The following is a 72,089-nucleotide window of genomic DNA, read 5'->3' as shown; positions in this document are numbered from 1 at the left end:
GGAGGACCACCAAAAACCATCACTTCTGTTTTCTGCTCATTAAAATGTAAAAAGTTCAAAGCCATCTAGGCACTTATTTCATCAAGGCATCTGAGCAGAGGGTCTACTGAGAAGCCATTTATCTTTTTAACTGGGAAATAAATCTGGGAGTCATCGGCATAGCAGTGGAAAAATTCCCATGTTTCCTGAAAACAGACCCAAGGGGTAGGAGATATAGGGAGAAAAGAAGCGGGCCTAAAAATGAACCCTGTGGGACCCCACATTAAAGAGAAGCAGCAAAGGATACAAACTCCCCGAGTTTCACAGAGAAAGTTCACTCTGCCAAATAGGGTCTGAAGCACTGCAGTGCGGTACTCCTAACACCCACCAACTGCTCTAAATGGGAAATTAAAATATTATGATCCACTGTATCAAAAGCAGCAGTTAAATCTAACAGCACGATAATAACACAGTCACCTGAGTCAGTTGCTAAAAACACATCGTGTCTGTGAAGGTTCTCAGTCATCCAGGTCATCGTAGTCAAAGGAGTTTGCAAAGAAAAGCGTCTGGACTTCTTTAAGTTGCTTGAAGACGTTTCACCTCTCATCCGAGAAGCTTCTTCAGTTCTAAGGTCAAATGGCCAAGAGTCATTTTGGACAGAGAGGACAGATGGTTTGAAAGAGGAGTGAAAGAAGCCATCTATGTCCACTGTGAGCGACCATCTTTGAACAGAGGTGGTGGTTTACGACACCAACTGTCTGCCATCTATAATCCAGTTTTGAGTTCCCTCCCCAGGCCTATAACGCCCACTCACATCCTGGGCCATCTGACCTCAGGAAATCACATGACAAGGTGGGGCCAGGTTTCACAATGAGCTCACCCGAAACCCTGGCTGATTAGGTCCCACACCCGCTTTCACACCTTGGCTCATGTGATTAGAGGATCACCAGGGGGTACTTTGTCCCTCTTTTGGGGGGATACTCCCACTGGGTTTAAATCTGGGACTCTCGGCCATTTGACCTTAGAACTGAAGAAGCTTCACGGATGAGAGGTGAAACGTCTTCAAGCAACTTAAAGAAGTCCAGACGCTTTTCTTTGCAAACTCCTTTGACTAAAAACACATCATTAAAAACTCTTAAAACTATGTAGAGCTTTAAAACCAGATTGGAAAATGTCTAAAATACCGTGTTTTTTCTAAAAAGGACATTAATTGTCTGTAAACTACCTTTTCAAGAATCTTTGAGATAAAAGGCAGTTTGGAAATAGGTCTGTAATTTGCAATAATATCAGGATCAACAGCAGGTTTCTTGAGTAGAGGCGGAATCACTGCATGTTTAAGATTGACAGGTACAACACCAGAGGACAGACTACTATTTACAATGGATTATACAACTGATGCTATAGTGAGAAAAACCTCTTTGAAAAATCGAGGAGGGAGAGCATCATAAGGGGAACCTGAGGGCTTCATGTGAGTAACCAACTCCTGCAGGCAGAGCAAAGAAACTGGCTCAAACCTGTCAAAGACAGCAGAACTAGGGACAGGGGTAGAAGGGTCGAGAACGGACTGGGAAATCTGCGCTTTGATAGATAGCACTTTATCAATAAAAAAGTGTAGGAAGTTTTCACAAATTTCCTGAGAGGACTTGACAACAACAGTCTGTGGAGCATGAATGACGATGTCTATAGTCTTAAATAAGACATGAGGCTTACGACAATTTGCCTGAATAATAGCAGCAAAATGTTTCCTCTTAGCATCTTTTACAGTTTTCTGGTAGGAATTCCAGTAATCTTGTAATATTTGGTATGACACCTGAAGTTGATCCTTCTTCCATTTACGTTAAGCTCTCCTACACTTTCTTCTGGCAGCACGGGTGTCTTCATTCAGCCAGGGTTGAGATTAGGCTATAACTTACCTAAGCTTAAAGGGGGCCACTGAATCTAAAACAGTTTGGCAGACAGAGTAAAACCACATACTCAGCTCTTCTGTATCATTGCATATGAAATCAGGAAGGATGCAGCTCTGATTAAAAACAATAGAGAACTGTCCAGCAGAGGAAGGGTTAAAAATGGGACAGCACCTAGCAACAACAGGAGGAAGATTAACTTTGGTACAAGAAAGGAAAACCTCAAACAAGACAGGCCTATGGTCTGACCATACAATATCACAAACCTCTACGTTAGAGACAGGTAAATTGTGAGTTAAAACAAGCTCCAACGTGTGCCCATATTTTGTGTAGGCACAGACACAGGTTGCACAAGATCAAAAGAGTCAATAAGATTTAAAAAGTCCTTTGCCATTGGCTTGTCAGGGCAGCACACGTGAATATTGAAGTCCCCAATAATAAGGACATGATCATATTTTGGCATAATTTCAGCCAACAGATCAGAAAAGTCATTTAAGAAGTCCTTATTGTATTTTGGGGGTCTGTAAACCACAGCACAGAGCACTGTGTGAGAGCGACCTAGCTCAAACATACTCAGTTCAAAGCTACTAGGTGATGTTGATAAGGGCAGTGGTTTACATCTATACTGCTTCTTAAAAACTAGTCCTCCTCCTCTGCCTGATATTCAAGGAGAGTTTAAAAAGCAGCAGTCATCCGGTAAGAGATCTGTGAAAACGCTAGACTCACCGGCCCTCAACCATGTCTCAGTTATACAGAGGAAATCCAGTCCTTGGGTCATAAATAAATCCCTTAAAATAAAAGTTTTGTTACTCAGCGATCTAGTGTTCACCAATCCAAACCTGGTGGAGGTCAGCATGTGCGTGGCTGACTGCGAGACCCGACGCAGCGGCCGCAGGTTCTGTAGGTTCGCACCGCGCCGACGAAGATAAGGGAAAATCTTTTGCGGCTGGGACATCTGATCCGAGCCAACAACGGGCACCAGCCAGGCATCGATGGGCTCCAGAGAGCACGGAGAAAAGACATGACAAGGTACAGATCCACGTTCGTTCCAAGGAGCCGGGGAAGAGCGCACCAAGTACGCCTTAAGTTTCACGAGTAGACCGCTACGTTTCCCCCGGCGTCTGAAACGCTTTCGCCGTGAAGCTGGGGCCAGGGTCCGACAAAGGTTAGCTGGTATCCCAGACAGGAATGGAGGTAACTCCTTATGTCCAGTATAAGTTGCATTGGTAAGATCACTGGCAACTAGTAGAAGGTCCAACAGTTTTTGGCGATTGTACATTAAAAGAGAGTTGACTCTAGCAATAAAAAACAACACAAACAAACACAACAGAGGAAGAGACAGACGGCGAGCCACACACACTGGCGCCATCCTGTCTTTCAGTATTCAATTTCCTGTACCCAAGTTGCCATATTGCTTTAATTAAAAAAAAAAAAAAAAAAAAGAACGAGTTTGTAAAACACAGACTACAAAATCAGCAAATATTCAATGTAACTACTAACAGAGAATTATCTTTATTTTATTTTTTTTTTAGAAAAAAATAAAACAGTTACTTAATAAAATTCTGCTTTTTGCCATGTCAGCAGCTGCCAGTTGTTTTTTGGGTGAGAAACAGCTCAAACTCTTCAGTCTCAAACACAAACTTCCTGCAATGAAGGTTTAAAGACACTGATTGATGCTCTGGCTTTTTTAGGTTGTGGTTTAATCTTTATTCTTAGTTTATTTCAGTGAAAAAACATGTGCATCAGTTAGCCACAACCAGACCAGAACAAGTCAGATTTTATCTATGACACCTTTGTGAAACCCACAGAACCACACGAGGAAAACATATGAGGCTATTGTTTATTAATTTCACAGGGAAACTAAACCGTTTATGTGGAATAAGATCAGTATTTAATTCAAATTTAAAAACAATGCATTTTGTGAATCACAAGTCTAATTCAGTGATAAAAAAAAGAGATAAAAAATATTTAAAAAAATCTGTAACATGTGGATGTCCTCTGGTCTGAGGTGCTGGGGGGACCAGTTAGAGACCAGCAGCTGGACGTCAGTGGTTGGACTGGTGGACTACTTCAGTGAAAAGTAGACGACTTCTGTCTCCTGTTTAAAGTCTGAACACAAACACACACAGTTCAAACAACAGGAAACATGATTACAAGCTTTGTAGTTCAATTAAGACCTCCAATCTCCACCTCTATGCATCACACACAGTCCCAGTTCAGACTTTACTGGGAACCAGCTCAGACACAAACCACAGAGCTTCCATACTTTAACTGCTTTTTAAGATTTCCATGAGAAAGCTAGAAAAGTATATCACAAAATCCAACCTACCCCATTTATCTTCGGTTGTAATCAGATGAATAATATAAAAGTGTTTTCAGTTAGTGGGGTCATCGGAGGGCTGGAGCCTATCCCACCTACCATATGGTGAGAGGTGGCGTACACCCTGTAAAGGTCACTAGTCTGTCGCAGGGCTAACACAGAGAGACAGACAACTTTTTGCACTCACATCCAAGCCACAGAGAACTCACGGAAACAAAGGTAGAACATGAACCCCAAACTCCACACAGGATGGTGGTGGCCAGGTGGAGGAATCGAACTCAGGACCTTCTTGCTTTGATGCAACACTAAATAAACTGGAGTTAATCTTTAGAAACTGAGGTGATTGTTAGGAGGTTAGGTTGGAGGCATTCACTGAGTTTTTGTGGGCTGGCTTAGTGACATTTCTGCTAGATTGACTTATTTTATATGGACTCTGGCAACAAGGCCTACCAGGCATTTATGGACTGTGCTTTAATACTTTCTAGTTTCTAGGTTTCTTTTATTGTGCCTCCCATGTATGCCATGTTTCATCTCTAGTCTCTCTTATCCCTGTGTTTGTGCATCTCCCTCTGTCTCCCCAGTCAGTCATGTATCCTTGTCTCTGTGCCTGTCTCATGTTTTCTGTTTTACTTTCACAGCCTTGTGTCCTTTGTTAGTGTATTAAGCTTTGCTTCATCCCCGTCTTGATAGGTTCAATCTCCCCAAGCTGTGTTCCTCATGTGTTTCTACTTCCCTCATTACTCCTCTGTGTATTTAAGCCCTGTGTTTTCCTCTGCCTGTTGTCATGTTGTACCATGATTGTTGTGTGTGTCCCTGTGCACCTGGCTTCCATTGTTGTTTTTCGTCAGTTCCTGGTTTCTTTGTTTCCTTAGTTATGCAATAGGTGTCGGCTTCTTGGGGATTCCAATGATGCACTGAGTATGCAGATGGCCGCCACTTTCTGCGCCTTGTTCTGCCGGAGTTTTCTTCCTGTTAAAAGGGAGTTTCTCCTTCCTGATGTTGGCAAAGTGCTTGCTTATGGTCATTTGATTGTTGGGTTTTTCTCCGAATCTATTATTGTAGGGTACCTTACAATATAAAGCACCTTGAGGTGACTTTTGTTGTGATTTGGTGCTGTACAAATAAAATTGAATTGAATTAATATTTTTTTGTGATTTTTCCGTTGCATGATTTATTACTTAAAACCGAGGACAGAAATAAAGCAATGATTAAATCTGTACCACATCTACTTGTAATTTAAATATAGTAATCATGCAGTATCCCTTTCAAAGGTAAAACAAAAGTGTAATTATATCTAATCAATTTTGAGCTATTTAGCATTTTTTTTTCAATGAAATAAATCTAATATGTAAAGATCTTGGCATAATTTATACTTTTAAATTGTCAGGCGTTGTGTGTGGAGGCAAGGAAGTGACCCAAACGCAGGTTTATTATGGTTTATTATGAAGCGTGGATGAACAAGGCAGGAACGAAGGACTGACTGGCTGAAAGACTGGATGGCTGGCTGACTGACTGACTGGCTGAACTGAACATATATACGGAGAGACGACATCAACATTAATGACAAGTGTTACGGGTCCGAAATTGAGGACGAGAGTAAAACAATCATGGTCCAGAAGAGGTCGATCAAACAATTGATTTTAATGAATACACGCAGCGTGGGGAGACGTACACTGGAAACCATCAGTCGTAAATCCCCACCCAAAAATACACTTAAGATTGCTTTTATAACATCAGGGTATTATGACGCCCCCTCTTGCGTTTACAAGCACATAATTTGCATCTTAAGAACATTCTTTGCCCCTTGTACAGACAATGATCTATTCTCAGAAATAAATGCAGACACAGAAGTTCCCCTTTCTGGCATCCTCTTTCAAATATGGTGATGATCTCAGGCCTTTGAGGTCCCCATGGACTTGTCCTCCTCTTTGCGTCACCTGTTGCTAGGCAAACTCAAGTGCAACAAGAAGCTGAATACATTCAGGCCTTTGCTCAACTACTATTTTACTGTAACAATATACTTCTGCATAAAAGCTTTTAAGATTATAGATTTAACTCAACGATTTAAGTGGTTGTAACTGCACCTGTAATAAACATGTTAATATTTGATTATGATAACCTCTGTAATACCAATTATAACATAATGCCAGCAACTTCAATAAATGCCTGGATGAAATGATAATTAATGCAATGATAAAGATGATGGTTATGTAAAATAATCCCTGTAATTCCACAATTCCCTCTCTTGACGTCTCTTCCAGAGACGTCACTACATCCTTTCCTTGTGTCACTCTTCGACCCGCTCTGTCACCTCTAGATCCCTTAATAGCATCATGGGCCCCGAAACCGCCATTCCCAGGTCCACTGCCTTCGCTCTGACCCTCTCTAGCCGTCCCCTGACTCAGCAAATCAGACAATAACCTCATGTCATCTAGGTGGTCCAGTAATAAAACGCCAGCTCCCACTTGAAAACACTTCATGCTTAAGTGGTCTCTGCTCCTTTCCTGGGTCCCTCTCTAGTGGAAATCTAGTGGAATGGACCCTCATCATCATTCACTAAGTAAACTGAATTGGCGCAGGTCTCAAATAAGAAGCAGAAGACACTTGGGCCCTCGCTCAGGCCTGCTACTAGATTTATGTGTATTGTAAGCATGCATGCAATTAACCTGCTATGTTCTCATCTTCCCTCAACATGTATCACCTGGACACTCTCACCAGTGAAGCTTAAAACCCTCTTGGATAGAACATCAACTCTAAACAAGCACAGATATACAATGTGTATAAAATGAACTAAACCTGTGAATAGAATGAATGTGATGACAAACATGTTCAATGCAATATGAACCCTGTAAACAATATTACTGATGGACAATGCTGTAAAACATGTTCTTAATGCAATCATAATAATGCAGATTATATAGTAGGAATAAAAGAATTTCTGAATCCCCACATTCCCTCTTCTGACATTCCGACAAGGAATGTCACCACACCTTATGTTGTATCACTCCCTGCCCCACTCTATGGGTTCTAAGTTCATCTAATAGATGCCCTCAACCCAGCCAGGGTTCGCAACCCCTGCCATTATCTTTACCAACAATCCTCTGACACAAGGAATGATACAACAACTAGCGATGACCAGTATTCCCAAAAATACAGTCAAAGAAAACATCACTGACACAATGATAGTTCATATCATTGCATACAATAAACATGTAGTTGTAAGGAACATTCTAATCAGTTTTCTCATTACGTGTCTCTCATTCGTGTGTTTGCATCATGTTATATAAACTTTGTATACTTTGTAGTGCATTATGCTAAACAAACAAAACCTTTCAATTCCCCAACCCTATCTGTCTCCTCAACGGGTTGTATGTTTTCGATGTTTCCTTATTATTTTGTCATAAAAATAAATCAAACAAATAACTTAAGCTGTGTGACAGCACCTTGCGTTTACGCCAGGCTGTGAGCTGCCCTAAATCTACTTGCTACACCCCCTTTTCACCTAGTTTAATTTTTTCAATCCTAGTTTAAACTATTCCTGACTTCCCTCAGTGCACACTGTAAAGTGTAAAAGATACAATTAGCTTTCTCCTGGTAAAATGTCCTACACTATTTTCTCAACCTTTGGAAACATCCTCTATCGAGTTAACCCATTTCATCTTTCAAACTTAGGCCTGATTTCTTCGCCCCCTTTAACGGGTAGCGCATATCCGGTCTGAACACTGTGTTTGGGCAATTTACGAATTGTTGCAGGATTTCTATGTTATGTAAATTTCCTCTCATCCCTTTTATGCTTCCATTATAACCTATGTCTAACAAGCTTTTGATCTTCTTTGTAATATAAACAACTAGGTGTATTTGTGCTCTGTTTTTCTCCTTTCTCTGGTTGGTTCCGTTCGGGCTGGGGCTTCCAGGATTCTCGCCCCCCTATGGTCGCTGTGGTCCTGAAATCTTCTCCTGTGAAAGATAGAAAACCAAAAGCCTCTCTCTGCTACACCTCACTAATCTACTGTGTTCATCCAATGTTCCTTTAATTATTCAAACTTGGTTCACAATATCATGTTCTGGGCTTTATCCTTTTTATTAACTTTACTTAATCTCAATGCTCTTTATGTGTGTGAGCAACGCTTTTAGTTCTATTAAACACACCCCGGGTAAAATATACACCATCCCCATGTCAGCCTAAATCTCCGCTAGAAAGCACGCTTCAAAATTTCTATCAGGATTTACGCCTCTTTTTGCTTCAAGCATATACATAACATGCAAAAGTTACTGTTAATGCCAGTTAGACAAGTTTCCATTATCTACAACATTTTATTTCACTGTCTCACCCTCACACGTTTCCTGTTCACTTATTACATACTTATCTTTAACACCGTCTGCCTCACTAGTTGCTAAGCAGAAACAAAGCAGCATGTGTTCCACCTTTGCCCTATAAACTAAATCTATGTCATGTTTGTGTCTGTAAGCATGTTTTGCATTCATTCATTACACTCCACGCCATCCCTGCAAGTTAGGAGCTATACAGTTAAAAGCTACAGGCCTTTGGCCTCGCCTATTTTAAATCAAGCAGGGGAGTTTCATTTTACTTTAAAAATAACTCTATTTAAAAATAACAATTTCTGCCTCAGTTTTACCATATCTAAATTATCAACCAACCCCAATAGTTATAATAATACATTTTATTTAAAAGCGCCTTTCAAAACACTCAAGGCCGCTGTACACAGTAGAGTAAAAAGCAACATAAAAGCAAGGAGTTTACACAATCATAAAACATATAAACATATTATAAAATCATACTAAAACCCATTTCAAATTAAACAAATTAAACCTTAAATCCCTCTCTTTTTTGACACATCTCATGTGGCAAAAAACTCAAAATGCTTCACCCAAGCTTAACAAATTAAAAGGGAAAAAAGGTTAGTCATATCATATCATTTCTCAGAACACTTCAGCCATCCTCCTCTCCGGTATTTTGCTCCAGCCCTAAAAACCTGTGTTTAAGGAATAAGATCAATTTAATCATCATGTCAAATCTTCTTGAACTCCTGCTGCCTTCGAAGGATCCTTGGAATTTCCTGGAAACAAAACCTGTACTCAACTCTCCCCCTTTATGATCCAATCTGTGTCATAACACAAAAATAAACTTAAACAGAACTGTCATCAGTCCTGTGTTTCTTCAGTTAATGGTAACATGAGTTATATCAAACAATGTTTCCCTTTTCGCATTTAGCCTTCTCCCAACAATATAATGTAATCCCATAATCTAACCCCAGTAAAAAAGAAATTTTCTCACAGCAAACATCAGCATCCCAAAATCAGCATCCCCATATTTAAGTCTCCCACTTGTCCTGCTTGTGGCAAAAGCAAAACAAAGCATCCCCTTTCTTTTCCTCACATGGTACATTTGTCCACATTTATTCATCCCCACCTTAGTCCAGTCACTCACATTCACTCACACGCATTCACACATGATATTTTTTGCTGATCTGCAGCCTTCTGCGCACGTCATCAGATGCTCCACATCAGCAAAATGAGCTCAATCATTTGTTTTATTTCGTTTTCCTTTTTAGGAAAATAGTTCTCTACACTTTTGACTGGATTCACTCGCTGCAATCCTTTTTTAGACAGAGACTCGCCGCCAATCAGTCTCTGATTGTAATCAATTATAATCTGTAAAGCCCACCTGATTTTCGTACTTGGTAATTTTGTCAGCGCCGTCAGTTCACTCTCTTCCAGGCCTGCTTAGAACAAAAATGAAAAAAGAGAGTTGATTATTAGCTCATTAAAGTACCAAACAAAATCACCTGACAGGTTTTTTCTGAGTGCACCACAATTTTTGGGGCCCCTCTCAGACATATCCATGTCTTAATCAAACTCCCTCTCTTGAAATAAAACAACAGCCTCCAAAATCTGAAACAATCTCAAAGTTCACCCTTTCAACACACTAAAACCTCGTCAAAAGATCAAAGACCGTTTGCACAATGTCACCCTTCCTTACTCCGCCATGTTTTCATTCAACATAAGATATAAACCGATTTCAACAACGTATCATCCCTAAATTATAAATTTCCTGTCCAAATCTGCACCTCTGAACAGACCTGACCACCGTAATCAAATATCCTGATACTTTACCATTATATATTTCGCCAAATAATCCGCAACACAACAGCCACTGCTCTCTTGAACTGAAAGCCTCCGAGACACAGACACAGGAAGTGTCTTTGTCACTCACTCACTCCAGCTAATTGGCATAGTAACTCACAGCTCAACAGCCAACTTGACAAGAGAAATACATGTTTAAACCTTATCACATTATTGAATTATTTTCATTTTCTCTCTATAATAATCACTGGTTTTAATCACTCAGTACGAGAGCACTCCTAAGTCACTCTTTTAAAACTGCTTTAATCACTTTTCTTCTGTTAATTTCCATAACTCACTCCCCTGTCATATAACGCCTCTGAGCCAACTTCAACTTCAAGCTTTACGTCTATTTTATTAAACATTCACACCATTCTATCACTCATACAAGTAGCAAGCTGATCTTCATTGCATATGCTTGTGTTCTTAGCCAGGTTTTTAATCAGTCTCTCTATGCATTAAGCTTCAGGAGCTTGTCTTTGTAAGGTTAATGCATTCTCTGTTTATATGTGTGGTTTTGCATATGTTGCTTTGCAGTATTTCAGACTCCTTGACAATTCTCCACTCAAACAGTCAGTTTTCTCTTTCCCGAATTACTAACCCAAATTTTTGATTTCCCACCTTAAATAACAGCCCTCCTGGTCTTCAGCCAGGAGCTAGGGCCTGTTTTCCAGGTTCATGGACACATGATTCTGTGAACAATTCAACCAGAAACTTGCCTTAACATATCCAGTGATGTTAACCTATAATTTTCTTCCGACTGCGGCCGTGGAGAACTGGTCCGGGTCTGCTTTGCTCCTGAAAATAACAAAACTAAGACATTTTCATTATTATCACAAGTACTTAAATGACCCATTTCTCTATCTCTGGTCAGAAATACCAATTATGCCATGCATGTAAGCGTGTTCTTCCTTGCATTTTATGTTAATTGAGTGTAAACTGCTTCTTCATTGAATTAATTCATTGAGTTCTTCGTTGCATTTCTATGTATTCATGTTAATGTACACTACGTGTAAGCTGTTTCTTCATTGCATCTTAAATTATAATCAGTTTTACTTCATGCATTTTCCACTGAGCTTTAGATTCAAACTATCTCACTTCTGATTCATTTCAAAAATAATCTCACATGTAACAATTTGTATATGTGTGTTTTCTATTCGTGTTTACCTCTTTTAAACGTGATATGGTGGAGATCACTAAACAATCATGAGTTCCCGCTTCGATTTTCATTCCAATTATATCCTATATTCTCGCAGTCAAACTCGTCCAGCTTCACCTGAGACTGGACCCCATCCCTTTCTCATAGTGTCCTGTTCGGGCTTCAAAGCTCCAGCAAACACAGTCTGTTTCTTCTCTGTTTTGATCTTTCCGTATTCTTCTTCGACGTTAAGTTCCCGTCCGGCTTTTCAGTCTTCTCTTCCAAGATTACTTCAAGCATGGCAAATATGACACTCAATGTCCAGTGCTCTTCCACAATTCTTTATCCCACTGTTCAACTGCCCAGCCTGTATTTTCACAGTACATGTTGCTTTTCTTACATGCTGCTGCTGGTCGTCAGTCGTCATCAGTGTTAATGGATCGGGGGCACTGTCGTTTGCCTGCAGTATTCGAGTCCACGATGTTCTGTCGGTCTTCATCAGGCGATTGACTGTCCTTTGAACTTCTTCTCAGTTTAGGGACAAAGTGACAGGTGAAGCTGTAGAATTTCAGCCAAAAAGTGGCCTGTTTTTCCCAATTGTTCCTCTATACTTTTTTGCCGGTTACTCAAAGTTCAATGTTGAGAGAAGTCCACTTGTATTGGCACACTGAAGCATACAATTAGTATTATATTCATTTTTTTTTTATCTTAAAACCTCGATTTGCTTCATCTCCCTCGAGTTTGACTCGAGTTTCTGTCTCTCTGTGTTCTTTCTTTACACACTCAGTTACCTTTTATGGGCATGCGTTTCCTGTCCCACACACACACACACTTCCTGTTTGTGCAGACAACAGGCAGACTCTGTCTCCCTTTAAATTTCACAGTCTACAAACAATCAGTAATTCTACTAAATCTTGATCTAAAAACAATACACCTTCCTTTCATACACACTTTTAAATAGAGCTCTTTCAAACATAAAAATAAACTCAACCTCTCATACCATCACTCATGCATTTCTTGAATTAAAAGCACTTTCAAACTTTAAAACATCCTACTTTACATCACAAAAGAAATATATTTCATACACACTTTTAAATGTTCTAACCTCTTTCAGACGCCATGACTCGTCTCACACACACTGCCTTTTCTCTCACTCAGACAACTCCCGCAGAGTCACTCAAATCAAATACTGACAGCATTCACACGGTTAAAATCACTCAAAATACACTTTCCTATGCGTATTTTGGACATGCCTTCCATAATCAGAAAGAGCAAGTCAAAAGAAAAAGAAACTGAAACCTCTCATCATTCTCACAGCTTCTCACCACACACACATAACTGAAAAAATAAAACACACCAGCATTTGTTACTCAAGATATATACATCTATCAAAATTCAGTCATTTACTATACATCCACACTAATATATTCAAACTGTATTTATACTCTCGTAATAAGCAAAACCAGCCTCTTAATTACAGGCATTTAGCAATATTGGCAAACAATAGTTACAAAGCTCAATACTCTCGAAACTGAAACCACCCTCTCTGCGCGTCACCGCTCCTCATTTGCATTTACACACCATCAGTGCACATCCGGCTGTGCATTGCTGACACAGAGACTGATCTTACTCATAGATCTCATATTTTATATTACACAGAGACGTCTTTATATTTACAACTGCAGTATTAGGCCTGAGATTGCACAACCTACAGAATTTTGACAAATTTAAATTAACCCTCCAAGGGATAAACTCCAAGTTTTTTATTATCAATTACCCAGTATCAGGTCCAACCTGTCTCTGGTCTAATCTCTAAAATCCCTAACTCAATTTAAAAGCGTCCAACGCCCAAGCTCCAAGCTTTACTACCCAAAAAAGCGCAAATACCGTTCCAAACGGTCAAGTGATCCAATCACTAGCTTATCTCAGGATGCCCTGTACCCCACGGTCAAGCCAAACCGAGCTAACCCTATTCGGCGATAGGTCAACAATGTGCGTCCACATCGAGGAGGGATCGCAACGTCCGGGCTATGCGCTTCTTAACAGACGCCGCTGTCGTTCTAGAAAAATTTATAATAATTTGAAACAACAATCTAAGCCCAAAACAGGATTAAGATTGAGGCAGATCTACCTTTGTGGACATAGGGGACTTGAACCCACAAAATGACCATCACAAGATAGACCCAATGTCCAGCGGGACTTGAACCCACAAAAATGACCAATTTCCCTACTTTCTACGTGATACTCGAACTCACTTTAACTCTTTTCCTTCTCTTTGGGACTTGAACCCAGCACTTTTACTTATAACTTATCATTACTTCAACCGGTAAACCTCATGAAAACTTCACCAAAATCAAAACAGACACTCACCAGTAATTTTCAGTGAGTAGACTTTAATTTCTCATGTCCAATCTGGCACATTTTGGAAATAATTCAACAGGTAGTGCCTTACCTTTGAATAAGCCGGCTTATGTCCACTCACTTCGACCACTGACTCGTGTCTGCCCGTTCGAGCGCCTCGGACCCTCTCGGTCTCAACCTCCAACTCTCTCTCCTCAACCCTGGCCAATGCACCAAATGTTACGGGTCCGAAATTGAGGGCGAGAGTAAAACAATGATGGTCCAGAAGAGGTCGATCAAACAATTGATTTTAATGAATACACGCAGCGTGGGGAGACGTACACTGGAAACCATCAGTTGTAAATCCCCACCCAAAAATACACTTCAGATTGCTTTTATAACATCAGGGTATTATGACGCCCCCTCTTGCGTTTACAAGCACATAATTTGCATCTTAAGAACATTCTTTGCCCCTTGTACAGACAATGATCTATTCTCAGAAATAAATGCAGACACAGAAGTTCCCCTTTCTGGCATCCTCTTTCAAATATGGTGATGATCTCAGGCCTTTGAGGTCCCCATGGACTTGTCCTCCTCTTTGCGTCACCTGTTGCTAGGCAAACTCAAGTGCAACAAGAAGCTGAATACATTCAGGCCTTTGCTCAACTACTATTTTACTGTAACAATATACTTCTGCATAAAAGCTTTTAAGATTATAGATTTAACTCAACGATTTAAGTGGTTGTAACTGCACCTGTAATAAACATGTTAATATTTGATTATGATAACCTCTGTAATACCAATTATAACATAATGCCAGCAACCTCAATAAATGCCTGGATGAAATGATAATTAATGCAATGATAAAGATGATGGTTATGTAAAATAATCCCTGTAATTCCACACAAGACAAAGAACTGGTGAAACCGAGGAGCTTAAATACACAGGTTGAATGATGACAATGATTGGAAACGGGTGAGTACAGGGCTGAACATAATCTGACTAATGACACAAGCTGACATGGGAAAAACAGGAAGTGAGGATATTGATGTGGCAACATAACCTAAACGTGACAAAACTGAAAACACTGGGTCACTGACCCAGGAACCCTGACGTAAATTGGCTAGTCAGTTGCACAAAATAAAATAATGCTGAAAAAAACAAACGTATTGCAACATATGATCGTCCATAAATATTTTTTGCCATACCACACTGCTGGGCAGGCCTGGCTAGCTAAGCATGCGTGCTTGTTTGCCCAGCGCTGCTAAGTCACGTACCAGTAAAACATGAAAACTCACGAGAGTAGAGGAGGACCAGACTGTGGCTGCTCTTAAAAGCTGCAGCACTTACACAGACGGCTTCCTCTTTGATGAAACCTCAGCAGTATGAACAGGAGAGAAATAGAAACTAAAGTATTGATCTCATTGCACTTGTATTAATCAATATCAATACAAAAGCTGCTGTCAATATTATGGATATTTGGATTGATCCACCCACCACTACCATAAAATGTTTATAAAATAAGGAGACGGTCAAAGAGAAGGGCCATGATGTCACGTCTGATGGAAGCAATGGAAAAAAAAACATTATAATTATTTTTAATGTAGCATTGTGAAAACTCTAAGTGGTGCCTTTTATAAACTGCAATAGCTTTAGATCATTTTTTTCCTCATCTTAACACCTCAGCTCTGAAACAGCACCTGTATACAAAGAAATGGGGGCTTTCTGTGTAAAAGAGATGTGTACAACCACAAAGCTTCCATCTTCAGTTAAAGAGATTTACACCTTTCACCACAGAGCACAAAACAAGCATGTTCTCACAACAAGAACGCTACTCACCCACGTCAGACTGACTACAGTTAACAACAGGATGTTGCTCCTGTGGTTTTATATACAGAACAGTCAAAGTCTATAATAGTAATAAAGATACTTGTGTGTTTATTCAACCTGTGTCTGTATGTCTAATATCCCACTAATCATGCTGAGAACTTGCATACTAATCTCAATGAATAGACACATATGGATCTAATCTGGGCTATATTTAATGTTTGTTGCCCAGTGCAAACACTGCTAAAGTCACAATACACCTGATATCCTATTCATATAAGGTGGACCTGTAGCTGAGCTGAAGCTCTCAGACTCACTGCTGTTAATTAAGACAAAATGCTGCCCAACGAAAATACAGATGAGGCAAATTTGGCTCAAATAAAATGCATCACTAAACGTATTTCTGTTTATTTGTTTCTTTTTGATCATGTGAACACACACAGCCTTTTTTGGACCACAAACACAAATGTGCATCAATCCATGGCTGAAAAAAGTCTCTAATAATGACTATTTCTTGTTTGTCTGAGAAAACCTTTGCAGAGCAGCTGTTTCAGGCAATAGTTCAATATAAAATAATAACAGGATTATGAGTGTGAGGTGTGATTACAGTTTGATGTTTTCAGTAGTCGGTGGGAACTACAGTGTTTGTTTGTAAGTTAATTATCATTTCTCCTGACATAAAGAAAACAATACAACAATGTGTAAAACTCTTGGTAGTCCCTTCATCCTGGTGCTAAACTGTTTGGCTTCTACCATGATGGCCATTAGATCTAATATTAGCATGTACAGTGGGTATAAAAATACCCACTCATGCTAAAATGCCGGGTTTGTGTGTTAAAATGTTAAAAATAAGACCATAATAAATGTTTTAACAATGTTTCCTATTATTAATGTGACCTTAACCACTACAATTCAACTGAAAAACAACAAAATCTGTTGGGACAAAAACTCCAATACGACCTTTTTTCTAAGTGTGCACACCCTTAAATGAATACTTTGTTGAAGCATCAACTCTTCTTGGGCAGGAGACTATCAGCACATCTTGACTCTGCAAAATTTATCCGTGTTTACTTGGAAAAAACATTCTGAATCAGTGAGATTTTGAGAGAATATTTTTTGTGATTTGGATCTAATGTTGCATCGTTGTTGGTTGAAAGATTAAACTTGTTTAAACTATTCTTTTTTTTTTTTTTTTTTTTTTTTTTTTTTACTTAAACCTGTCCCGTTTGGTTCTTTTGCCATCAGAATTATTGTCTAAAGGCGAAGAAAGATGCCCAACGGATTTACTTTACCAAATGGACCATCCCAGCCTTGCCGTAATGGTCCATTTGATTCAACTTTTATTGTTTATTTTATTTTCACTTGCTGAATACGGGACAGACTTGACTGGAGGAGAGAACGTGGAGAAAGAAAGAGGAAAGAAAAAACCTGAGAAGAGGGACGGGGAAAAGGGCAAAAAAAACAAAACCAACAGAATAAGCAGACAAAAATACATATCGATCACCTGGATCACCTGTTGAGAAAGAAAAAAAGAAAGCAAGCAGAAGAAAACGAGAGTAATAAACAAGATCACAATGATATATGGGAATATGACAGTAAATACTAAATATTAAACATTATTGTGCAGCACGTGAGATCGACAGCGCACAGTGTGCTTTGAGGTAGGAGCCAAAAAGGGTGTAATTTGTGTGTGTGATCACCCGTGTGTACACCTGTGAGCATGAACGCGCTTGTTTTTAAAAGGTTCCTTCATGTAATGATCTGCTAGAGGGTGTGGGGGGCCACTGCCCCGACCTCCAGGGCATGAAGCAGGTATGGAGGAGATCAAGACTCCAGACATCCAGAGGCCCCCAGAACACAAGAGACCAAGGAAGACCAACAGAGGGCAGCCGCTACTATCCCAGAAAGAGCTGAGGAGAGTCCCAGATGAGGGGTCACTCAGCAGCCGCGGAGCAGAAGCCAGGGGGGGTTGCAGTGACGTGCCCGTGAGCTCCGCCGGCAGCCAGCTGTGCCTGAGTGGCCGAGCCCCGGGCCGTGAGGCCGAGGGCACCCCATCCCCAAAGTGGCCCGAGCGAGCCCCAGGCTCCAGGCCCCAATAAGCAGCCACCAAGGAGTGAGCCGGTGGGTACCTGGGCGCCCACCCCGGAGACAGAGAACCACCAACGCACCGATGTCTGAGGCGTCCGCCACCGGCAGGGGAAGTGGTGGGGAGATGGGCCTCCAAACCTTGGAGGGCCTGAGATGTCCCCAGAGAGGTGGCGCCTGATACCCAACCTGACATATAGACACAGACAAACAGGCACACACAGATACAAACATCTATTCCCACCCTCATGCTCTCATATACAATTGCTCAACACTCACCCAACGTGGAGACAGACATAGAGAGACGCTGTACACACAATCACACTCCCCAAGCGTACTCTAAGCCCCGAGTCTAGGTACCCTTGCCCTGGAGGGGAAACTGCACCCAGACTCAGGTGGTGTAACCCTTTCCCTGCGGTGGGGAGAAGCAGACCGCCCGACTCCGCAGCAGCAGGGAGGCCCCATACACCAGACCCCAGTCGGACGGCCAACTCCTCCTCCTAGCCCCCCCGCTCCAGCAGGCCGCAGAGAACGGGGGTGTAGGAAGACTCCAAACCTCCCTCCACCCGCTCATATGTACTGTGGATGTATGTGTGTTCTAAGGTGCATTTAAAACCCAGGAGGGCATGGAGCCACCTGCCAGAGCAGCAGGTAAGCATATAGCCCCTCCTTTTTTTTTTTTTTTTTAAAGCCTTTATTTTCAAAATTCATGGCAAATTCACAAGCAAACAACAGATAAAAAAACTTTACATCGAAATATATGGCAATACACAATAGTTTACAATAGATACAGAAATATAAAATTAAAAAAAAAAGGTACTCAAACATTTTAACATTAATCATATTTTTAAAAGATCCCAAGGTAAAGGGCTATTCTTTTTTTGTTCTAAAGTTTTCCTCCTTCTCAGGTCTGTAAGAATACTCTTGCACACAGCAACACTATCTATCATTTTTTGCTCGATGACCACCTTGGCTCTCGTTTTCCAAATGTGGGTATTAATTACACACATGATAAGCCAAAAGAGGCGTCTTTTACTGTCGTACATTTTTTCTTTAAACAGACCATACTTTACAGCTTGTATGTTGTTATCAATTTCAAACCCCACTTTAGTCATCTGTTGTCTGATCTCAACTGTTCTATAACAGGATAACAGTAAATGTTCAAGGGTTTCATCTTCGGCACATCGTGACATAGGACATTCTTTGGTGGTAACATAGCAGCTCCACTGAACCACGGCTCTAACAGGGAGACGTCCAACAGAAATCAACCACACCGTATCTCTCATATTTTCAGAGATCAATTTGTCATAAACATTTTTAACTATTATCGGGTATTCTTCTACGCCCACGTCCTTATATTTTATCTGTCCTTCATTATTTTTATTATTAATTATATTATATACTTGTTTAGTGCTTACTTGTGTCCAATTAATGTTAAGGTCTTTCCACTGTTCTGTAGTGTCGCCAAAGAAAAGCTTATAATAAGGTATATTGGATCTAGCCCTACCTTTTAATTTTTTCCATTGTGCTACATTACCTCTAATCCACGGAGCTTCCCTATTAAGAGCGCTAAAAACATTTTTAATAAAAGGAATTCTTAAAGTGATGCGGAGATCTGACGCACCCAATCCACCACACTCTTTGCCTGTATACATCAAGGTTCGTTTCGTTACCTCTCGGTTTGTTCCCCATATTAATTTGACACACAATTTGTTTAAAAGTATAAATGTTTTATGTGGGGGAGGGAAAACCGTGGCAAGGAAAAGAAGTTTCGATATTATATGGGTTTTAACTATATTAACTCGCGCTTTATAGTTAGTATTTTTATTTTCCCATTTGACTACTTCTTCTTTAATTTCACATTCCTTTTTAGACCAGTTTAACAAACAGGGGTCCCCTTTATTGATCCAAATTCCCAAGACTTTCATTTCGTCATATACTTGTATGTTTATTTCCGGCTTTTGTAATGAGGAACCAAACCACACGCCCTCTGTTTTTTCTGGGTTCAATTTTGCCCCTGATGCCAATTCGTATTGTTTGAGGTGAGAAAGTAACCTAATCTAATCTAACTCGTCCTGGTTCCTAATAATAACTGTAACGTCATCGGCATAAGCCATCGCTGTCACTCTATAGCCATCATTAAAACAGTATCCTTTAATATTAGGGTCATTATTGATTAGTTTCAATAATGGATTGATGGCTAAAACATACAAAGCAGCACTTAGTGGGCATCCCTGTTTCACTCCACACGAAGCATGGAATTGTTCGGTCAAACTTCCATTTACCTTGACTTGTATGATGGATTTCTTGTATAACAATTTTACCATTGCGATGAAACTGTCCGGCATCCCATAGGCTTTCATAACTGCCCATATATATGAATGGGAGAGATAATCAAAGGCCTTCTTTTGATCTAAACCAAGAATAAAAAATGCAGAGTCTCTTCTGGAGTATATTACTTCTCTCAGGGTGCACAGATTATCCCACATCTGGCGACCCTTTATGGCACATGTCTGTTCCTTCACTATAATTTTATCTAATATATCTTCTAATCTGTTCATTATTATCTTAGCTAATATTTTGTAATCAGCGTTCATTATTGTTAATTGTCTATAATTATTTATATCACTTTTATCACCTTTTTTATATAATAAACACATCAGACCAAAATAAAAAGAGTCACATAATACTCCTTTTTCAAGACCTGAATTCAATGCTGAGGTTAAAAGTTCGTTTACTTCCTCTATACCCAACTTGTAAAACTCAGCTGGGAGACCATCTAGACCTGGAGTTTTATTGTTATTCAGTTGCTCAATAGCAGCTGCAACCTCTTCTTTTCTTATCACCCCAAGAAGTGGATCAAAAACAGAAGGTTCAAGAGGTTCAATGACATTTAACAATGATCGTAGAGCATTGCTGTCTGAAGGTAATGCCGAAAACATGGAAGAGCATTGTTCTTGGACTACGTGTCTTTTCTCACTCTCATTGAGGGTTAATTTTCCGCTTCCATCCTTAATAGAGGGGATAAAGTTGCTACCACGTCTCTTCTGACCAGAGACAATCGCGAAGTCAGTGTTTCCATTTCCATCACACCCTGCTGTTATCTGCATATTAAATAATAATTCATTATTGATCAATTCTATTCCTTTTTTTAATTCATCCATCTGATGTTCCTCTTCTTCGTTTCTTTTTTTATATTTTAGACTTATATATGTTTTTACATCTTCATTATATTTCATATTCTTAGCATGATTTAGCTCCCGACATTTAAATTTGAAGAAATCTTTCAATCGGCTTTTAAGCAGATCCCACAGTTCTATCTCAGAACTTACCAGAACTCTTAATTGCAATATTTTTTTAATTTCACATTTTAGTTCTTGTATTAACGATAGATCCCTCAAACACGCTGTATTTAATTTCCAATAGCTTTTAGGATAGTCAAGACCACACTGCATTGTAGCTTTAACAATCATATGATCAGATAGATCAGTCATATAGGTATCATAATTAAGGGCGCGTATTGAAGAAGAAATATAGATCCTATCTATTCTAGTTTGGACATTTGTGTCAAATCTAGTAAAATGAGTCTTAGTGGGATGTATTATTCTATAAAGATCTCTAAGGGAAGCATCGGCGCAAACTTGTGCTAAAAATTTACCTTCGCGATTGATCTTAAATGGCGTTGTAGCAACTCTATCACTTTCTTCCGTTACAATATTAAAATCGCCACATATTATTAAATTAAAACCCACTTCCAAAAGCTGCTTCATTTTCTTTAACAGCCTCATTTTCTTTGTCCTTTCAGGTGCAGTATACACATTAATGATCCGCATCTTCTGTCCATGATAAAAACAGTCAACTAAAAGAAGTCTTCCAGGAATAATGTCTCTTCTTTTAATTATGTTCACATTTGAGTCATTAAAAAAAATACCAACTCCATCTGCTTTATCCTCCCCGATTGAAACTATAGAGTGCCCCGGACACCACATTTGAGTTAGGGCAGATATATCATTATCACTTTTCAGTCTCATTTCTTGTAGACAGAGGATATCATAATTTAGCTTTAATAAATAATCAACTTTCTTTTTCCTGTATCTTTCTGACTGTAAGCCTCTAATATTCCAGGTTAATACTCTGAGGAGACTTATATTCGAGATTAGTGTAAAGCAGGTTACTTACGACGGGCTGGGTCGGACGTCTTTCCGTTTCTCCGTTTCTATAGCCCCTCCTGCTAGCCCTCAATGTCTACATGCATTTAAAATTGAGAGGTGGGCAACGACGCCAGGGGTGAGGTGTACACCCTGATGGTAGTTTGGAATCCGTGTAGCGTGCCCACCTCCAAGATCCTATATGTATGTGTAATGAGAGTGTGAGTAATGTGAATGTCTAAGTTGTGGGATAAAATTGAGGCAGAGGCAGCCAGAAGGGGACAGAGGGGGGGGATGTCTCCTCTGCACCCTGGTGACACACCCCTACCCCAAGGCCCTGCATGTATGGGTGATTGTGGTGGAGCAGGAAGAGGAGGCCGCTGGAGATGGGGAGGGAAGGAAGGAGGGCAGTGACCCCTCCCTGGGGCCAGCTCCCCGCTGACCCCAGTAGGCACCCCATGCTGTGCAACCCGCCAGGGAAAGGGGCCCAGGCCCATCCGGACCGGGGCCCAGTGCAGCAGCGCCCGCCCGGCCCCACAGAGCCCGGGACAATTCACCTGACCCCACCACAGAGAAAACTGCACCCACCCCATCATCCACTCATCTTCCAGACTACACAAGACAATAGACGCCCAGGCTGAGATCTTCCTCCACCTCTCCTGTATCTCCCCTCCTGCAGAGAGAGTTCCTGAAGAGAGGAAAGCTCCTGCAAGATGTGACAACCTCCCCCACCAGTTGAAGAGCCCCCCAGGTGGCTCGATGCACCGGCGGCACCCTGCGCCAGGGCCGGGCCCCCATACACCCACCCGCCCACAACCTCGGCAACACACCAACCAGGACCCAAGCCCCTGAGGCCCGGCCAGGGCCCCAGCCCAGAGACGGAGCGCCCCCAGAACCTCACGCCCATCCCGGACCCACCCAGGGGCAGCCAGGCTACCAGATCAGTAACCCACGTCCGTCAGCACAGACCCTCCCCTAGCCCCGCTGCACGCAGCCACGAGGAAACCGTCACCTAAGAGCCAACAGAGCCCCTAATTGGCCATGACCGCTACCCCGGGTTGAGCCCCCAAGGAAGATGCTCCTGGGGAACCCCGACGCCTTAAGCCTGTCCCTACCCCACACCAATCACAACAGTGAAGGTGGGACCAAACTATGGCCCCCACCCCACTAGGTGATGGAGCTGATCAAAGGAGCCCAGAGCAATTGATCTGATGTGGTGGCAGAGGCTGTATCAAGACTAATGTAATCTAATAGATAATTTCTATATTGGTTAGAATTAAGATTATTTTTATTTTCCAGTTCATGAGGACTGTTTTCTTGGCTATGCATAGGGCAGTGAAAACCATATGGGCTATATTCTTTTCCGTAGTGACATTATCTAAGTTGCCCAACAAACATACTAAAGGAGAAGTTGGAATGTTACATTTCAGACACTTTGATAAGTCTTCACATATCTCGCGCCAAAACTTCTGAACTGGTGGACAGAACCAAAGAGCGTGGATATAATTGTCCGTGAATTGGTTTGGCAGTGTGAGCAGTTGTTGGTAGACGTAAAGCCCATCTTGAACATCTGATGACCTGTATAGTGCACTCTATGTAGTATTTTGTATTGAATTAATTGAAGACTGGGATTTCTAATTAAATGAAAGGTTTTTAAGCAAATCTGAGACCAGAAGTTTTGGTCTAAGTTAACTGATAAATCCGCTTCCCATTTTGCAATAGGAAGTGATATTGATTCATCTGTTTTAGAAAGCATTCTGTATATTTTGGATAGTAATTTGGGGTTTTAAGAGTAAGAAATTGAACCACACTTGGTGGTGTTTGTAGTTCAACTTGACCCGGTTTAAATCTCTTTTTACTATGGATTTAATTTGTTGATATTCTAAAATCTTTTCTTGTTGATCCCATATTGTGTAACTAGTCTGTCAAATGAAATAAATTCTGTTCCTTCTAGTATATGTTCTAAATATTTGATTCCTTTACCATTCCAATCTGAAAAGTTTATCATATTATTGTTTTGTAATATGTCAGGGTTGTTCCAGATAGGTGTACGTTTGCATGGGATTAATGGACACTCTGTCAACTTCAGAAACTCCCACCATGCTGTCAGAGAAGAGCTGATGTTGACGCTTTTGAAGCATTCATGTCGTTGGATGTTTGAGCTGATAAACGGTAGATCTGAAATCTCTAGATTATTGCAAAGTGCTTGTTCTACATCTAGCCAAGGTTCATCTAAGAGGGTATGTTTTTGCCATCCTGAGATAAACTGAAGCCTGTTGGCCAAGAAGTAGTGCTGAAAGTTAGGTAGTTCTAATCCTCCTTTATCCTTGGTCTTTTGTAGTGTTTTTAAGCTTATACGTGGGGCTTATTTTTCCAAAGGAATTTGGACATATATGAATCTAGAGATCTGAACCAATCTTATGGCGGTTTAGTTGGGATCATTGAGAATAAATAATTTATTTTTGGTAATACCATCATTTTTATAGCGGCAACCCTTCCCATGAGTGATATGGGTAGACATTTCCACCTAGCCAGATCACCTTCTACTTTCTTTAAAAGTGGGATATGGTTTAATTTAGTTAGATCTGCAAGCTTGGGAGAAACATTAATACCTAAATATTTTATATTTCCCGATTGCAGTGGAGTAGAAGAGGAATTATGGAAGGAGCAATTAATCGGAAGGACTGTAGATTTTGACCAGTTAATTGAGTAATCTGATATTCTTGCAAAAGAGTTTATCAGTTCAATCACCCCAGAGATATTGGTTTGTGAATTTTGGAGAAAGAGTAACACATCATCCGCATAAAGGCTGATTTTATGTTCCACGTTCTTGCATTTTATGCCCTTAATTACTGAATTCTGTCTAATTGCTGCTGCTAGTGGTTCGATAAAAGAAACTTGTTTAAACTATTCATATTTGCCTCCATCTAGACTGCTTGACCGCCAGCTCCAGTACCAACTGAACAAAAGCAAATTTAAAGCAAAGTTGTTGTTTTTTGCACCAAATGTAACTTTTTGGAGTCCAACCTTGGTTTCATCAGATAACAACACATTTCCAACGTGCAAATATTGGCCGGGCTTGGAATTAAAGCTTTTGTTTTGCAATCCCTCAAACATATGGAGAATAGATTATTGCATATTGTACACAGCAGTACTTGCCAGAAATTTCAGCAGTTTCTTCAGTGTTGCTGTAAGTGTCCTGGCAGCCTCCCTAAACAATTTCCACCTTCTCCTTTCATCAGTTTTGGAGGAAAATCCAGTTCTTTGCAATGTCATTGTTTTCTCACATTTTTTCTATTTTTTGATGACCTCACTGTGCTCCATGCTACATCCAGTCCTGTGAAAGTACTTCTCTTAATTAACTGATGCCTTTCAACAATTAGACTCCTTTGATGCTGAGTAATTGTCAGGAAAGTCCTACTAGCAGAGCACACTTGATCGATTCACTGTAACTGTCTCTTTAATTGTTGGCAGGTGTTTACCCAAGAAGACTGGATGCTGTGATTAAATCAGTCAGTGCTTCAGCAAAGTATTAGTTTAGGGGTGTACACACCAATGCAACCAGCTTATTGTGCTTTTTCATTACATTTATATGTTCTTATACATTTTTGCCCTAATAGACTAATTTGTTTTTTTATTTAAATCGTTTAAATAAATTTATAGAGATGTGCGATTTTCATATCCACTGTAAAATAAACCAAAGCCTCAAATCCTGGCTGTAAAAGTAAATCTTGATGAACACAAAAAAGAGCAGCTGTACCTCTTATCTTTGATTTTTTCTTCTCATCTTTGATGATGATTTGTCCATAACTGACATCTTCAGCTGAGTAAACAGCAGCTGAATCACTGCCTGTACAATAAAACACACACAAAAGGACATCAGTACAGACAGGACAGCTGACCATATAGAAAGTGATAAAAATGTTTAATAAGTAGAATTTAGAGTCAGTGAAAACATGGCTGCTGCTGTAATACATTAAACAGACAGGAGGAAGTGACTACAGAGCTGAGCTTTCATCAATAGGATGAATGTTCAACGTCAGGATTCAGAAACTACCATATTATTAACTTCATAAATGTTAGATTTAAAATTGAAAATGAAAAATAACAAATTTAATTTGGATACAACTAAAATGTCAATATTTATAAAGCATTCTGCAGTAAATAAAGTTTTAAAAATAGTACTTTTGTAAATAATAATAACTGTTATTAAACAGGATTTTATTTGTAATAAATTGAGATATATGATCTGTTTCCAGAGTTTACAGCTTTAAGAAATGATCTCTACCTTTTTCTTCCTCATCTTACGACCAGCAGCTCTGTGGTGGAACACTCGCTGCCTACACGTGTTTCTATAAAGAGACACAGGATGCTGGACGACTGCAGATCTCTTAGCTTCAGTTAACCACAGACCACAAACACACAGTCCAGCTCACAGTGAACAACACTCAGTAAGCACAGACACATGGTTACAGCTGACTATGGTTTCACATTCCAGATAAAGAAATGAAGAGTATGAACTTAAATATTGTGATTTCAGGTGTGAAAGAGATGATTACATCTGATTAAAATGATCACAATCTGGTGTGTTGCTTACAGAAGTTTTTGTTCAAATGAAAATATGAACATTGCACACTCTGCATTAATACATTTATAAATATATTTATTATAATAAACTGTAAATACAAAGAAAACGTACATTTTTGATTTTAGGGTTAAACTCAGCATCAAATCAGTAAAAAGCTGGAAAAATATTTTGTTATATTTCCAAGCTCTCTGTAATGTCCTCACAAACCTTTATATAAACCATTCTATGATTACAGTCAGGAACCATGTTTTAATGAACATAAAATTAATTATAACCATCATCTTAAAACTGAGTCTGAATTATTTGAATGGTGTTATGACGCAGGTAATCATTTTGTGTATAGTATTTACTCCATACATGGGGGTGTTTTTGTTAATCTGAGTTACAGGTTGAAGGTGATCAATGGTTGAAAGTGAATGAAGACGGCTGATATGTCAAGACTGGCTGTTTCCTGCCTACTTCCTGTTTCCGATGAAGCTGTGCCGTGTGTTCAGTTGTGTATTGCTGTATGATGAGGTTTCTGCATCTAGAACAGCTCGATTATTATTTTTGTACACATAACCTAAAGATTGTAAATAATCCATGTTTTAAGAGAATAAGCCTGTTTTCTGTGGTGCTGTCAAGACTTTTTCTTTTAACACCTTTCCCCCTAGGCCAGGGCAGACTGGGTCAAGGGTCAGGGAAATGCCATTTATTTTGAAACCCATGTAAATATGGCAGAGGACAAAATGTGAACACCAAGGCTTCAAACTACAACATCTAAAACCAAAAGTGCCTGGAGGGTTGTGCCATCAATTTTTAAATTTCAGTCATTCAGCGTCATATTAGCTCATGATAGAAACAAAGTAACCCAACTTTTTAAAATTAAAAATAAAAGTTTCTTTGGGACAGTGTATCTCTAACAGAAACAGGTGGAATAAGAACAACCAAGAAAGGACCTTTGAGTAATTACTTTTAAAAAATATAATCAGTAAAATTAAAAAAAAAACATGGAACAAAGAGGTTTAAATAAAATCATACATTCTCAGCTGTTTCATTACGTTGAAATATTCTTCCAACTGTTTGTAAATTTTAACAAGAAAGGCAAATAATCTGAACTGTGTGTGTGAAAAATTTAAAAAATGAGTCTCACCTTCAGGTTTTTTGTGAACACATCGTCTCACCAGCAAAACCAGTAACGCCAGTAGAACCACAACAAAGACTGATCCTATACATGACAGCACAGAGAGAACAGGTGGAGGTGTGGATGTGGGTGGAGGTGTGGTGGTGAGTTTGTCTAAAATAAAGCAAACACAGTCATTAAGTTGTCGTCACATTGTGAATGTTGAAAGCTGCAGAAACACAGACAGGTGAGTGTGTCACCTGTGACAGTGATCCAGCTGGATGGAGACTCTCCATGACCGCTGATGTCACACTTGTAGAGGCCTTCATCAGACCTGGAAACATGCTGGATGGTCATGTGACCTGTAGGCTGCTTCCTGATGAGGGAGCCATCTTTATAGAAAGCAGCTGGGAGGTTGGAGGGAGTGGTCTTTGTTTTACAGAGCAGAGTGACGTCATCTCCCTCCATCACAGGGAGGACAGGACTCTGCAGGATCACTGATCCACCTCAACACAGAGACAAACTACAGCATTTCATCCATTTACACACAGCTTCAGCAACACTAACTCCACACACTCAGCTTACCAGTGACTGTCAGGTTAACCATGTTACTGATGGGACCCTCTCTGGACTCACACCAGTAAACTCCACTGTCCCATGGGTACATGTATTCGATTTTACAGGAAGAATTAGTCAAACCAGCTGGTTTTCCCCACCCATCTCCACACTGAGTCCTCTGTTCTTTGCTTGTGTTTCTCCTCAGAGTCCATCCAGCAGAGCTGTCATCCTCCTCACAGCTCAGAGACACAAAGTCTCCTTCAAAAAACTGAGAGCTGCTGGGACTCACAGTCAGACGAGCTGTGAGGGTTAAAGGGGAAAACTGATGATCTGTTAGACTTTACATTGTGAAACATGAACCCAATCAGGTCATATCAGTGAGCATTTATCAGGTTTAAACTGTGACAGAAGAAGGTTACTGACCTTGATTTGTTGTGCAGCTCAGCAGTGAGATCAGAACTAAAGAGAAATGACACTCAGGTTGATTTGAGGTGAACATAAAGAACAACTCCACACAAACAGCTGACAAACTCGTCTCATGTCTGATATATCTGCTCATTTTGTATTTGATCCCAGCAACATGTTTCAGTTTGACAAAAGACTAAAAATACTATTTAAGATTTAAATAGTATCTTTAGTAGATATAAAGTATAAATATGACACGTCACCAGCAATGTTCCCTCTAAGCTGCGCTGCTGGCAGGGTCTCTGCGCACAGAAAATCTGCGTTGCGCACAAAAAAAAATCTAACCTGAATTGAAATTAAAATTAAAACTTTAACAATTCTGTTTTGCAGTGTTAGTCAGTAAGTGACTGGCTGCTCCCATATGGGATTAGAACGATGCCACCTTATCCCATAGTCCAGCCAATGATGCGATTCACATTCGTATACGCAGCCAATCAACGTCGTTGACAGGCTATGACAGCGTCCTTATGTGCCGACACCGGAGTTTTAGCTAGCAAAGCGGCGTGGCTGATGTGGAGTGAAGCCACGTTAATGACAACGTGTACAACCATTGGAGATGTGAGCAGGACAGACGGAACGATTGAGGGAAAAAGTGTGGACTTTATGCCAGTTTTTAAATTGTGTTGATAGGCCACGTAAAACCAGAGTTGTGATAAAAATATCTGCAATGTTTGGGTTTCTTCCTGAATACTATCGTTGTTTATATTTACTGCGGGAAGAAACGGTAAAAACTGTGTTTTATAAGGAAAAAGCCTCGAAAGCCTGTGAGCAAAAACAAAACCAAACCCCCAAAACCAAAAACCAAAGTTTGTGTGTTCGCTCAGACACGTGAAAAATTAGAGGGAACATTGGTCACCAGTCCAATGCAGGGTTTACACAGAAAAATAAAATAATATGTCTGTATGAGGAAAGAGATTCTACCTGTTTTGAACTTGAATTCAGCCTGATTTGTTTTTCATGTCTTCTCCTCCATCATCAGTTATCAGGAGAGCAGACAGTCAAAGTACAAGAATTCAAACAAACACAGAGATTCTACTTACAGAGCAGACACAGCACAGATGTTTCCTTCATCGTCCTTCTCACTCATTTGAGCTTTTTTTCATTTCTCTCACTGACACCAAGTAAAGCCCGCCCTCTTCCTCTGAGCACTATCTTTTCTATTGCTTCAAACACAGAGGTAGGGGCTCACTTTTTTCTATGTGTAAAGAAAAGAATAAAAACATAATTATAAACATAATGTAGTACCTTTATTTTTTAACACTTCACTCTGTTCTCAGTGATCTGTAGTTTGGTTGATCAACAAATCCATGTCCATGTAGTTACGTCCCCCTCAGTGAGAGAGGCAGATATGAGCTGAAACACAGGAATCAAACCAGGGACGCTGCTGTTATGGAGCTGAACTGGGACCATTCAGACACTGAGGCCCTCTGAACACATTTTAATTACAGCTGTGCAGAGACACACTGATGACTGACTGGAACACTATGATTTACGCATGGTTTACATATAGATTTATATAGGCCCAGAATGATCAGCTGGATAAGTTGCAGTACCAAGCAGAGCAGCAGAAGCAGGTGCTGCAGTAGCTCATCGGGGTTGCCACGACACCACGCCAAGAAGGAGACTTTTTGAGTTTAAACATTAACATAGATACAAGCAGATCATCAATGATGCTTCTCTCATTTCTCTCAGAGTCAGTAGGTCACATGTAAGGATGCATTAGAAACGCATCTGGAGGACAGAGGAGGCTGCACAGGTCATCCTTTCCAGATCCTTCTGTGGCAGGGTTCTGGTCTCTGGTTCCACTCAGTAATCATGTTCTCCCCTTTTTGGTCATGCTGGGAGCTGAGAGGGGAGAGGAGTATGGAGGGAAGCAGCTGGAAAGCTGACTGCCCTGATGTCAACGTGACCATGAACGCTGTTGTGCATATAGACATAAACTGTCACCTGAGGCTGCATGGTGTCCAATCATTTCACATTGGTGCTGAAACTCAGTTGGCAATATCCGACCCTCAGGCCTCGCCACCTGCACAGCCAATTCCGATGTTGGCCTAGATGCTAGCTGAGCGTGCAGCCATGCACAGAGAGGAGATGGAGGCCCAGAGCCATCAGCTGGACAAGCTGCAGTACCAGGCAGAGCAGCAGACGCAGGTCCTGCAGTAGCTCATCAGATCCGCCACGACACAACTTCCCTCTCCACTGGCAGTGACTATACACCAAATGGAGGAGGGCAGTAACCTGCAGATGTTTATGGAGGCTTTCCAGGCCATTGCAGAGTTTAGCCAGTGACCTGGGGCAAAGTGGGCACCGCAGCCGTTGTCGGGGGAGGCCCAGATAGTGGCTCTGAGGCTACTGCCAGCCCCGCGAGGGGTGTTCGATGATGTCTGCCGGGCTGTTCTGGATCGCCTAGGTCTCTCCCTGGAACCTCATCACTGCCGGTTCTGGGCCAGCTGGATGACGGCCCACATTCATGTGGGCCCGGAAGCCACATGACGCAGCTACAAGGTGGCTCCAGCCTGGGGTGTTAAAGGGGGAGGCCTGCATGCTGGCAAATGTGATCCTTAAGCAATTCATGGAGGGGATAACAGAGGTGGAGGATGAACTCAACCTGGGTGTCTGTTGTCTTAAGTAGTCTGGGAGTTGACTGAATGTTGGGGTGGGTGTAATTTGTCTCTTTGGTGGGGTCCCTCCATGCTCTGTGGGACTCGTGGTGCTACTGCTGTGTGCCCCTGTCTGGAGGGCATTGGCCCTGTGCCCATCATACCACCACACATGTAGGGCCTTGATGTACAGGTACATGACTGAGGTGCAGGGGAGGCATACCTCCTCTGTCTCCCCCTGGCCACCTGTGCCTCAGTTTTATTCCACAACTTAGACACTCATGTAACTCACTCCTGTAACAAAATCCCTTATTGTTATCTAAGGCTATAGCCTGTTATTGTCACAAGGGGGTGCTGTTACGTAGTCTTGTGCTGTGATTACCTTGCGTCTAGTGCGCAGCAAGCATTACCTGTCTCTTCCTGTGAGATCTTCCCTCTCTGATGGCAGTCAAGTGTGTGTCGGAGCGCATGGAAAAGTATCTTGGCATGCAATCCTGCAACCCGGTTAATGAGAGCAGATTGTTTTATGTGGGGCGATCGTGGCTCAAGAGTTGAGAGTTCGCCTTGTAATCGGAAGGTTGCCGGTTCAAGCCCCGGCTCGGACAGTCTCAGTTGTTGTGTCCTTGAGCAAGACACTTCACCCGTTGCTTACCTACTGGTGGTGGCCAGAAGGTAGTGGAACCAATGTCCGGCAGCCTTGCCTCTGTTAGTGTGCTTCAGGGTGGCTGTGCCTACAATGTAGCTTGTCATCACCTGTGTGTGAATGGGTGGATGACTGAATGTGTAAAGCGCTTTTGACTAGTAAAGCGTTATACAAATACAGGCCATTTTACATACAAATGCTAATAAGCTACTCTTTTATTAGGCCCTAGCTGCTAATAGCTGTTAGCCACCCCACCCCCCCGAAGCAATATCCCAATCGGGGAGGTATTCAAATAGAAGCGCTGGTTCTGTTTATATTAGAATGGTGTTAAATATCCCAATTCTTTCATCTTTGGGCTGAAGGATGAACAACACTCGGTGTATGAATGCTCAATCAACAATCTCTTTATTCCATACAATTCTCATTATTCCATACAACACTTCGACCAAACGTCCAGACGGGAGATGTGGACAGGTGGGTGTCCGCCAGATCTCGGGATTTCTGACCGTTTCTCTCATTTTAGCTTCAGCCCCCCTCCAAAGTCATAAAACCTAAACATCCACATTCTTTCTTTCTCAGTGAGCCTATGTTATGACCAGAGGTGGGTAGTAACGAGCTACATTTACTCCGTTACATTTACTTGAGTAAGTTTTTGAAAAAAAATGTACTTTTTAAGTACCTTTTTTGCACGATACTTTATACTTTTACTTGAGTACATTTATGAAGAAGAAACGGTACTTTTACTCCGCTACATTTGCAAAATTCGACTCGTTACTTTAAAAAAAAAAATAGACACATTAGATAACATGCCGCTAGTGGAGTTTCCGGTAACTTTTTTACCAATGAGACGTGGCCATACAGTCACATGACCAGTTTGAACCCGTGGCCGGCGGAGCGGCCCAAGCGTTTCAAAGTAGCGACACACGGAAAGAAGAAATATGATGGCAGAGTCTACGCTAGAGCTGAAGAGGCTGAACACCTTTGGCCTCACATACAAAGAATGTTTCGCTCAAAAGCAGCACAAAAGAACAGCTATGTCTGCAGTGTCGGTGTCTTCAGGGAGAGCCAAAACAAACCAACTTTTCAGCGTGAAACAACTGAGGAAACGGTAAGTTTTCTCTAAATATCTTTTTAGCTGTGGTTAGCTGGATGCCAGTCTTATGTTACAGCAGCTGTGTCGAGCCCGAGCTGCGAGTCATATTTCCGGCGCTACGTTGTAGTGAGATAAGTTTGTGGGTATTTTGTGCAGCTTCAGCTGCCCTTTTAACTGCTCGCTGGTTAGCTAGCGTGAGCTATAAGCTAACAGCTAGCCTGGTTAATGACGCTAGAGTTCCACGCACATGCAAACAGCTCGTCTCTACTGCTTTAACTGTTAAACAGAAGGCAATACTGACAGGGTTTATTATGTGAAACAGCAGCTTGTTTAGTTTAAACAGTCTGCATTAAGCTGGGCAAACACTGTGCGAGTTTTTTTCAGTCACGTTATTCCGCTCCTGCTCAAACTGTACAATTAAATCGCAGAGGTTCATAGGTCACGATGCAGGTCTCACACTATACGGCCTGATGCTCTGATGCGACCTGAGTGCTCAAACTGTGCGCCCATAACATGAAGCTTATCATACAAAATCTGTCCCTCGCTCTCCCTCTCTGTTTTTCACTCACACAGACACACACCATCAACTTTGCTAAATTACTAATGAAAAACATTGACCAGGCAGCTGTGACTGAGCAGCAATGTCCATCCAACTCTTCATGGTTGTTGTAGTCGTGATAATTTTGTGAGGCCACATTGAAAAGCCTCGGATACGGAAGCGTAGAGCTGCCACCGGGGCAAAAGAAAAATAGAGCTATGTCACGTTATAACATGAAAGGTTTATTGTTCTTACAATATACTTTTAATGTTTGTACAATATACCTTTCATGTTTGAACAATATAATATCACGTTATTGCAATATACATAATTATCACGTTCGTACAATATAAATATTATATTGTTCAAACGTGAAAGGTATGCCATCTTTTGGAGGCTTCCTCCAAACAAACATCTGCAGCTTGGAAGTGTATACAGCACTATAATGACCAGACCTAATTCTTTTGAAAACCTTACATCTTTCCACAGGTCTCCACTTCTTCAGACATCACCTCGACACAGAGCTGGATGAGACCAGCACAAACAGCAGCCTAACCGACGAAGATGATGGATCCATGGGGTCAGGAAAGCCAGAAGCAGAGGAGCTGGAGAGATACCTTTCACTGTCCAATCACTGGAGGCGTGGATGTATTGCATGGCTTTCCTCAGATCAAGAAGCTGTCGATCAAAGTCAATACAGCTGTTCCTGCATCTGCAGCCTGTGAGAGACTTTTTAGTCAAGCAGGACTCCTGTTCACTGCCAAACGGTCACAGCTTCACAGCAAGAACCTTGAGAGCCAACTGCTGCTGAAGCTGAAGCACCATTTCACTGACTGAATAAACAATTTATGGTAAAGTGAGCCATACACATATGTACATCCACATAGTGGGAATTTGTATATGTCTTTTATAATTAGTTTTACTCTGATTTCAGTGTTTATTTGTGAGTGTAGTTTTTACATTTTTACATATTACATTGTGTTAATCCACTGTCTATACTTCAGGGTATTTTAGTATACAAAATAAGTTTTGTTAGAATGCCTATTCCTGTGGAATTTTAGCACAGATGTTTTGTTTTGTTTTTTTTTTTAATTCCCGCTGTCCGCCTTGGGAATAAACTTTTCCTGATTATACCTGTTGCATCTCTGTGTCATTTGTTTCTGATTTACTTAATCCCTCCTTGTATTTAAAAGAACCACCCCTAGTATGACATTCTAGCGCATCAGCTGTAGTCTGTTATGTTGAAGTTGCCTCGTTCTAATGTTTTCTCTTAGGCTGCTGTAAATGCGAATATATTTACTGTAGGTTTTGCTTGAAACTTTACGTTGTGACAAACTGAAATCTTGAAATTAGAATTGTTGTGCCTTATTTTGTGGATCTTTTTACACATATTCCTTTTGAAAATACTAAAATTTGTATATTTATTTTTGATTGTCTGATAGCATTTATTTATAAAATAAATCGGACATTTCAAACAGTTACTCGCTATTTACTCAGTACTTGAGTAGCCTTTTCACCAAGTACTTTTTTACTCTTACTCGAGTAACTTTTTTGTTGACTACTTTTTACTTTTACTTGAGTAATAATATTTTAAAGTAATGATACTCTTACTTGAGTACATTTTTTGGATACTCGACCCACCTCTGGTTATGACCTTGGCTTCCTGTTCAGTAGTGGTGGGCAGATCGATCCAAATATCAATAGTATCGATACCAAGTCGGCATCGGTATCGGATCAATTCTAGCCTGGTGAGATCGATTCTTTACTTTGAGTTCTGCTCATTTACAATGCTGTGCTTTCGGCAAAGACGAAACAGCCAGGTTGCTGGACTCCCTGCTCCTGTGTCAGCAAAGAGCAGGCACACTTTGCTCCCTCTTCCCCACTCTTATGTTTCGGTGTTGCGCTGTCACGTCATGTGACTTAGACACTTTGGGTTTTTTTATGTTGTTTACATATTAATCATATTTTTACCAGTTGTTTTTGTTGATGAGAATTTTAATTGTATTTTTTCTATTATAGTTTATCAACAGTATTTGTTTTAATTTGTTTACTGGTTTGCGTGCACTTAGGATTTAAAACCCCCCAAAAAAGATCGCCAGATCCGATGCCATTTTCATGCTTCGCAGCATCATTTATTCTTATAATAATCACACGGTTGCTGTAACAGTACATTCAATGGCTGCAGCTCTCCCGCTGCCAGCCGTACACATCACCACCACACCTGGAGCGGCATCGCAGAACACGCCCCGCCACATACCCCCATCGCCCGCTTCAGGCCGGGGAGTCATCCGGCTGAACCTAATCCCCACTCGACGAGCAGGCGAGGGAATCGGCCCGGACCATCAGCGCCCCATGCCCCGACCCAGCGACGGGGAAGTGTCCACTCTGGCGTTCGCCCGCGCCTCCAGTGGAAGCCCCGGAGCCGCCGCTGCTTGCTACAGCAGCGGCAGCAGGTATAGTAGTGAGCCAGGGCTCACAGGCAGCTGGGCAGATGGCCGGCACACACCATGCAGCGTGCCGAAGGCCGAAGCGGACAGCACGGCACCCTAGGGCGTGGCACGACCCCCGCACACCTCGACCTCCGTCTCCAGCTTGGCTGGCGTGCCAGCCTCCGGCTCACCCCGAGCCGCGCGCTGTTCACCCTTACAGTAATCACACGGGTGCTGTGACAGTACATTCAACGGCTGCAGCTCTCCTGCCAGCCATATACATCAACACCAAAAGCAACAAAAGCACAAGCAGCGCAGAGGTTTTAAGCCGGAGAGGCATGATTGTAGATGCCGTGAAGGTGAGTCCATCTCACCTGCAGTGACATCACAGACCACGAGCCGCCACAATAATAAGGCATTTTTAATTTAATTATAAATAAATTTTTTCTCTTGATCATGTCCTGAGTTTTAACTATTTAATAATAAAAATGGAAACACAAAAAACACTTAAGGTCATGAAAATTAATTGGATTTAGCAATTCAATGACGCATCCACCTTATTTATTGAAAAGTATCGGTATCGGTATTGGTATCAGCGATACTGGCCCGTATTTAATTGGTATCGGATCGATACCAAAATATGCAGTATCGCACAGCACTAACTGTGCAGTATGTTCTGCTCTTTCTAATCAGACAAAAAAGGCCATAAACCTCCTTCTGAACCTAGTTAGATGTCTAGGGTCTCTATTGGAAGTGAAATTGTACTGGTCCTGAGTAGAGGCGCTACACTCACATTACTTACACTCTCATGACACATACATATATGGCCTTGGGGGTGGGCACAGTGAACAGCAGCCAGTGTCTGTTGTTGTGGAATTTTGTAAATAAAGTCTGCAACATAGAAAGAGCTGTGATCAAGGTATGTATTACTACGCAGGAGAGCCAACACACACATCAAACATCACAGTTCACAGGCATGCCAGCTCTGCCCTTGGGACGTCTCAGCTCCTCTTTAAAACTCCTCCACACACACAACTGTGTATCTTTTGGTTACAAAAGGTTTCTGTCCCACAAGCTTTGGCTGGGCAGAGAGCAACTCCCACTATCTTTTCCCAGGAAGCTCCTGGCACTGGTCATCTTTGGAAGTTTCATCCTTCCACACCCTAACAGTTAGCAGATAACTTAGTGAAACATCGTTAGGCCTAGCTAAGCAGTTTTTCACGACGTCATACTGACACACACTTACTTCATCTTAAGCAGGCTATACAAAAATCATACAGTAAGATTCTAAATACATAAATCTAAATGTGAGGATAAAGTAGATTCTTTTCATAACTCTGTTCATTCAGCCTCACCTCTGGTGCAGGTGCCCACCTCTCCATTTTAAATTCATGTAGACACTGACAGTTCCCAGGAGGTGATGTGCTAACACCAGCTGTTATTTGGCAGAGGATCGTTATTACAATGCCCCTCCCCTGTTTTAAATGCACAAAGAACAACATACATCAACAGCACAAAGGATTGGGCGGACACCCAAGTTCACTGTTCACCGTCTGGGGCGGGGGGCCCAGGAGGAAGATCTGGCAGTCTGGTTGGCATCTGAGCTTGTGGGCGTGCAGGAACGGGGGCCGATTACCCCTCTGGGGGTGCTGGTGCCTGGATCCTGGAGCAGTAGCGCTTTTTGATATGGGTGATATGGGTGGTTGCCCAGGGCGGCATCGTGGCATCTGCAAAAAAACAGTTGCTGGCACCGATGCGGCCAGTAATGTGTTACTTGTAATGCGTTGCTGTAATCTGATTACTTTTTTCAAGTAATGAGTAAAGTAAGGGATTACTATTGCAAAATCGGTAATTAGATTACCATTACTTTCCTGTAAGCACGCTGCATTACTACATTACTAAAACTGTGATTTTTTTGCGAGAATGTCTCATGACAGTGACTTAAGCGAGTGCGACTTTCCTGACAACAGCTGTGTGCAGATCAACAATGGATAATATATCGACTGCGGGACAGAGTGTAGCATGCAGCGTTTAAAGCGTGGAAGTACTGACCTTATTTTGAGTTTGATTCCATAAAAAGTGACAAAAACATTAGTGTCCGTTGTGCGTGGGAAGAAAACTTCTTTTTGCAGTGAACCCCCCTCCCCCAAACATCCGAGCTCCTGCTTTATAGGTGAAAGTAGAGCAACAGGTCCGCTCGTCTTTGATTTTATTTATGTTCTGCTGTGTTTTACTAGCATCTATTTGAAAGAGTGAGTGTAAACACAAAACAATATTTTATTTTATGTGCTGGAATGTGCAGAAAATAATGTTTAAATTAAAGAGATTAAAACTAATAAAACAAGTTTTAAAAAGAGGCTTTTCCATTTGATTACATTTTGTATGATGAATTAAGCAGAAAAAGTAGAATTGGGCTGAAAGATATATTGCCTTATCACCTATTCAGGTTGTAAATCGTGTTTTTAAAAAACAACTAAGTAACTAAGTAATTAATTGCTTTTGAAAACAAGTAATCAGTAAAGTAACGGGATTACATTTGGGGGGAAGTAATCAGTAATTAGTTACTGATTACTTTTTTCAAGTTGACCAACTTGACCAACACTGGTTTTCACACATGGAAACCAAATGTGTGATAAGCTGCAGGATTCAAACACAAGTGTAACTTATAAATACATGTTCATACTTTTATTCCACAATCAGAGAGAAAGAAACAGAGAGAGAGTGCAGGACAGACAGACAGGTGACAGTCTCAGGTGTACACACTGCTACAAAACAGCACAAGAGAAGGAGGATTTAGTGTTTGTGTTATTACGAGTGCTAAACAAGAAGAGTTCCAGATGGTACAGTGGACACATGTGTGACTCCTGTGATTAAAGCATCTTTCTTTCAGGTTAACGAGTGAACCGTCAGCTCTTTCAAACACATGTTAAAGTCCGCTCCGCTTCAGCCGTTTTTTTCCGGCAAAATTATCCACACCCACCTCTGCGCTATGAAGTCTGGGATATGGTGGGCCATGAAGTACACCGACCCATCCTTCGAATCCGGAGAAATTATGGCCGCATTTCGAGCAGCCTTTGAATTGGGATAGCCTTTGTCGCCGTAGCTATGATGTAATGGGCCTTAATATGCGGCCTTAAAGGCTGCAGACCCTGAATTGGGATACAGCCTGTGTGTCAGGTTAGTTCTTAGATTCCACCTCTCTCAGAACATCTGAGACCTATTTCCCTCGTTCCTTCCTTCATGGTGCTCCCAACCACAGGTGCCTGGCGGCTGTTTGGTGAGGCCTGCCCCCTATCTCTGTTGGGCTTCTGGATGTCTAGGGTCCGGGTCTCCTCCATGCCTGCTTCACAACCTGGGGGGGCAGGGCTCCCCATACCCACCATTAGACACTTGGAGAAATCTTATGAACATAAGTGTGCTCAGACCCACACTAGCGTACAAACAGGTATTCAAAAAAATACACCGTCTTGGTTGGCTCCTTCCTCTAAACATATCATCAGCATTATTAGTACTCTCTGCTGCTCAGTACCACTCAGTATTTACTGTTACTTATGCTTATGTCAGTTGTTACTGTGGTTTCTCTTTTGTGTTGTCTTCTTTTTGCTTGTTTTTTTTCTCTCAGCAGGTGATTTTCAGTGTCTTTTCTCTCCATCCCTCTTCTCCACTATTTTCTTCCCCTCTCCTTCTGTTAACTGTCTTTCCAACCTGTCTCTCTTCCTCTTTCCTGCCCATTCTGCTTGTCAAGAGTTGAAATGACATAAAAATAAATCAAATTAAAAAAACAAAACAATAATAAAGGTATAATAAAATATGTCTATCAAGTGGACAAGCACAGCAAAAGGAGTAATAGTCTACTTGGGAAAATAAATCTGTTGGGTATTTTTCTTGGCCTTCAGACAATAATACTGATTGCTGGACAGGACAGGCAAAAATTTAAAAAAGCAAAAAAAGAACAAGCAGCAGCTGCAGATGTTCACATGTTACAGTGGGGTAGTGTAGTGGCAGTCTGCAGTCAGCTGTTCTACACTGTGCTCTTTGAATTTGTCTCTGTAGTTTTCAGTGTTTTACACACAGAAATGAGGCCCAGAGTTCCTGTAAATATCACAATGATCTGAACTCATTGTTACATCAGAGATTTCAGCCTGAGGACGATGGAAACACACGTTCACTTGTGCACATTAAAAACAGTGAAATAACAGAACATTCAGAACATTTACATGAAAACCTTTATTGACACAGAAAACCTGAAGAGAAGCAGAGCATGAAGAAGTTGACATCATTCAGCTTATATCTGTATGTAGCTACAAAGCCAGGGATTAGAATCTGCTGCAGACACAGTCCTTCCTGTTGGGCTTCTTTGAAGTGCACTGCCTGGCTGCACAGTTGGGTCACTGTAAAGTAAATTCTCTGCAGACTCTGCAGGTAGTTGGATGTCCACACCAACACTCACTCTCACTGTAGCTACACAAATCTGTACTTTATACATTTATAGCCCGTGAAAATTCAAACGAATCATCGTAGGATAACTTAAATGTCCAACAACCCCACAAAACATGAAAACTGCACCAAACACCACAAAATAATCCACATTAAGGCCAAAGTAACAAGTCTTCTCACCCAAGAAGAGGATATCAGGCCCTTGTAGAGCAAAATTTAGTATTATGGTCTAGACAACCCAAAATGTGAGATCCATGTGGACTCCAGGTCCTAGGTTAATTTATCACCTGTCATGTTATTAGGTACAATTGTAATGTATTGTTTATGTCCCTTAAATAAACAGGTAGTTTTAAAGTATAAAATATTCAATATATACAAAAAAATATACAAAGGCCTCAATGTGAGCTTGAAGCCATTTATAATGTTTGAGTTGTTTAATGTGTAGGTGCTCACAACAAACAGATTTTGAATTAAAGCCAGGGAACATTGCTAACACAAAAAGTGTCTAATCTTCGTGCACATATGGATCAGTCATATTACCATTATTTCCCCCTAAGGTGTTGGCAAAGGCACTAAGTTAATACTTGAAAAAGCTTCTCAGTCACTCAGGTCAACCTAGTCTAAGGAGCTTGGAAAGAAAATGGGACGGGGTGTCTCGTCACCATTTTCTCTTTAGAACTGAACGTTCTTGGATGAGAGGTGAAACGTCTTCAAGAAACTTAAAGAAGTCCAGATACTTTTCTTTTCTTTCCAAGCTCAGACTATAAACTATTTACTTAGTGACAACTTTGCTTTTAACCTTTAATCAGAAAGCCTTATGTTGGCTAGTTATGTATCAGGGTAACATTTAAAGCTTTCACTGTACAGAACTGAACTGTCAGTTTCTGTTTGATAATGGGCTGTTGTGGTGAATGAAATAGTTACAAGTCCATGCAGTTTTAAGTCTGAAGAGGCTGTTTGCTGTGTTGATCAGCAGGATGCTCTTTTGAAGGCTGATGCTTTTTTCTGTAGATCAGAAAACCAAGAACGGCAATAACAAGAAGCACAGCAGAAACACTCAGGCCAACTATCAGCCAAACAGATCCATCCTCTGTGTGTCCTCCTGTGTGACCTGCAGGTGAGAAACAGGTGTGAGGTGTCAGCTATCAGGTAGGTGATGAGTGAAGAACAGAACAGACTACATGTGCAGGAGGTGAAGTAAAAAATACAGTGTGAAGATTTACCTGCTGGTGGAATTTTCTGTGCTTTGATTTAAAAAAGGACATCTGACAAAAACTGCAGCCACAATCTTATTTTTAAAAATGGCAGCAGAGTAAGCGCTCATATTTGTGACGTCACTGTGTCAAACAATGGTGAAGCAGTGTCTGAACTCTGACTCTGACTGACTTACCTGGAGAAACATTCAGGTTAATGATGCTGACAAGTTTCCATGTTCGTGCTCCTTCTATAAAAACACGACACTGATATGTTCCATCAGCAGCAGTCCTCACATCCCTCAGAATCAAAGACACGTCTCCATCCTTCATCTGTCTGTCCTGCAGATCCACCCAGTTCTTAAAAGATGGATGCTGGTGATCTGGAAAATAACTGATCATCCTGGTACACAAGGACATATTCATCTCTCAGGTCAGCTCTGTTCCACTTTACAACTCTGATGTTGTTGTTTGGCAGCCAGAGCGTCAGGTTCACATGTAAAGTCAATGGAAAGAGCGCGATGACACGCGCTTGCGCATCTGGCGAAAATGCGGAAGCAGATTTGCGTCGCGAAAACGCCAAAACCCGTGAAACGCGCGTCAGTGTACCGCATGGGGCGCGTGTGACTCGCGAAGGAAACCACGCGTGTCAGATTGTGTGTTGCATTTTGTGCACACGCTCGAGTAGGAAAATCTGAACTCCGGCGTCAAATCGCGCCGTGACAACCAATCCGGAGCCTGGTGCTTTGGCTGTAACTAGGTCAAAGGGGCAGATCCAGCCAAAACCCTTCATTCGTCACTCAGTATGGAGGAAAAGCTCATCAGTGCCGTGGCTAATCATCCAGAGCTAAATGATGCTAGTTGCTACTTCTACCGAGACAGGAATAAAACGGACCTGGAGGCACATTAGTGAGGAGATTGGGCAACCTGGTAAGTTCATTCATTCTGCTTTTTAATTTCCAGACTGACCCGATGAAACCGTGCAAAAGCTAGCAAGCCCGCCTACTGTCCCGCTATTTTCCCACTGATGTACAAATACCTTTCCGCTAACAAGATAATGTGTTTATTCAGAGGACATCTGCAGCACAACACATCTGGCACAACGTCCTCCCACATTTCCGATCCACGCGCGTGGTAAGATACAATTTTGAGGCGCGATGGGTTTTCCCTGGACACGCGTTGAGGTGCGAATGTGCACGCGTCACATTAGGGGCGTTTGGGGCGTTTTTGCTCGCCTCTATCGCGTTCGGTGTGAATGCACCGTTAGAATCAAAGACACGTCTCCATCCTTCATCTGTCTGTCCTGCAGATCCACCTGATTCTTAAAAGATGGATGCTGGTTGGCTGGATCAAAACGCCCATCCCGGTACAAAAAGACATAATTAGCTCCGTATTCAGCTCTCGTCCACTCTACATCTCTGATGTTGTTGTTTGGAGCTCGACATGTCAGAGTGACGTCCTGTCCAGACTCAGTTGTGATGTTTTTCTGGTCTGAAAGAGGAAACAACACAGAGCAGAGAGGTTAAAGGTCAAAGTACAATTATCCTCAGAAAGATTTAATTTAAACACAATATTTTTTTTCTTTAACGTTTGACTGAGAGTATAAAATATTTCAAACATGGATAGAAATCACCAAACTCTTTGTGTTTGTCCCCCTGGAGTCAATCATTTGAAAAATCCCATTAGCTATTTCAATTTACAAATTGGTCACCATATTCTAAAATATCCACCATGTCCAACACAATAAAAAACACATCCAATCACTTTTTTCTGTCTATGTGCTTTCTATCCAACATTCACACTCCTATTAACATATCAGGAGCAACTCTTGTTTTTAGCATCTTGCCCAAAGATACTTTGGCATGGAGCCTGGAATAACACTAACTTTTAAAAGATAACCGCTTCTACCTCCTGAGCCACAGACCAAGTTTACCAAAGGTACTGGTGTGTAGGACTGCTGGACCCCAAACATTTGTATGTTTGCTACAGAACAGCTGGAAACATCTACACCTATGACAACAAATATATCAGTGTTTGCTCAGAGTATTTTATTTTATAACTGTTTGTTGAACTACTAACCAAGTGAACGAGCCTCACATACTGAAACACACTTTATAGTCGCAGCTTGCCGTTATTTTTAAATTGTTATAATATTCCCTGTGAATCACCTTTCAAGCAACAGCAAGTTAAAACGGTTCAGACACTGTGAGTCTCTGCATGCTGCCTTTATGGAGCTACAGCTGTTTGTATACACTGAACAAAAAGCTTTGTAGCTGTATACTGACTCCTGACACTACAACACATCACACTGACACACACATTACACTTCTTTGTCTCTGTCACAGCTGGATTACAGCCAACACACGTTTAATCCACATTGATTCCACCCAGACTCATTTCTCCTTTGCAGACAGACAAACTGAATCAATATGAAAATAATTATTAGAGAAGACATGTGAGTCAGTCTGGTTTACTTGTTACCAATTCGCACCCCAAACTGTGAGGTTTCTAACAGGTAAATCTCATTCTGAGAATCTCTGCAACACAGAACCTAAAAATACAAACAAAATTGTTGCAAGGAAATATGCCAAGCACCCAGCAAATGGCAAATGAGAAGAAGAAAATGGAATGTTTTGACTTGTTATTATTTTAATGTTTACTAAAAAAGCACAATTTCTTTATATATTTTGATTTTGTTTGCAGGATTTTAAGGTATTTGAGTTTAAGTTCATTTATTTTGGAATAATATTGCATCCTGTCTGTTTCAATGAATATTTCTGTTCAATAAATGTTTATCCTCTTTAGCCTATGACACAGAGTGCTTTGAGTTTTGGCCCTTTTTGTGTCTGACGCCCCAGCTGTAGAGAATCACAGTCAGGCTAGGACTGATGCTTTCGTATATGAGACTGGCTGCTCTTCTCTCTCGACCCATCACAACAGCTGTGCAAGTAATATTTCTCCAGAGACCCTTTTAGAAAGCAAGGCTTTTAAACTCAGGGATGTCACAGACAGCATAACTGCTGTGACAGGAATGTCTACACCGACTCCAGCTCTTAGTGAAATATTGTTGTCATGTAATACAGGCTCATACGCTGTTTCTCTTTATCAGGCAGATATATTTTAGTTTATAACAGTTAAATCTCACCTGCAGAGACAAACACGAAGGCTCCGACAAACAGCACAGTGGAGCACAGCGACACAGTTACAAAAAATATTTCCGTGTTCTCGAGTTCTGTTGATCCGACACGTAGTTTGGTCTACATGTCTGAGTCTGTTGCTATTTTCACTGAATTTTAAAATCTGACTCCATGAGATTACATTTAAGATTTAAATAAAGTTTTACTCGCTCGATCCCGAAATGTCCGGCTCGTCTCCCATGCACGGAACAGAGTCACGTGATCAGAGTCGCTGCTGCTTCTTCTTCTTCTTCCTTATATTTGTATTGGCGGTTGGCAAACAACTGAAAGGTGCATTACCGCCACCAACTGGTATGGAGTATGGTCTGGAACGACGCTCAAAAAAAAAAATTCCTCAAACCCTTTCAAACAGTTTCCCTTCTTTTAAAAACTGAAATAAGGCCTGATAACTTGTACTCCCCGATTCCTGTCGCAACAAATCAACAAGATCCAGATTTTTAGGTTACTGAGATTTTCAATCAATTGTCTCCTCTCAACCTGATACCTCTGACACTGCAATATGACATGTTCTATAGTTTCCTCTACCCCACAGTAATCACATTTCCCGGTACTATGTTTCCCTATCATGAATAATGTAGTATTCAAGCCAGTATGTCCAAATCTCAGTCTGGATATGACCACCTCCTCCCTCCTAGTCCGTCCTGCATTTCTCATTCCTCCCACCCTCCTTTGAATTTTATACAACCAGCGTCCCTTCCTTTCCTCCTCCCACTGCTTTTGCCATCTTGCTCTCATATCTTGCCTTACCATACTCCTTATCTCTGCTTGGCCAAAACTAACAGCCATGTCAACCACCCCATGTTTTACGGCCTCCTTTGCAACTCTATCTGCCTTTTCATTCGCCCATACCCCATAGTGCGCCGGAACCCATAAAAACACAACTGCAAGTCCCATCATGTGTATCACTGCTGCTTCGTAACTGGTTAGGTGGTTTATAAGGAAGTGACTCATTGGCGGGTTTTGTGCTGTGTTTTGGTGATTTTGCGACATGATTAGAGATACTGGGCCTCTGTCAGTGCACCCCAGGGTGGCTGTGGCTACAATGTAGCATGCCATCACCAGTGTGTGAATGTGTGTGTGAATGGGTGAATGACTGGATGTGTATGGCGCTTTGGGGTCCTTAGGGACTAGTATAAATGGCCTGTATACAAATACAGGCCATTTACCATTTGCCAAGAGAGGACGCATCGTTAAATTGTTAAAAAAAAAAGCATACTGCCAACTTATTATTAGAGGTTGTTGTACATTATTATTATTATTATTATTGTTATTATTATTATTATTGTTGTTGTTGTTATTATCACTATTACTATTTAAAAAAGCAATAAGACACAAGCAAAGAGAGAACACAGCATGGCACATGTTTAAACAAAATTATTTATTCATCAGATAGATATAACATATTTTTGTTTTTTTTAATCTAAAAAATACATCTTCAAAGCACCACAACGGTACCCTGATGTCTCACAGAAATGCCACATCATATCAAACAGACTGGCAACTCAGCTCTGCAGAGTGGACAATCATAACGAAGCAGTTTATTTCAAGTTTTAGATTCAAGCTGCTTTTTATACTTTTGGCCACCAGATGTCACCAAAGAGGACTGTGTTGAAAAGTTTGGAGTAATGAACCTTTTTCAATTACAAGCTTCAGAAAACTTCATGTAGTCATCACTACTCCTAAGGAAGTTGAAAGTCCACAGTACGTGTTACGTCGTATGGGCAGGATGATCATACATCCAATATAACAAAAATACGTAGTGAAAAGTAGTATTGGGCCCACATTATAAAAAAAAAAAATGATGATCATTTTGAGAAGAAAGTCAAAATTTCTCAATTAAAGTTGAAAATCTATTTCGAGAAAAAAGTTGAAATGTGGAGGTTAGAGCAACAACTGTCAAGGTTGCTAGATCCTCTGAGTTAGTGAAATCATACTTCAGAATCAGTTTTGACCAAATGCAGGGTTCGTACGCTTTTTTCAGGGTCAACTTCAAACACATTTTAAGCACTTTCAAGGTCCCTTTTTAAGCTTTTCCGTTTATCTTTTCCGTTTAAACTGTTTATCTTGCCAATCTGTTATTTACTCATTTTGACATAACGTGTCAGCACAATTTATCTAAGTTCCGACAAAATTTAAAATACAAGTAGAAAGTGATATTTTTGACTGTAAAAACCACGAGCATGTTTAAGGAATCATTTTCATAACTTGAAATGCAAATAGAAATTGGACATTTTTAAAAAATATGAACAAGTTTTGCAAAGTTACATGGTACTATTTACCTAAAAACCAGCCAAGGCTCAGACGTTTCTTATATAACCATTCAAAACTATTTACAGAACTATCAGGTGCTCTTCGTCAAATAAGAAGTCACACAAATTATTTATGCAACTCCCAAAAATAGTTTGTGTCACTAGAACACAGATGAGAACAGCACAGGGATAAACCTGTAGGTCTGACAGGTGTGTCACTCAGCGTTTACACTGCAATCTGCCTTTGGTGGCTTTTTTGCAGCAACTGTGACGTTCACTAGTAGAACTGACACACAAAACAAAAAAACGACTACACTACACACTAACTACACAAGACAACACACTAACTTGAGACTCCAAACACGATAAACATCACAAATCTCTCACGTATCAAAACTCGCTCTCTCTCTTCCCTCTCTTCCCAACAACCAAATATCACATGTTGCCGTATCATTTTTGATTGGTCGACATGGTACATTTTTCCACCAATAGGGAAGGAGTGTTTTCTTCTTTTTTTCACTCACAAGCAAAGCGTGTTTGCTAGCGCTCTCCATAAAAACAGCCGTTTTTACCGTTTCTTCCCGGAGTAAACGCCACTATTTTATTCAGACCCCCCAAAAAAAAAAAAACAAAAACAAACAAACATCGGTTTTACCTGCCCTATCAACACAATTTAAAAACTGGTATATAATTTGAAGTCCGCACGTTCGACCCAAGTTGAAATGGAGACTCTGGGTCCGTCGACCCCAGAGGGTTGATCAGAAAGCGTTAAGTTAGCTAGTTATGTATCGGGCTAATGTTTAAAGCTTTCACCTGAGTAAATTAACTCATATTACTGCTAAGTAATGTTAGCTAAGTTCACAGCATATTCCGTAATAGCGCTGCCATACTGCATCACACTCACTGCATTTCAATTATTTCTCCAGCGAGTTTGATAGCTACCAAAATAATCATAATTTTAAAAAAATAGCATGTGTAACGTACGCGTACTGGAAAATTATTTATTAGGACTCACCTATCATGCGACTGGAGAGCGCAAACTCCGCCATTGTTGTTTTCCATCAAACACTGGTCGTGTCCAAATTCATGGGCTGCCTCCTCCTGAGGCCGCATTTGTAGACCGATTACGTCACAGCGACGCACCGAAGGCTGTCCAAATTCATAGGCTGCTCCGAATGCAGCCGACAAATGGGTCCTCATTTTCTCTGAATTTGCGGATGGGTCTGATGTATCCTTCTTTGCCCACCATCTCCCAGGATTCATAGCGCGGCCCAGCCAAACTCTAGTTTCCGGTAATGGTGGACGGTATTACGTTTTAAAATTAGTCTTATTAATTTTTCTGGGTCACAAAATAAACTTTTAACATATTTTCAGGCGAGAATATGGGTGTGTAAACTTCAAATATCTGCTCGGTTTATCAAGATATTGCATATTTGCAAAAGTGCTTCGACGTTTTCGGGGATGTCTGTTACCCACCAGCTGGATAGCTAGCCGGCCCAGAATTCATTGCACAGAACTTCATTCACGTAAAGATGGCGGCACAGAAAGATCAACCGGGAGACGAATACACTTTTAAATGTAAGTATATGAAAATCTGGTGGTACAAAAGTTAAATTTTTATAGCGGTTGTGTTGTTAGGGTTGTGAATTTGCATAGACTTGTAATATTTTTTTTTCAAGATGGCGCTGGAGTGACGGCAGCCTTTCCATGTAGATCTGCAACACCGTACTTGTTTCTTAACTTTAAACTGTACTAGACTAGTCTTTCAAACTTTTCTTACCTTCCTTTAGTCTCTTTACTTTCTAGCTCTTAGATATACTATGGATAACACACTTTTTAAAACTTCTGGAACCAGCTCCTTCATCTACTCAAGAGCGGAGCTGCTGGCACTTAACACAAAGGCACAGACCGGCATGAGACACAACATCCGGCTGAGATAAAGAGGAGCTACAGAGGCTGCAAGGCTGGAGTGAGGAAAGCGGATCACCGGAGGCGATTCAAACCATCAATCCCGACAGTGATAATGGGCAACGTGAACTCGTTACAGAATAAGATTGATGAACTGGCTGCTCTGAACAAGCACCGACTCTACCGTGAGTGCAGTCTGTTTATCTTCACGGAGACGTGGCTAACCGAGCTAACACCACAGGCTAACGCAGACCTATGTGGATTCACATCCGTGAGAGCCGATAGGGACACACAGGCCAGCGGAAAAAGCAGAGGTGGGGGACTCATTGTCTACATTAACAACAGATATTGTAACCCTGGACACGTCTCCGTTAAAGTATCTGTATGCCGTTCGGACCTGGAGCTGCTAGCCGTTAGCTTGCGGCCATATTATCTACCTCAGGAGTTTAGTCATGTGATCTGTGTGTGTGTTTACATCCCTACGAGGGCCGACGCAGCAGCTGCCTGTGAGAAAATACACACAATAACAGCAAGACTGCAGACACAAAACCCAGAGGCTTTCATTATTATATCTGGAGACTTTAATCATGCCACACTGGATTCTACTCTGGCTGCTTTTCACCAGTTTGTGAATTGTCCCACAAGGAGCAACAGGACAATTGACCTACTGTATGCTAATGTGAGAGATGCATAAAGAGCCACCCCCCTCCCCCCACTAGGGAAGTCAGACCACAACCTGGTTTATCTACAGCCACAATACACACCCCTCGTCCAAAGGCAGCCTGTCACAACACGCTCCATTAGGAGATGGACCCCAGAAAAGGAGGATGCTCTGAGAGACTGCTATGACACCACAGACTGGGATGTGCTCCTGAGCCCACATGGTGAGGACATAGAGGGGGCGACACACTGTCTGACGGACTACCTCAACTTTTGTGTGGACACGGTCGCCCCTGCTAAGACGGTACGGTGTTATCCTAATAACAAACCGTGGGTAACACAGGAACTCAAAGCTGTCCTCAACATGAAGAAGAAGGCTTTCAGGAGCAAAGTGAAGGAGGAGATGAAAGCAGCACAGCGGGAGGTGGAATGTTGCCTGAGGGAAGCAAAGGACACCTACAGGAGGAAGGTGGAGCAGAAGCTGGAGAGGAACAATATGAGGGAGGTCTGGAATGGTGTGAAAACCATCACAGGCCACAACACCAAGAACAGCACAGTGGGGGGGGGGACTGAGGAAGCTTCGCCCCAGGAAGGCAGCAGGCCCAGACAAGGTGTGTCACAGGATGCTAAAGGCGTCTGCTGCTGAACTGGGGGAGCCGCTACAACGAGTCTTCAATCTCAGCCTGCGACTGGGGAGAGTGCCCGCCCTATGGAAGACATCCTGCATCGTCCCGGTCCCCAAAAAGAACCGGCCCAATGAGCTGAATGACTTCCGACCGGTGGCACTGACGTCACACCTTATGAAGACTGTAGAGCGGCTTTTCCTCAACCTCCTCTGACCACAGGTACAACATGCCCAGGACCCACTACAGTTCGCCTTCAAGGCAGATGTCGGAGTGGAGGATGCCATCCTCTACCTCCTACACAGAGCCCACTCACACCTGGACAAGGGTAAAGGCACGGTCAGGATCCTGTTTCTTGACTTTTCCAGTGCCTTTAATACCATCCGGCCCTGTCTGCTCCAGGAGAAACTAAACAGGATGCAGGTGGACCCCTGCCTGGTCTCTTGGATCTCCGACTACCTCACTGACAGACCAGTACGTCAGGCTGAGGGACATCACGTCGGACACTGTGGTCAGCAGCACAGGAGCACCACAGGGAACTGTGCTGTCCCCTCTTCTCTTCACCCTGTACACCTCTGACTTTTGCTATAACTCTGAATTATGCCATATTCAGAAGTTTGCAGACGACACGGCCATCATGGGGTGTATCTGGGATGATCAGGAAGAGGAGTACAGAAGTCTGGTGAGGAACTTTGTCACTTGGAGCCACACAAACCACCTGCAACTCAACACTTCAAAGACTAAGGAACTCGTTGTGGATTTCGGGAGGTCCAGAGCAGATCCACGGCCAGTACAGATAGGGGGAGAGGAGGTGGAGGTGGTCAACACATACAAGTACCTCGGGCTGTGGGTGGACAACAAACTGGACTGGACGTGCAACACGCAGCACCTGTATAAAAAAGGCCAAAGCCGACTGTACTTCCTCAGGAGGCTGAGGTCTTTCAACATCTGCAGGAAGCTCCTGAGGATGTTTTACCAGTCAGTGGTTGCAGGAGTACTTTTCTATGGCGTGGTGTGCTGGGGGAGCAGCACAGCAAAGAAGGACTCATCCAGGCTGGAGAAACTAATCAGGAAGGCTAGCTCTGTGGTTGGCATGAAGCTGGACACTCTGGTGACAGTGGCAAAGAAGAGGACCTTAAAGAAACTGATGGACATTATGAGCAATGCCAGGTATCCTCTGCACACAATCGTAAACAATCAGAGGAGCCTATTCAGCGACAAGGGTGAAGGGTTGCTTCTCCCGAAGTCAAAAACCAACAGACTCAAAAACTCCTTTGTCCCACACGCCATCAAACTGTTTAACTCCTCACTGGAGGGGAGAGGGAGGAGAAACAGGGGGACGAGGGAGGGCGGGAACAACTGAGCTGTAGGTGCCTTTTTACACTGTGCAATATTTGTAGTATTTGGTGGGTTTTTTTTTGGTTTTTTTATATTCGACTGTGCAATAATCACTGTGCAATATATATATACTCACTCAAATGAGCAATCCTATTTATCCATATTGTATATTCTGTATCTAAATATGTGTATATGTGTTTATATGGTGTATTTATGCTTATGTCCTTACTCTCATTCCCCTTAATGTATCTGTAACATGCAACTTCTTTCGGTGCTTTGCTACTGGAAGCTGAATTTCCCGGAGGTACCCACCCGAGGGATTAATAAAGTTTCATCTTATCTTATCTTATTTATTTAAACGATCTTCATAAAAAGTGTCCGTAAACTAGCTTGTATGGTGGGTCCCGCGGTTTTTCATTGCCGCTTACATTTTTCCCAATCAACTTCTTTGTGATATGTTTATAGGGACCAAAGAGCAAACAACAGACTTCATTAAAATTAGAGGAGAAAACGATCACCTCTTCACCGGGGTAAAATATTCAGCGACTGTGGGATGGAGGTACACGCATAAATCAATTTACACATCATATTCATCTGAGTACGGTTTCAATAACCCATATAATAATTTTGTACAGAACCTGTGATGTCCAGACGATATTGCTCTTGTGTTCTGCTGTGAAAACTTTTGGATTTAGGGATTATCATAGTTGTTATGGTTTTCTGTCTTCTCTTATTTTTTTGTGTGCAATCAGGAGTATTCTCGAGAAGATGGGCCTGCAAGGGAAAGTCACCCCCTTGCAGGCCAAAAAGAAGTGGGACAACTTAAAGAAAAGATACAAAGTATATGTGTTGTCCAGAAGATATTTTTAAAGAATGAAATCTAATAAATGTACATTTACTAAACCTTGTATTGTTTATATTTGTCTGTCATTTCTGATTTCCTCTGCCTTTAGGATTGCAAGTGTCCAGGGTCAGGAGAGGGAGTCAGTGGTAAGCCCACTGCTGCTACTTGGCCCTGGTTTGGCCTCATGGATGAGGTGTTGGGACAGAGGCCTTCCATTAGGCCCCCTGTCCTTATTTCCTCTCTCCCTGAGGACACTCCAGGGCCAAGTACAGCAGTGGGTGACCAAAGTGAGAGGGAAGAGGAGACAGATGAGGAAGGAGGTCAGCCAGCAACAACGGGAGGGAAGAGGAGAAGGGATAGGGGGGATGAGCTCCTTGAGCTCATCAAAGAGGACATGCAGTACCAAAGGGAGGCTGAGGAGAGGAGAGAACAGGAGAGCAGGGACAGGATGGACAGACTTTTTTCTATATTGGAAAGATTAGTTCCTAAATAAGTTAAAAATATATATTCAAATAATGTTCTTACTTTTGTTCTATTTGTTATGTAATTCTAAAAGTTTTTGATTATGAAAATTAGTTCCCCTATTGGTTGTGCCTTCAGATATTCTTTTTTTGAATACATTTCTTACTTTTTTCTATGTGTTATTTTAAAAGTTTTTCATTATGAATAAATTGATGAAACAAATTTCACTGAACTCATTTTATTTACAGTTGTTTTTAACATGTATGAACATAATCAAACTTTAAATATCAATTTAAAACTCTTCAAAGGTAAATAACAATAATACAAGAATATTTCTAAAACATGAATTTTAGAGAAGGAAAAGATATATACAAATATATACAAATATTTACAATTTTTCACACAGGATTAACCAAAGTGACCTGTTCCTGGACCTTTGTTTTTTTAAAAGATCACACACACAGAAAATCTCTGGCAGTGTTGCTGGATTTGCCGAAGGAAGATCAGACATGGATAGGGTGCTGCGAATGTGACCCGTGGTTTGTCTTTTCTGGTCGGAAAGTGGAGAATCGCACAGGGTGGTCTGCAAAGAGAGTTTTAGGATGCTTCCTCCCCTTGTCCACTGCATCGTCCATCCACGGGTTTGCAGGGCTGACTCAATCGACGGCTGCCACACCACTAAGAGGTTTTTCAGAAATATGCAAACCAGAGAAAGTAGATTCACTACTAGTATAAAACTCCTAGACTCTAGCAGACAACAGTTTGAAAAAGTGGTATTAAAAAAGATAAATGTTACCTGCCTGTTAACAGTAGTCATGGTCTGGTGGTACCTCCTCCAGGGCAGACACCTCGGCAGACAGCTGGTCCCGCCACAGAGCGCCACTGACTGCCTCCAATGCAGCCTCCCCCTAATCATCCTCTGCTCCATCTTCCTCAGGTTCATCCTCAGGAGCCACAATGTCGCCAGCACTGAGGCAAATGTTGTGGAGGATGGCACATGCTGTTATTACCTGTAGTGATATACACACACACACATTATTCATATATATATATATATATATATATATATATATATATACACACACATATATACACACACGCACAATTAATTTGACATTGGGTGGTCACTTACATGAGGTACAAAGGTGTGGTGCACCTCCAGCGCTTGCAGGAAGATGGCCCTGAACCTGTTCTTCATCATCCCAAAAGCACGCTCTATTATGGAGCGTGCCCTGGAATGATGGCTGTTGAAGCGCTGGGCTCCCACACCTTGTACTGGCCTCTTGTAGGGTGTGATGAGGGGGAGTGGACGCTGGAGGCATGGGTACCCTCCATCAGCGAGGATGAAATGCCCTGGAGGAGGGTAGACTGACTGACTGTACAGTGGGCTGTGGCGGAGCACCCTGGAATCATGCACCGACCCAGGCCAGCCCACGTATGTGTCAATGAAGCGGCCCCGATGGTCACAAACAGCCTGCAAGATGATGGATGGGAACAGTTTTCTGTTCCTATAGCACTGACCATCAGGGCCACTTGGACACTTGATGCGTATGTGGCAGCCGTCGATTGCACCCACCGCTTTCATAAAGGCTCTGTGGTGTGCCAGCCCTGCAAACCCACGGGACACTATCTCCAGGTCCTCTGGGGTTGTTGGGAGGTGGATGACCTGGTAGCAAATGGCCAACACCTCTTTTGTGACTCGGTGGACGATGTAGTGGACAGTGGAACGAGGCATCCCAAACACTCTTGAGACCACCCTGTAGGATGCTCCACTTGCCAACCAGAAAAGAAACACCAGGATCTCAATTGTGGCACCCCATCCATGCCGCCGATCCTGGTTCAGGAGATTCAACAACACTTCCAGAGACTCCCTGCTTAGCCGAAAATCAGGCCTTGGATCCTCCTGGATAAAAAAACGGTCCAGGACTGGTACACTCTGGTTAATCCTGCAGTATAATGGCCTTGTCTGGTTAAGGAAAAGGTGGAGAACAGCATAAACAGTTTTAATAGAAAGGTATGACTTCATTTATTTTATGACATCAAAACATTATTCTGATTGCTAAGCTTGAGTAAAATAGACACTGAGAAATAACATTTTATACATTTCATCTGTGTAGCTAAGCTTTTTTGTGAACTCAAAAATAACGCAGTTTTCAGCTTTATGACAAGTTTACTGCAATTTTATGTACACAAATAAGTAACAGGATCATATGAATAATTGAAAATAAATTTAAACTTACAGAAGAACATTTTCTAATGCCGGGCTCACACTGTGCGATTTTTTCAGTCGCGCGATTCAGCTCCTGCTCAATCTGCATGATTTGTGTCTGCATGACTCGCAGGGGTTAAAAGTTCATAGGTCACGATGCAGGTCTCACACCCGATACTGTGGTGCGACCTGAGTGCTCACACGGTGCGTATATAAAATGAAGGTTATAACAGAAATGCTGTCGCCCGCTCTCCCTCTCTGTCTTTCACTCACACAGACACACACCACCACCATCAACTTTGCTAAGTTGCTAATGAAAAACATTGATCAGGCAGCTTTCCGATTGCCAAATCGGTCGCACGACTCAAAAATCAGCTCAAAATGGGCCAAAAATCGCAGTGTGAGCCCGGCATAAGAGATTTTTTTTTCATATATTTTGAATGACCACCGTCATTCAGTCACTGAAATTAACCATAAAACTAGCTAAGTAAATGCGTCTAGATTAATAGTTTTACCTGGATGCGATTTTCTCTGATGAGCCTGGAGTACAAAACATGCCCATACGATAAAAAAATATATTTTAAAATACATTTTGAAACATATGTCAAAATATAAAAATATATTTTGAAATGTATTTTAGCACATATATTTTTGGCCATTTTTGTATATTTTAAAATATATTTAAAAATATATTTATAATATATTTTGAAATGTGTTTTAACACATATATTTTTGGCTGTTTTTTTATATCTTGAAATATATTTATAAAATATATTTATAAAATATATTTCAAAATACAATTTAAACTTATTTAAAATCATTCAAAAATATATAAATTTAACCCTTCATATATTTCTAAGAAAACACATTCACATATAACAGCTGAAAGAAATCTTTATTTGATGTTTAAAACATACATATAGCATATCAATCAAGCAAGGAATATTCATTTTATCATTTTATTCTCATTACATACTTAAACATTCTAAAAGAAATACAGACACACACACACATATATGTGTTTGTATATATATGTGTACACATATGTGTGTGTGTATGTGTATATGTGTGTGTGATTGTATGAACATAAGTCAACATACTTTAAATGTAATTTCTTTTCCTTTTCCAGCAGTCTCAGTTCCCCCAGCTTTCACTGTAATCCTCAAAGCCCTTCTGGACACATTGGGAAACCTCTTCCTTACTGCCACTGTAACAAACAAAAGTCACAGTTCTATTACTTTTATCAGAGTTAAAATAAAAATATGATTTATGTTAGCTGGCTTCATTTAGCAAACAGATATTTCTGTTTATATAGATACAGATATTAATACAGATATATTTTATGCATAATTTTACCCCTTTTTTTCCTAGATGGAAAGTCTATCCAGTTCACATTACAGTAATGCTAACACCCCTTTTGGTTGTCTCTCCTTACCCTCCAGCATTCATAAATCTGTTGACCTTCTTTGTCTGAGACCAACCACTACAATGCATCATCACCTATTTGTATTGGTAACTTACTTTACAACCTATTTTAATGGTTGCAAAGTAAGTTACTTGTGCTGTATGCAATTTTAGATACACAGAAAGTCTTCACTTACTATATATGGCTGTCATAGTGTCCTTATGAAGGGCAGTTCTTCACTCTGCGCCGATGTCCGTTTTGATCTGTCCTCCTATAAAAAGCATGAAAATTTGAGTGTTTGACTAGTTTTAGATTTCCAAAAATCTGACATTTGTACAACTAAACATTTGAGCTACAATGACATGCTATTGAGAGATACTTTTATGGGCACTTTTTGGTAAAGAAACTGGTGACAGAGTTGTAGGCTTTTTAGAATACTATTAGCTAACCATTTGAACTGACTTTCAACGCTGTTTACCTTTTAAATTGCTGTGGATCAAAACCTCCAGTGGGAAGGCGGCCATTAGAAGAACACACACCATTGAACCTGAAAATAACAAAAACAAACAAAAAACAGAACAATATATAAGAGTCAGGCAGAGTAATCAATCTCTTCTGAAGCAATATAGTTCATTTTGGGTGAAAAACAAAACATTCCTCTACAATATATATACTGACATCAGCAATCAACATCATGATTGTAATTATTTCCTTTTTAGTACATCTACTGCTGTGTACATGTGTCAAGCACTACGACTGAATATCAATTATAGGTGAACTATTCTTTACCTACTAGCAATCATATTTGAATGTAAAATAAAATAAAATAAATAAATAATAATAAAAATAACACGATGTAATTAAAATACACAACGTACATTAAGGAAATCTGCATTTGTATCCACAGGCTAAAAGTAAAACAGTAAATGTGTTAGTAATAGTACAGGTATTTGTAAAAAAAAAAAAAAAAAAAAAAAAGAGGCAGTAACTGTGACTCTTCTAGTCAGATGCTAAATGCGGAGATTTATATTTACAGTATAATACTGCATGTACAGGTAGCTGTGTTGTGAACTGTAACTGAATATTAGAGAATCTCAGAGAAATTAAATGTATTTATTTTTTGAATTTATCAATCATAAAACCGTCTGTTTTGAAGGCCTGTTACGATAACAACTTTTTGTTGTTCGGTATATTGCCCCATAAACAATTGCGACAAGTTATGTCATTGTTATTTTAAGACCATTTTATGTCTTTGAATGTATAATCATAATATAACACCATAATAATGCAAGATCTACACACTTTCAATTGACAAACCAACATCTAATTCTTAAAATATTTAGATCATGGAAATTAGGTATCAAAATATTAGATACCATAAAAACTTGAATAAATAGTAAATTGTCTAGCAAATAGAAAACAATGTTATTTAATGTTATTGTGTTGTTATTATTATATTTTATTTTTGTAAATATAATGGCAGATAAATTGCATCATTAACAATTATTGAGGTCATGTACATGTATTGTGTGTTAAGTCGATATATCGATTATTGTGACAGGCCTACTGTTTTGGTATCATAACAAGCTTGTCAAACATGCATGACCACTAAGCAATGTCTAAGCAGTAGTATTAGTCTGAATGACAACAAACATAACTAGTGTTTTGGAAACTCTCTTAGAAAACAGTTATTTTAATAATTATGATTAGCATGTGACACAGACACTGCATAAAAACTACAACAACAAATACTTACTTTAGGAGGATGGGGGAGGGCAGCATCAGGTTGAGACTTTGACATCTGTAAGAAACAAATTACTGTATTACAAACAAATCACTTAAAAATACATTAATGTGGCAGATGCAGTTCAAAAGTACAATCAGGGCTGTCACAACAATGGGGTGGGGCCAAGTGGCTGCAACCCTAGGTACAATGTGCAGGTATATATAATTACATATAATATATGTGAATAAAGCAAGAATCAGTTTAGGTTAATCACTGTGCTGACTGATGCTTGCTAGGTTTATATGACTGCAAACTGCACAAAAACAACAACAGCAACAACATTAATGACAATGACAAACAAAATTACTTACATTTATGTAAATCTGACATCAGGAAGATCTGCATTCGATTTCATGGGCTGAAATAAATAGGCAGAAACATTACTGCTAAAAAAACCAAAAACTCTAAAAAGCCTAAAAATGACTTAAAAAGCAAGGAAATGTGGAACATTGTAATTAGCGAACATTAATAAAGCATAACTGTGCTTTGTTTCTAACCTTGGTAAGTAAGTGCTCTGTAGCCAGAAGGACAGGTGGGATTTCTGTGAAAGCCAGATTAAATGTGAATAGGTTTTGATAGCTATTGTATATAACAAGTGTAAACTGTTTTATTTGTATTTTTTTCCCTTTCTGAGAAGGCAGAATAATAAGAAAAGGCAAAAGTACGTCACAATATAATTAAGTAAGTTACATATTTTGATTACCAAATTATGGAAGCGTGGAGCTGCCACCCAGGCAAGAGAAAAATAGAGCTATATCACGTTATAACATGAAATGTTTATTGTTCTAACATTATGCTTTTCATGTTTGTATAATATAATATCACGTTCTTACAATATACATAATTGTCACGTTCGCACAATATTGTACGGACGTGATAATTATGTACATTGTTCGTACAATGTTGTTCAAACATGTTGTTCAAACATGAAAAGTATATTGTACTAACGTGATAGTATATTTTTAGAATGATAAACTTTTCATGTTATAACTCGATATACTTATATTTCTCTTTGCCTGGGTGGCAGCTCTACTCTTCCGTGCCAAATAAGCGAGAATAAAGTAATATTATATGAGAAAAGGCACCTGCTAGCTTGATGATGGAGGCTTCATAGACCGGCCACCCGCCTTTTGGCTTCTTGCGGGGTGGCTGTAGCTCAGGTGGCAGAGCAGATCAGCCACTAACTAGAAGGTCGGTGGTTCGATCCCAGGCTGCTCCTTGTCTGCATGCCAAATATCCTTGGGCAAGATACTAACCCCACGTTGCTCTCCGATGCATCCATCGGAGTGTGAATGTGTATGAATGTTAGATACTCAGCACTTAAACTTAGAAGAAGTGCTGGTGTGATTGGGTAAATGAATTAGTTGTATAAAAGCGCTTTGAGTGTTCAGACAGAGTAGAAAAGCGCTATATACGAACCAGTCCATTTACCACTCCACCAAATAAAGGTCCGTTTCCTCCATGCCGGCTAATTATTCATCCTCATTAAAATCTCATATATGTTCAGTTGGCAGAATTGAAAATTTTACATCTTCCAACCATCTTCCAACGTGAACATAATCGGCTTGTTTCTTCCCGTCTCCTGTATCCGGCCGTTCCTCTCACTGTCGGAATTCGCGCCTCAGAGACGTCGTTATTTTTCAAAATAAAAAAAAGGAACAAAGAAAGAAACAGCAACAACTAATAAACAGTGTTTGTGCACGTTCATTGCACATTTGTGGGAGTGTTTAAATATTTAATTTTTATTAATTACTTTTCATTATATCTTTATTTTTTAAACCACCATGGCAATGCGCATGCGCATACTCTCCAGCACGCAAAGGGCTTTGGAGTTGACGTAATGCCGCAATGCATTGTGGGAGCGCAGCACCATCTTGGCTGGTCGCGAATCAAAACAAGATTGCTACGAACCATTCTGAAACGTAGCTCAAAAGAAAATGACGGTATAGAGACAGATTGTGTCCAGATGCAAAGAGACGGTACTTGATTGTTGAAATGTGGACCCGTATGAAATACAGCCGTGGGGTGGCTGTAGCTCAGGTGGTAGAGCAGGTCACCTACTGATCGCAAGGTTGGTGGTTCGATTCCTGGCTTCCCCTAGTCTGCATGCCAAATATCCTAGGGCAAGATACTAACCCCAAATTGCTCTCCGATGCATTCATCGGAGTATGAATGTGTGTGAATGTTAGCTAGAAGAAGCACTTAGAAAAATGTGCTGGTGTGAATGGGTGAATGCACAAGTTGTGTAAAGCGCTTTGAGTGCTCAGAAGAGTAGAAAAGCGCTATATAAGAACCAGTCCATTTACCAGTAGAAACCCTGAAGACCATGATCTACTCTGGTACCTTGTCTGTGGAGTCAGCGCATACACGGTGCACCAATTTCGCAATTATAAATATCTGGAGGCGCACATCCAATTCACCAAGGACTGGGTACAAGATTTGGCTATTTTTAAGCCTCCACATTGTGAGTACGCCGTCATTCAAGCAAAGGTAAGTCAGCTTGAGTACTGCGAGTAAAATGCGTTTGATTCCCCCCGAACATTCAGATTAGTGCAAGCATAAATTCATTCATGAGGGGAAATTACAGTGAGAACGTGGAGGCTCTGTTAGAGGGATAACATAGTGAGTTCAGTGCACTGATGTGATATTGTCCTGAAGGATTTAGTTATTCTTTATGGTTAAAGAAATTGCCCTAATTAATTCATATTTATTATAACTAATCCTAATTACACATCTTGCTTCCTTGTTTGTGTCCTGTGTCACTAAAAATACATTCTGTTTTAGTTTTATACATTGATTAATGACCTGCAGAATCTCCTTATCATATTAGGTGTCCATAATTGTCACTTAAAGTCAAACATTATGTTTTCTCCCTCTTGAAAGTGATTACATCCTTGCATTACATACTTTAGGCTCATTTTTTGCTGCTAGGTTTCTAAAATGAAACAGGCAGATTTAGAATATAACATGCAGCGTTCTATAGATGGATACATAAAAACACTTTATTTGTTACATTTATGATAAATGGATTTGAAAGTAGATAAAACACATTTGTGTCGGCCTTGGCTTATTAAAGCTCTTGTCTTTAATTGAACTTTGTCTGTGTGTGTTTCAGGTCCTGCACTCTTAAAGACTGAATTGCAGCATTGCAGCCACAGGTCATTGTGAGCATCACAGGGAAGGTTGAAGCCGCCCACTGCACCTGTATGGCCGGAGTCGTGGAGACCTGCACCCATGTCGCTGCTCTTCTGTTTAATGTAGAAGCAACAGTGTTGATCTGTGGCACAAGGACTTTTACAGATGAACCTGCATACTGGGTTTTGCCTGGTAATATGACCAAGACACAGCCAGAGGTTGGCCATAAGATAGACTTCTCCTCTTCAGCTGCCCAAAAAAAGGCTCTTGATCAAAACATAAACAGACCATTGGTTGTGACAGGTAAAAGAAGCCGTCCTCAGAAAAGAAAAGTTCCACCTGCTACTGTGGAGGAGTTGGATCAACTGATGGGACAATATTTTTCCAAGCATAGTTCTGTTCTGAATAACCCATAATGTTTTAATTTAGGGGGCCATGTAAATAATTTGCATTTACTGAATATGTACTTACTAAGTACCACTGTTCAAAAGTTGAATAAAGACATGTTTGCCTATTTTTAATTAAAAGCACTTTGTAGAACATCAAATCAGTTACAATGTAGAATCAATGTCATGTATAGTTTACAAATGACAAAATGTTTACATAAAATCATGACAGCATTTAAATAATATCACCCACTACTAGCATTCTGTAATTTACTGTCTCTTTTGAAAACTGATCACTACATAAACAGCACAAGACTTTAGAGTATTTCCCTGGTTTTACTACCACACTGGGGCACATGTTCACCAAAACGCAGCAAACCTTTGCCATCTTATCCAGGAGGGTCACCTTTTTACCTACACATGGAAGAAGTAATCTGATTGGTATGGTGGTATGTAGCATGTAGTTTGAAGCAGGGATTTCGTAGTGCCCCATGTGTAGTGTTGGAACCCAGTCAGGATTTGTTTCTTTCATTTCATAGGCTGGTTTGCTCTATAAATAGAAGGTAGTTCTGCATGTTTGTTCTAAGCTTGTGCTATGATCTCAGAGCGCATTGAAAATAAAACTAACAGGCTATAAAGAATAATATGAACTTATTTAGAACTTACCTGAATGAAAATACTGAAGCACACCAACAGATATCTGTGGATGGTAGGGAACTGAATATCAGCTCGTCTCGCAGCTGCTATCCAGGCTAGACGCCTTCTTTTGGTAACATCCAACATATAAGCTCCCTCATGATGCTTCCAGGTGAGGAAACAATGAAAAGAGCCTGTTTTCAAGCTTATTCCTTTGCCAGTAGTGCAATCTATCATTACAACCGACCACACAACAAGCATTTGTTTGGCCTGCTAATATGGTGCCTCGACCAAAAATCCTGGCTACGCCCCATCCCGTAAGATCACGCTCCAGAGCCCTATTAACGTACGGATCTAGAAAGAAGACACTGCATTTTTAACTCTGAGGGAGATGGAGAATGAGCCTATTTCCAAAAAAAGTGGAGTGTGTTCCTTAAAGTACTATATTGTATATATTGTCAAAAACTAAAGTGTACATAGCAGTTGTTGTATCTTGTTTACTGTATCACTGACAGATAATTTCAAAGTCAATGAACGCTACATTATAGTGAGATATTGTGTAATGTGAAATACTGTAAGCAAATGAATAAACAACCTAATTCTTGCTAGACCTTTGCCTCTGTTTTGTTTGAATCCAACTGTTTTTTGCAGATGTGCATAAAACATGTTACTTTTAGTATTATTATCATTATCATCATTATTGCACTGAATAAATTTTAAATAAAGGATACTTTGATTACATTCTACTGTAAGGTTGGAAATGTATTTTCTTCACCCTAAAATATGTTTTGAAATGTATTTTGGTTTGAAAGAAATATATTTTCAATTTCAAAAATATATTTTTGTGGAGCATCACAAATACAAAATATATTTACAATATATTTGAAATATATTTTGGCCAGGAAAAAAATAGTTTTTTTACCGTATGGGTACACACTCCAAAAATGCTAAACGTCACAAATCTCGCTCTCTCTTGCTCTCCCCCCCCCCCAAAAACTCCTAAACCTTCTCCCTCTTCCTAAACATCCAAATGTCATTATTTTTTGATTGGTCGACATGTGCATTTTTCCACGAACACAAACAGGCTGTTTTTTTGTTTTGTTTTGTTTTTTGGTCATAAGGACTCAGACTTGCTAGCACTGTCCTTAGACAAGTGATCGTCTGCCAGAAAGTGATTGCCATCCGCGGGAGCGCAGACAGCTGCGCCCAGATTACTTACAGCTACTTCCGTACAACAGATATAACATGCTGTAACAGTTGTTGAAATCTTAGTATTTGACCACCAGGTGGAGCTCTTGTAATTATAATGTAATTAATGCATTTTATTTTGTATGGTTTTTTTTGTTTTTTTTGTTTTTTTATGTTGAGCATGTTAACATTTTCTTTTTTGCATACAGGATTGGTGTAAAGTTTAATTTAGTGTAATGTTTGTTTATATTTTGTGAATTTTTTATTGCAATATGTTTTAATGCTGAAATATAATTTTCTTGTACATTTGTATTCTTGTTCGCTTTGAGGGCCCCCGAAAAGCGCTATATAAATGCAATCTATTATTATTATTATTATTATTGTTATTATTATTTTTATTCACCAGTTCTACAGTGTACCTGTGTACGTTAAGAGAAGCACAGTAAACATCAGTAAAGAAGAACTCTTGTGTCTCTTGTGTATGTGTACAAGCCAGCATACATGCGGTAAGATGAACACAGCTTCAACCGTCTGTTTGTTGAAGAATAGTAATGCAATCCCACCACATTTTCTCGCTGTAACGATAGAAATAGTAATTAGTTAGATTAATCGTTACTGAGAAAAGTAACGTGGTTATTTGTAATGCCGTCATTCCCATCACTGCTTATTATCCTTACTACCGTTGTTTACAGTGCTGTCGGGTGCTGTTTTTTCTTTTCTTTTCAAAAATGACCTCTGCAAGAAATCCCAATTTCTGCTGTTCAAAACTGAAGAAATTGAAACTTTTTAAAATTATACCAAATTGCAAAACTCTTAGCTGTGTCTCTACTCAAACCTCTGTAACTTTGCTCTGCTTCACTTCAGTTTTTGATCTACTGAAGAATAGTTTTATCTGCTATAAAAAGCCAGGCCAGGAAAATCTCCTTCATTTTTTCCCCTGTTTTATCCTCAGTTTCTTTGACACAAAAAGCAACTGATGTGATGCTTACACCTCTGATGAAGTCTCAGAAGTGTCAGTACTGATAAATCATCAGAATTATGATATTTCTGATTTTCTGAGGCAAAATCGAATTGAATCAAAGGGATTATAGAAATCAGTGACGATACCCAGCTCTACTGGTCACCTGTCCACCTGTCCTGTCCTTGGCCCAGGTTTACCTGCTCCTTATTTATGTAATTTAACTGTAATTAAATTACAATATTGCAATATTGCAAGACAACTGCAATATTTCCTTTTGATTAAAATAAAAAAACAGTTTATTCCATGTACAAAAAGTAGTTATATAGTTAGCCTGACGGACAACAAAATATATATATATATATATATATATATATATATATATATATATATATATATATTTTTTTTTTTTTTAAAGAGTTTAATCATAGTTAAAACTAATCATGTAAAACTGCAAACTGAGAAAATGGCCATATTAACTACTACAGCAGAATTATGTTTATTTTTTGAAGAAAAATGTAACAATACGATTGAAATGTTCACCGTGTCAGTGACTGCTGGTTGGTTTTGATGTGACTGAGGAAACAAAGAGCTAAAAGTCTTCAGTATCAAACACAAACACTGCACTGAAGCTTTTCTCTGTGGCTTAAAGACACTGAATGATGCTCCGGCTGTTTTTAGGTTGAGGTTGGGGGTTAGACATTATTCTTTGTTTTCTTCAGTGGAGAGAGGTGTTTGTCGTTTAGCCACAACCAAACCGGTACAAGTCAAATTTTCCATTTGACACCTTTGTGAAACCCACATAACCACACGAGGAAAACATCTGAGACTAAAAGTTTATTAATCCTGCAGAGAAACTGCTCACTGCTGTGGGAACAAAAGCCAACAAACATCAACTCAATGAATTGACTCTCAGTAAGTAGTTCTGGGTCATCAGAGTCTAATTCAGGGATAAAAAGACATAAAACATATAGAAATCTGTAACATGTGGATGTCCTCTGGTCTGAGGTGCTGGGGGGACCAGTTAGAGACCAGCAGCTGGACGTCAGTGGTTGGACTGGTGGACTACTTCAGTGAAGAGTAGACGACGTCTGGCTCTGGTTTAAAGTCTGAACACAAACACACACAGTTCAAACAACAGGAAACATGATTACAAGCTTTGTAGCTCAATTAAGACCTCCAATCTCCACCTCTCTGCATCACACACAGTCCCAGTTCAGACTTTACTGGGAACCAGCTCAGATACAAGTCACAGAGCTTCCATACTGCTCACACACGGCCTAAAATGCTTTCATTTTTTTCAAAAATCGACAGTGTGCCTTATGTATGAATTCTGGTTGAGCTTACTGACCTCAGTTTGACTTATCTGAATGTTTTGTTTCACTTAATGCGCCTTATAATCCGGTGTGCCTTATGGTCCGAAAAATACATTATATGACAAAAATACAAATCCATCCTACCTTCTCTGTTTTAGGTTGTAAACAGACAATCAGACAAAAAGTATGAAGGTAAATTTTTGATTGATTGACTGATAATACTTTATTCATCCCGAGGGAAATTAGGTTAAGGCTGCGAGCCTTGCCAGCACCATCTTACCTTTCTGACCATACATATATTACACAAACATCACATGGGGAAGACAGGTCAGAGAGGTATAACAATGGAAAATGCACAACATGAGAAAAAACAAGGATGAAAAAAAAAAATAACTCCCCCAGACTGAGCTCCAACAGGGAGATCAGTTTGAGAACAAAAAAACAAAACAAATCAGCACATAGCAGATGAATCATCCCATCTCACAAAATAGAAGACATAAGCTTCGAAGGCGTTTGAAGGGGGTGGGGGGGGTGAGTGTAGGTCTGTGTCAATGTATATGCATATGTGTGTGTGTGTGTGTGTGTGTATGTGTGTGTGTGTGTGTGTGTGTGTGTTCTGTGTTCAACGGAGAGAAAGTGTTCCTTCACCCGGTTAGGCAAAAGTCAACAATCTTGAATGAGGAGGGAGAGAGTCATAACAAGCAGTGTTATTCCCGTCAGCTTTTGCCTTGAATATCCAGCTGGCACTAGGGGACCGCAGAAGATGAAGATGGTAGTTGTTTTGGTTAGTGCGAACAAACTGCATCCAATTTTACAGTTGGTCAAATGTGCGTCACTGGTCACAGGTCTCTCAATTCCCATTGTTCTTCTTCAAGATGTTATCCATATAGAAGAGCCATGAGCTTCTCCAAGATCTTATCCATATACTTATCCTTATCCACTGAGTACACACAGCCCTGCCCATCTTCTATCATGTCGGCCAGCCTTGTGGGATTTTGAACAGCTGTAGCCACTTCTTGCAGATGTGTTGGATGGTGCACACTTTACCTTTTCAATGACAGCTGCTGCTGCTGGGGATCGAGCTGGTCTGACTCGCATCTGGATCTTGGGAGTGACAAGATTTTCTCCCAGTTCTTCCAGGAAAAGCTGACATCGGTACAATTTGCCTGCATTGCAATGTTGGTTGATTTCAGTCCACAGGACATAGGCATTGTAAGCAGACACATCCAAAATATTGTTAAAAAATTACCAAGGGCCAACAAGCTGTCTTGCGCTGGTAGCTGGATGTCGCTGTGATTTGTCAAGATTGTCTACTCCTCCTTTGGTGGAGTTGTAGTCTAGGATCATTTGTGGGGTTTTTTGTCTTCTCTTGTGCTCAGAGATGCATTATGCTCATAACAAGAACACTCTTATTTTTCTTTGGGCAGTATGAAACAACTGTTGCTTTCTCAGTGAAAACAAATATTGAGGAATGCAGAGATCTTCCCTGCATCTTCAAAATTTCACTGGGAAGTTCTGGCTTATTTCTTCTGATTGTTCCCAACATAGTCACCTTTCTCTTCTGAAGTTCCTCTCCAACACAATAGGATGTAAAGAAATTACAAAGTGACACGTGATGTTATGCCCTTGCAGCCCTTCACACATCTGCAGCACCACACGCATCCCCTGATTCTTCTCAGATGCTCCTCCAGGTAGCTTTTCAGTGTACACTTGCATATTCCATGCATAGCTAGATTTTGCATCACAGGCTGCCCATATTTTAATGCCATACTTGGCCAGCTTGTTGGGGATATACTTTCGGAAAGGACAGCGAACCCTGAATGGGACAAGGCTGTCATGGTCCTGGGTCGTGCGACCCAGTGTTTTGAGTTTTGTCTATTTTGTTATTTATTGTTTGTTTAGGTTCATTAAGTTATTCTAGCTCATTTGTTATTATATTACTCTTGTGTTAAGTCTCCCTTGCCCTTCATGTGTTTATGCCTGTGTGTCTTATGTTGTCAAGTTCATGTTGTCGTTCCTGTCATCTTCCCCTGTACTCGGTCTCCCTGGTTCGTGTGCCTACCCGTTATGTGTCATGTCTGTGTGGCTCTTGTTGTCTAGTTTGTTTCATGTCTATGTCTCCGTGTTTCCTGTTTTATTTTGAAAAGGGATCTTGTGTTCTGTGTTCATGTGGTTGGTTTTACTCTTTCCTGTGCATCATTATATTTATCCTAGTCAGCTGTTTCCTCATGTGTCTCTACTCCCCCTGATTGCCTTATGTGTGTATTTAAGTCCTCTGTTTTCTGAATGTCATTGTCAAGTCGTCTGTTATCCCCACCATTGTCTTAGTCATAGTCATTCTTTAGTCTTAGTCATGGTAGTTCATAGTATTTGTTTCTTAGTGATTTTTAGTTTGCTCAGGTTTCCATGTTTAACCCCTGCTACCATCCAAATAAAGGATCGCTTTCTGTTTAAACCTGCAACTCCTCGTCCACATCTGCTTTGGGGTCCTGTTTCAAAAAACACACCGGCGCACCCCGCCGTGACAAAGGCGCTCATTAACAGTAACGTGGGGACCAGGATTGTACAACAATTTCCACCCATTTATCCCATAGAGGGTTTTCACCTACGTCTGGGCGGTAACCTGCATGCACTGCCATATTGGAGGCACTCCGAGGTAAACACTGCAATGGATCAATGTCCGAAACCACAGAAAAGCTCTTCAAAATCAAGTCACCAGCGACAGATGTCTTGTGAATGCCAAGGTAAGTAATGCAATAACATCTTTAATCAACCAAGCTTTAACTGTATGATATCATCCCTTACTAAAACGTAGCATACTTCGATTATATTTTATTAAGTATGCTTAACTATAGAAAAGAAATGAGCAGAACAAATTCGGATGTTGTCCAGATTTTTGCCTTGTAAATCCTGGTTTAGCTTCACTAACCACAACTGCTTCCTTTCCTCTGATAACTTTCGGCATTGTTCTCCCTGATTTGTAATAACTTTTGGCAGTCTGTAAAACTGCAAATGTTTTTCATGATCTGACCAATTGGTCAGACCTGTATTGATGGACAGGGCCAAACATTCAAACATGGTTTTCTATTGCCAGAATTAAGTCCAGTAAATTTACTCGCCAGAGATTTAATGTGTAAATGAAACATAAATTTCATGTCCAGTCATGATGGCATAACCATCCCACTGTCAGAATGTGACTATGCAATGGTGAAATACAGCCCGGTGACCCTTGGCTTTGTGCATGAATAGAGGCTGGGCACAGGGCCACTTGCTGGAATTTTTTTTTTTTTTACAAACAGAATGTGACTTCATGCCTTGAGATGCCTGTTTATGGCTGCTGAGGGCCTGCACTGAATTCTTTACTGTGCTTCACACAGCCCTCATGAGAGATATGAGGAGGAGTGGTAAAGAGTGAGAATGATAAACTAACTGTGTAATGTTTATTTCAGAGCACCGCATTTTCTATGATTGAGATTTAATCCGTGGAGGAACAAAAGAAGTTGTTCATAATGGATGCATCCACCCCAAACATTTCCCCTTGACCGGTCTAGTGACAGCAGGTGGAAAGACCTGGGCAGAGTTGTGGACAATTGTAGCACAGCTCGCAATTAGCGAGTCACGGAGTGAAACTTAAGTCTGAGTTCACACCAAGAGAGTATCAGAAACTAATTAAAGCCAGGAGCAGTGACTGCAACTCTGCATGCTACAGCACCTGAGGTTCTAATTCCCACACCATATTGTTACATCAGGAAGCATAAACTTTCCTGTGAATTTTTTTGGCTGATCTTTGGATGTTGCCTAGCACTAGGTTGATTTTATCAGTGAGGTTTGGGTTGTTTTCTTTCTCTAAGAGAGAGAGAGATGGTTTTATGCTTGAACATGTCTGCAACGGGCTCTAGTAAGAGTTATTTTAATGGTATTTGATTGGCTACGTTTGTTTTTGCTTTTGTTACAGTGTACTGAGATAAGAAATCTGAGAGGTGTTATCCACAGGTGGTGATATTTTGTGAGTTCATGATTTGACAATCAGCTCTCTTCCTGCAAGATTGAAATTTAAAGAGCTATGAAAAAAGGGGGACTGTCATGGTCCTGGGTCATTTTGGCCCAGTGGTTCTCTGTGTTTTCTGTCAGCTCTCGTTTGGCTCTCAGTGAAGGCGGTCGCACTTTTTCTCCTCTCCTCTCCCTTATCTTCCCTGCTTAGCTTCTTATGTCCTTGTCTAGTCTCGTGCTTTTTGCATTACTTTTCCCTGGAACACTCTCTCACAGCCTGTTCTCTAAAACCTAAAAGAGGAATTATGGATTTGATCAACTGGTCTCTGAATGCAATTGACACCCCTTCTCAACGAGAAGTCTGGGCTTGGGTGAGCCTGACTGCTGAATATATTTACCTATTCGGAACCATGATAACAGGGTTCTTGCTGATCAGAGCTGGCTTGGCCCTGGCTTATCAAAGAATTAAGGAAGCGGAACCGGCTGTTCAAACCCCCACAAAGCTGCCCGCTGGGATTAAAACGATGGGATGAGGCGTGAGTTTCTCAAAATGGGTCATTGAGTGCAACACGGATGAGACCTTGGAGAACCGCACAGCTGCCGTGAATACTCGTAATACAAGACCTCTGAGTGCAAACTGATTACATCTGGAGGGGCTCGCTTGGAATAACACCTCTGGGCAAAATTGATCACATCTTGGGAAGTGCACCGCAGTTGTGAGTTCTCAGAATCGGCTCTTTGACCACAAGAATGACAACACCACGGAACGTAAGTTTGGATAACATCATAGGAAGCTCACAGCTCTCAAACGGGAAATTGAGAGACCAGTGTTGGACTGTTAGAACAGCTTTGAAATTTGTATGAGTTGTTCGCACTAAAGCTAAAACCATCATCATTTCATGTGGCTACCCCTTCAGCGCCAGCTGTGGGCTCAAGGCTGGAGCCGAACAGAAACTCCCTGATGACGACTGTGTTTTGTCTGTTCCTCCCCATCCTATGCAAGGCCACCTGAGTTGGCTGGAAGACTGTTTACTTAGCCTGGCAGGGCGAAGGACACTGTCTCAGCTTGAATCTGGACACGCATACACATACACACATACTGATATGCACACACTCTTCCCCCCTTCCTTTCCAAATGCCTTCAATGCTTGTTTCCTGCGGGGGAACACGGAGGGTCTGTGTGCCGCGCTGGAAAGATAGCGCTGTGCAGGGCGGCTGCTGTGTTCGCTTCGGATTACTCCTCACCCCCCACCCAACCCTGTGGCTTGTCATGTCTTTCACAATGTTGTGCTGTGGACATTTATGTGCTTTTTTTGAGTTTTTTTTGTTTCCTGTTCTCATGCTGTCGTACCATGGAAGCACAGCATGAGTAGAGGTCCCTTTTTTTCCTCTTGTACTTTCCCATTGTAGTGTACATTTCAGTGTTTTTCTGTAACGCTACCGATCTCCGACTTGTATCCCCATGTATTGTCTGTGCTGTGTGTGTAACGTCGGGGGGGGGGGGGTTGCTTGATTGATTGATTGATTGATTGATATTTTGCATTATGTTGAGGATTACTTCAGGTTTCCTAGGTTGTTCTATTCAGTATTGTTTATTAGATGCCCCCCTGTGTTGTTGCCTTCTGTGTCTTTCTGTGTGACTGTCTCTATAGTAGGGATGGGTATCGTTTAGGTTTTATCCGATACCGGTGCCAAATCGGTACTTTTGAAATGGTGCTGGTGCTTAAACGGTGCTCGAACCGGTGCTTAAAGAATGGAGAACACAAACTTCATTTTTTTAAAATGCGTTTTTGAAGAATTAACCACACATTTACATGGTAATGGACCTTTTCTGCCATGGAGTGCTTAATTGGCCTCTGGCCCTTTAAACTCTGAGGGGCTGTAACTTTGGTTTCTTTTGGTCACTTTGCATGATTGACACCTCTTTTTAATTGTTTGAGCCAATAGAGTCACAGTAACGATGCCACGTTCACGTTACTTCAACCAATCAGGCGTTGTAATGCCAAAACCCACGTGGGCCCAAAATTACTGCATGTGACGTCTGTCCAGTCACGTGTCTATAGGTGGGTCTAAAATGGAGGTTGTTGACGGAAAACGGCTCTAATGCGGCTAGGTAGGCATGGTAACTGTCGGCAATCACGTGGTTACCGGCTACCGGTGAAAATAACAGAAATCTGGACGGTAAGCCAATTTCTGTCTTAGCGCATTTGCGCTGCTGTGTGTTTTTGTGGTCTTCTTTTGCGGCTCATTCAGTGAATTCTGGTCAGA

General features: G+C 40.8%; 3 long non-coding RNA genes across 3 annotated transcripts; all 3 read right to left on the bottom strand.

Moving 5' to 3' along the window:
• Positions 1–40,109: 40,109 nt before the first annotated feature.
• LOC120437676 lies at positions 40,110–44,921 on the bottom strand. Its single transcript, XR_005611336.1, has 3 exons — positions 44,677–44,921; positions 41,729–43,022; positions 40,110–41,449 (listed from the first exon to the last, which is right to left on the bottom strand). It is a non-coding gene; the product is annotated as an uncharacterized LOC120437676 (long non-coding RNA).
• Positions 44,922–56,072: 11,151 nt separating this feature from the next.
• On the bottom strand, positions 56,073–59,343 carry LOC120439131. The gene is made up of 8 exons (XR_005612399.1): positions 59,298–59,343; positions 58,710–58,753; positions 58,524–58,570; positions 58,183–58,227; positions 57,305–57,334; positions 56,905–56,973; positions 56,623–56,697; positions 56,073–56,228 (listed from the first exon to the last, which is right to left on the bottom strand). It is a non-coding gene; the product is annotated as an uncharacterized LOC120439131 (long non-coding RNA).
• A 6,168-nt stretch (positions 59,344–65,511) lies between these two features.
• LOC120439211 lies at positions 65,512–65,772 on the bottom strand. The gene is made up of 2 exons (XR_005612460.1): positions 65,706–65,772; positions 65,512–65,624 (listed from the first exon to the last, which is right to left on the bottom strand). It is a non-coding gene; the product is annotated as an uncharacterized LOC120439211 (long non-coding RNA).
• Positions 65,773–72,089: the final 6,317 nt, after the last annotated feature.

Source organism: Oreochromis aureus, linkage group 3 (assembly GCF_013358895.1).
Source record: "Oreochromis aureus strain Israel breed Guangdong linkage group 3, ZZ_aureus, whole genome shotgun sequence".
NCBI lineage: Eukaryota > Metazoa > Chordata > Actinopteri > Cichliformes > Cichlidae > Oreochromis > Oreochromis aureus.
This window is presented reverse-complemented; position numbering and strand designations above follow the sequence as displayed.